We start from the raw sequence: 72,089 nt of genomic DNA, 5'->3' as shown, positions 1-72,089 counted from the left end.
ATTTACCATGAGACCCCCCAGGCATGAAAGTGATGGGAAATGCCAAAATATTGGCCTGTCACCAGAAAAGAACTAGAGGGGAACCCTTCCAGTGAGGACAATTGTTCCTGGGGCAACTGTGTAACTTGGGATTTGCCTCACTTTGGAAAGATTTCATCTGACTTGAAGGCGAGGGAAAAAGGAAATTTCCCCCATGGGATCACAACATTCATCCAGAGACCTCCCCGGGACAGCGATGTTCCTTTCACCCACGTGTACATTTGGCTTCCAACACCAAACTTCTTCAGAAAGTGCTACCTACTCTATTCAATACAAGCATGCCCAATGAGTTCTGTCTGTATGGTGACTTCACTTGCCGCATGCTTAACGTAGGAAGCCTTGTATGACCGATGGGTTCCTGGCATACCCAAGAGGTCTACAATGGTGTCCTCCTAAGTATCTCAGTGCAGGTCTCCTGGTGAGGGTCAACCATGGGAATGGAGATAAATATTGCTCATATAATGTAATAGGTAGTATGTATCTGGGTTTATGGCCATTCTCATTTACTTGCAACTGTCATTTCTTTTCATCAGATCCTCCAAGAGATCAGCAAACCATTCCCTTTCTTTGAGGGGGATTATCCGGGCTGGAAGGACTCTGTTAGACACAACCTCTCCAATGATTGCTTCAGAAAGGTAAGGACTTGGTGCTTCTGGGATGTGGTGGCAGTGGTGAATAGTGCCCCGTCGTTGTCAGTGGGAGCAATGGTGCTGTTGGTGTCAGTGGGATGAATAATGCCCCATCATTGGTGTCAGTGGGAGGAATAGTGCCTCAAGGGCCAGACAAAGGCAAGCAAATGGCCACAGTTTAGAGACCACTGGATTAGACCATTGTGATATGCAGGGCTTTTCTTCAGCGGGAACACGGGGAAATGAAGTTCCAGCACTGAATGTATGTAATGGCAAGGCGTGTGGTGTGTGCTGCAGGGACTATTGATGCTGGCTGATCTATTGTCACTGGTGGGGATGGTGTTGTGTGAGGGACTATTTTTGCTGGTGGGGATCCATCGCTGTTGGGGGGGTCCTGTGTTGCTGTTAGGGATCTACTGTTGGAAGGGGGATTTCCTGGCTGCTAGAGGTTCTAGTGATGTTGGCTGCTGGGGGATCCGTTGTCACTGGTGGGGATGCTTTTGTGTGAGGGTCTATTTTTGCTGGTGGGGATCTACTGTAGAGGGGGGTGTCCTGGCTGCTAGAGGGTCTCTTGCTGCTGGCTACGGGGAGGTCTGTTGCTGGGGATGGTATTTTGTTGTGGGTGGTCCATTGTTATGTGGGGGATATTTTGTTGCTGTGGTGAAGTCTATTGTTGCTGCAGGGAATCTCATTGCTGGAGTGAGGTCTATTGTTGCTGGGGGATCTATTTTACTGCTTTGTTTGTTGTTTTTAACATTCTATACAAATTTAGCACCATAAAATTATACCTGGTTCTGTATTTTCTAAAAGGGGCAGTACTGCATAGTGTAAAAAGGCTGTTTGATCCGGTCTTCTCTGCTCCTCCTCTTGCACAAATGTCCATGTCTTATCTCCTGATAAGACAGACTGAAGCCATTCTGCACATGCTCAGTTCAGTGTGTATTGTTAGAGAGATTCTTTTTTTCTTGGGAGTGTGCATGCGATTAGCACAGGGCCAATCAGCACTGTCCAGACAGAGCGTCAGGGGTTCTGCATCCTCCTAGAGCAGAAAGAAAACTCCTACAAGCCCTAACCAGTGCTCTGCTGGACACTAATAGAAGTCACAAGACTGCTACATACTGCTGATGAGAAAAGGTATTTAGCAGTCTATATTTGCTAAAATAATTGCATTTCCATGTTGTGTGTAATGTAAGAGACCAGATATAGCAAATGCAGGGTCCAGGTCTTATTGCCAACGCTTAATTGAACAAGCTGAATCTAGAGGCAGATTGGCTGCCATGTGCAGCTGCACCAGATTGAGTGCTCCAGTTTCAGTAAATCTCCCCCCATTGTGTCCGGACACCAATGATGCATGCGATCTGCTTTAGTGAATGTCCATATGAAAGAAAATATATTTTAAAAATATTTCTCTCAATAGTTACATATTTGAAGTATGTACACAGTTAAAATGCATTTAATACAAAATATGAAAAATATTTAGAAAAAAAAAATTTCAAATTACTTTTAGGAGTTAAATAAAAAAAAATCTTGAGTATATTTAAAAAAATATATATTTTTAAATGCATTCCAAAAAGTCGTTTTTTTATTTTAAAAGTCCTATATTATATTTGAAATGTATTTTTAAAATATATATTTATATATCTATATCTATCATATATTGTAATAAAGCATTTCAACACACAGTGTGTAATATAGGTTATGGAATATGGCCAAAATTGTAGCATTTCAAATATGTCAATTTGGGAAGAATATTTTAAAATATATTTTTCTTCCATGTGGGTGGAGCCTGGTGTTCTGGTATGGCGGGAACTAATTTCAGCCAACCAGGGAGCCCCCTTACACACTCTATAGGGGACCCAGCTATTCCCCACTCTATATAAAGCAAAGGAGAGAGTTCTGGACAGAGTTCTACTTTACCAAACTATTTTTACCATTTGCTCATTTTCTACATATTGTAACCAGAGGGATGGAGAAAAAAAAAAAAAAAAAAAAAAAAAAAAAAACCCTATTCTGGAAAATAGGGACAGATCCAGGGAAATTATTTGTCTGTATTATAAATGGGCCGTAAGGATCGGTTCCCCTGACCTGTAATAGATTTGTGTGAATTTGCTGTGCCGGCCTACGCCTCTAATGTCTTCTCACTCTTTGCAGGTCCTAAAAGATCCACTAAAGCCGCAGGCTAAGGGCAACTACTGGACGGTGGATGTGAGCCGAATTCCTGAGGACACCATGGAGCTGCAGAACACGAGAATAGTCTTTAACATCCCTGTGTATCCACAACATGGGGGCTACACGCACCCTTAAAATGTCTATGGCCAGCATTTATCTCAGGGTGGGGCGTACTCAGGGTACAGACCCAATGGCTATGGATTGGCCAGTTGTTGAGACAAGGCTGGTCTTGGGCTAGTCACTTTTGTCTCAAGGACTAGCTGCACTTCAAGCCTTACCTGAGATGATGTTGGCACCCAAAGTGGCACATGGCCTAGTGAAGGTGGCAACAACCACGACCTACAGTCCAAAGGCATTGCACCACATATGTATATATCAGTCATTTTCTATCTTGCCTGTTTGTATTCACTTCAAATAAATGGGAATATTTTTTTACTAAAGTTTGGCACGAGTGTTGCAATTGTTCCCATGTATTTATAAACAATATCAGGTCTGAGATTATAAATCCCATTTCAGTCTTTCCAGATGACACCAAGCTGTGCCGGGGAATAACGTCCTCACAGGATGTCTCCAATTTACAAGCCCACCTCAATGCTGTGTGTAATTGGGGGACTATGGGGCCAATGAGGTTTAATGGTGATAAATGTAAGGTTCTGCACTTGGGGCCAAGAATACGCATGCATCATACATACTGGGGGGTACAACTGGGGGGTCAAGGATGGTGAAGGATTGGGGGGGGGGGTCAATGGTGGAGAAGGATCTGGGGGTTCTGGTAGATCACAAGCTTACTAATGGCAGCAATGCCAAGCTGTGGGTTCTAAAGCAAGCAAAATCCTCTCGTATTAGGAGAGGTATAGGCTCCAGAGATATATCATTTCCCCCCCACCCGGGTACAAATTAGTAATACCTCATCTGGAATATGCAGTTCAGTTTTGGGCTCCAAGTCACAAAAAGAACATTGGGGAACTGGAGAAAGTACAGAGAAGGGCAACCAAACAGGTAATAGGCATAGAGGAGCTCAGCTACGAGGAAAGAGAAAGATCAGAGGAACTGAATTTATTCTCGAGAAAAGGAAATTAAGGGGGGGGGGGGGGGGATGATATGATCACTATGTATAATACATAAGCAGCAGCCTCCCCTCTCTTGCCGCAGCCCTCTCTCATCTCAATTCCCCTGCTTCCATGCACCAACCCCTCCCTCCTACGTGCCCTCTGGAATGCCCGCTCAGCCTCTAAAACTCTATCAATGACCTCTTCCTCAACCTTGTTGCCATTACTGAACCTGGCTCCAGGATTCTGACTGTCTCCCCAGATGAACTCTCCCATGGTGGCCTCCTCTGGACTCACTTGCCCAGACCCAGCGGACAAAAAGGGGGGCGGAGCACGTTCCAGGTTCTTCCTGCCCTTCAGTCTGTCCCCCCCCCTCTCGAAAGTGCACTGTATTCATCTCTTTTCTCCAGATCACAGTAATCTACCGGGCCCAGTTTTGACGCTTTGACTTTTCAGCGTGGCTACCGTATTTGCTTTCCTCTGAGGTGCCTGCCATCATCCTCTGTGAGTTTAACATCCCAGTCAATGCTCACACCCCTGCCACCTCTCAACTATTCCACCTAACACAATGGTCACAATCCACCACCCACTCCAATGGCAACACCCTTGACCTTGTATTCACCCACCTATGCACTCCCTGTAACCTCTCCAACACCCCTTTCCCTCTCTGATCACAACTTTATCAGCTTCACACTCTCCCTGCCTCCTACCCCCCCATGCCTCCAACCAGCAAACCGTTACCTGTAGAAACCTCCATCACCTCAGCCCTGACCTTCTCCACTCCGCTACTGAGCACCTGTATGATGAAACTGCACCCCTGTCCTGCCCAGAGCTGGTCACATCTGCCTACAACAACTATCTATCATTCTCCCTGGACGCTCTTGCTCCTTTTTCTACACAGAACCAGGCCTCGCCTGTCACAACCCTGGCAAACAAACGACACCAGAAGTCTCAAGAGATGCAGCCGCACTCTTGAGCGAGCATGGCGCAAAAATAAATTCCTGAAAAGCTTTACCCTCTACAAATCCGCTCTTCTCAAATACAACTCCAGCCTCCACGCTGCTAAGCAAACCTACTATAAACACTCAAAGACCCTCTCATCCAATCCTCGGCAACTCTTTACCCTTAATTCCTTACTCCACCCCCCCCCCCCCCACTGCCTCCACCCACCAACTTACTGCACAGGAGATTGTCAGTCACTTCAAGAAGATCTAAACAATTTGTGTGATCAGATCTCCAGTGTCAAGCTTCCTCCTCTAAACCAACATACCAGGCCCAACACCAAACTCTACACTCTCCTCCAACCCTATTACCACCAAGGAAGTTACCGATCTCCTTTCCAAGGCCCACTTCACCATCTGTCCCCTGGATCCTGTCCCCTCACGATTATTGCAGCTTCCTTCCTGCTCTATCCTAAACTCTCTAACCCACATCTTCAACCTCTCTCCATGGGCACCTTTCCCTCCCCACTCAAACATGCACTGGTTACCCCAATCCTCAAAAAACCCTCGCTGGACCCTACCTGTTTGAATAACTTAAGACGCATCTCCCTGCTCCCCTTTGCCTCCAAGCTTCTCGAGCACCTTGTTCACAACAGTATGAACTGCTACCTCATCGACAACAACCTTCTTGATCCGACAGTCTGGATTCTGCCCACAACATTCCACAGAAACTGCCCTACTAACTGCTAAAACCAACGGCCATTACGCCATATGCATAATCCTTCACCTTTCTGCTGCCCTTGACACAGTTGACCACCCGCTCCTCCTCAGTAAACTCCACTGGCCTCCGTGACTCTGCTCTCTCCTGGTTCTCCTCTTACCTTTCTCAGCGCACTTTCAGTGTCACATACAACTCCTCCACTCCTCTTCCCCTTTCTGTTGGGGTACCCCAAGGTTCTGTCCTTGGGCCCCTCCTTTTCTCTCTCTACCTCCTCCCTGGGCCAACTGATAACCTCCCATGGCTTCCAATACCACCTCTATGCTGATGACACCCAGATCTATCTCTCCACTCCCCAGCTCACCCCCTCACGTATCACAAATCTACTAAGCGGCATATCAGCATGGATGTCACATCACTACCTTAAACTCAATCTTTCAAAAACTGAGCTTGTAATATTTCCTCCTCCCCGATCCCCCACTTATGACTTTACCATTAAGATCAACAGCACAACCATTGGTCCTTCCCCTCATGCCAGGTGTAATCCTAGCCTCTGACCTCTCCTTCAGCCCCACATCCAATCACTGGCTAAAGCCTGCTGCCTCAACCTTCGGAACATTTCCAGAATCCACCCATTCCTGACCAATGACACCCAAAACAACTTATCCACGCCTTGGTTATATCCCGCCTCGATTACTGCAACTCCCTCCTCACTGGTCTACCATTACACAGGCTATCCCCCTTCAGTCTATTATGAATGCTGCTGCTAGACTCATACACCTTACCAACCGATCAGTGACTGCTGCCCCTCTCTGCCAATCCCTTCACCGACTTCCACTAACCCAATGTATAAAATTCAAAATACTAACCACAGCTTACAAAGCCATCCACAACACTGTCCCTTGCTACATCGCCGACCTCATCCAAATCACCCGCTCTGCTCCTCCAATGATATCATCCTCTCTAGCTCCCTCATCACCTCCTCCCGCGCTCTCCTCCAGAGCCTCTCCCATCCTCTGGAACTCCCTACCACAGCATGTCCGGTCAGTCCCCACCCTGTCTGCCTTTAGGCGATCTTTGAAAACTCACTTATGCAGGGAAGCCTACCCCACCTACACCCAAGAACTGTACTTGAATCACCTCCACCAGATCCTCCCCCGCAGTTATCACCTCCCCCTTCCTTTAGGATTGTAAGCTCCACGAGCCGGGCCCTCCTATTCCTTCTGTACTGAAATGTATTGTAATTGTAAAGTGCTGCGCAAACTGTTGGCGCTATATAAATCCTGTATAATAATGGAGGGGGGGGGGGATATAATCTCCAAGTAGAATACATAAGGGGGGGAATATAATCTCCATGTATAATAGCGCATGCTCAAGCACACAGCAGTTCAACACACAGTGTGTAATATAGGTTATGGAATATGACCAAAATTGTAGCATTTCAAATATGTCAATTTGGGAAGAATATTTTAAAATATATTTTCCTTCCATGTGGGTGGAGCCTGGTGTTCTGGTATGGCGGGAACTAATTTCAGCCAACCAGGGAGCCCCCTTACACACTCGACAGGGGACCCAGCTATTCCCCACTCTATATAAAGCAAAGAGAGTTCTGGACAGAGTTCTACTTTACCAAACTATTTACCATTTGCTTATTTTCTACATATTGCAACCAGAGAAAAAAAAAAAAAAAAAAAACACCCACACCTGTTCTGGATAATAGGGGCAGATCCGGGGAAATTATTTGTCTGTATTAGAAATGGGCCGTAAGGATCGGTTCCCCTGACCCGTAATAGATTTGTGTGAATTTGCTGTGCCGGCCTACGCCTCTAATGTCTTCTCACTCTTTGCAGCTCCTAAAAGATCCACTAAAGGGAAACTACTGGACGGTGGATGTGAGCCGAATTCCTGCTGACGCCATGAAGCTGCAGAATACGAGAACAGTCTTTGACATCCCTGTGTATCCACAACATGGGGGCTACACGCACCCTCAAAATGTCTATGGGCAGCATTTATCTGAGGGTGGGGCGTACGCAGGGTACAGACCCAATGGCTACTGATTGGCCAGTTGTTGATACAAGGCTGGACTTGGGCTAGTCACTTGTCTCAAGGACTAGCTGCACTTCAAGTCTTACCTGAGATGTTGGCACCCAACGTGGCACATGGCCTAGTGAAGGTGGCAACCACAATGACCTACAGTCCAAAGGCATTGCACCACATGTGTATATAGCGGTCATTTTGTATCTTGCCTGTTTGTATTCACTTCAAATAAATTGGAATTTTTTTTACTAAAGTTTGGCACGAGTGTTGCAATTGTTCACATGTATTTATAAACCATATGGGGTCTGAGATTATAAATCCCATTTCAGTCTTTGCAGATGACACCAAACTGTACCGGGGAATAACGTCCTTACAGGATGTCTCCAATTTACAAGCCGACCTCAATGCTCTGTGTAATTGGGGGGACTATGGGGCCAATGAGGTTTAATGTTGATAAATGTAAGGTTCTGCACTTGGGGCTAAGAATATGCATGCATCATACATACTAGGGGGGGTGTCAATGGTGGAGAAGGATCTGGGGGTTCTGGTAGATCACAAGCTTACTAATGGCAGCAATGCCAAGCTGCGAGCAAAATCCTCTCGTATTAGGAGAGGTATAGGCTCCAGAGTGATATATCATTTCCCCCCCACCCGGGTACAAATTAGTAAGACCTCATCTGGAATATGCAGTTCAGTTTTGGGCTCCAATTCACAAAAAGGGAATTGGAGAAAATACAGAGAAGGGCAACCAAACAGGTAAGAGGCATAAAGGAGCTCAGCTATGAGGAAAGAAAGATCAGAGGAACTGAATTTATTCTCGAGAAAAGGAGATTAAGGGGGGGGGGGGGGGGAAGGATCACCATGTATAATACATAAGGGGGGGGTATGATCTTCATGTATAATACATAAGGGGGGAAAGGATCGCCATGTACAATACATAAGCAGCAGCCTCCCCTCTCTGGCCGCAGCCCACTCATCCCAATTCCCCTGCTTCCATGCACCAACCCCTCCCTCCTATGTGCCCCCTGGATTGCCCGCTCAGCCTCTAACAAACTCTCTACTATCAATGACCTCTTCCTCTCCCACTCCAACTTGTTGCCATTACTGAACCTGGCTCCAGGATTCTGACTGTCTCCCCAGCTGCACTCTCCCATGGCGGCCTCCTCTGGACTCACTTGCCCATTCCCAGTGGACAAAAGGGGGTGGAGCACATTCCAGGTTCTTCCTGCCCCTCAGTCTCTTTCCCCCCCCCCCTCAAAGTGCGCTGTATTCATCTCTTTTCTCCGGATCACAGTAATCTACCGGGCCCAGTTTCACGCTTTGATGACTTTTCAGCATGGCTACTGTATTTGCTTTCCTCTGAGGTGCCTGCCATCATCCTCGGTGACTTTAACATCCCAGTCAATGCTCACACCCCTGCCACCTCTCAACTACTCCACCTAACTTCCTCTTTTAGCCTAACACAATGGTCACAATCCACCACCCACTCCAATGGCAACACCCTTGACCTTGTATTCACCCACCTATGCACTCCCTGTAACCTCTCTAACACCCCTTTCCCTCTCTCTGATCACAACTTTATCAGCTTCACACTCTCCCTGCCTCCTACCCCCCATGCCTCCAACCAGCAAACCCTTACCTGTAGAAACCTCCATCACCTCAGCCCTGACCCTCTCCACTCCGCTACTGAGCGCCTCTATGATGAAACTGCACCCGTCCTGCCCAGAGCTGGCCACATCTGCCTACGACAACTACCTATCATCCTCCCTGGACGCTCTTGCTCCTCTTTCTACACGCAGAACCAGGCCTCGCCTGTTACAACCCTGGCAAACAGATGACACCAGAAGTCTCAAGAGACGCAGCCGTACTCTTGAGCGAGCATGGCGCAAAAATAAATTCCTGAAAAACTTTACCCTCTACAAATCCGCTCTTCTCAAATACAACTCCAGCCTCCACGCTGCTAAGCAAACCTACTATAAACACTCATCAAGACCCTCTCATCCAATCCTCGTCAACTCTTCTCTACCCTTAATTCCTTACTCCACCCCCCACTGCCTCCACCCACCAACTTACTTACTGCACAGGAGATTGCCAGTCACTTCAAGAAGAGCGACAATTCGTGGTGAGATCTCCAGTGTCAAGCTTCCTCCTCTAAACCAACATACCAGGCCCAACACCAAACTCTACACTCTCCTCCTTCGACCCGGTTTCCACCAAGGAAGTTACCGATCTCCTTTCCAAGGCTCACTTCACCACCTGTCCCCTGGATCCTATCCCCTCACGACTGTTGCAGCCTCCTTCCTGCTCTATCCTAAACTCTAACCCCCATCTTCAACCTCACTCTCCATGGGCACCTTTCCCTCCCCACTCAAACATGCACTGGTTACCCCTATCCTCCAAAAACCCTCGCTGGACCCCACCTGTTTGAATAACTTAAGACCAATCTCCCTGCTCCCGTTTGCCTCCAAGCTTTGAGCGCCTTATTCACAACCGTATGAACTACTACCTCATAGACAACCTTCTTGATCCGACAGTCTGGATTCTGCCCACAACATTCCACTGAAACTGCCCTACTAAAACTCACTAATGACCTACTAACTGCTAAAACCAACGGCCATTACGCCATATGCATAATCCTTCACCTTTCTGCTACCCTTGACACAGTTGACCACCCGCTCCTCAGTAAACTCCACTCCATTGGCCTCCGTGACTCTGCTCTCTCCTGGTTCTCCTCTTACCTTTCTCAGCGCACTGTCAGTGTTACATACAACTCCTCCTCCTCTGCCCCTTTCTGTTGGGGTACCCCAAGGTTCTGTCCTTGGGCCCCTCCTTTTCTCTCTCTACCTCCTCCCTGGGCCAACTGATAACCTCCCATGGCTTCCAATACTACCTCTATGCTGATGACACCCGGATCTATCTCTCCACTCCCCAGCTCACCCCCTCAATCTCCTCACGTATCACAAATCTAAGTAGCATATCAGCATGGATGTCACATCACTACCTTAAACTCAATCCTTCCAAAACCGAGCTTGTAATATTTCCTCCCCCCCCCGATCCCCCACTCCATGACTTTACCATTAAGATAAACAGCACAACCATTGGTCCTTCCCCTCATGCCAGGTGTAATCCTAGCCTCTGACCTCTCCTTCAGCCCCACATCCAATCACTGGCTAAAGCTTGCTGCCTCAACCGTCGGAACATTTCCAGAATCCACCCATTCCTGACCAATGACACCCAAAACAACTTATCCACGCCTTGGTTATATCCCGCCTCGATTACTGCAACTCCCTCCTCACTGGTCTACAGTTACACAGGCTATCCCCCCTTCAGTCTATTATGAATGCTGCTGCTAGACTCTTACACTTTACCGACCGATCAGCGACTGCTGCCCCTCTCTGCCAATCCCTCCACTGGCTTCCACCAACCCAATGTATAAAATTCAAAATACTAACCACAGCTTACAAAGCCATCCACAACACGGTCCCTAGCTACATCACCGACCTCATCATTGGAGGAGCGGGCGATTTGGACGATATCTGTGGATATCATCCTCTCTAGCTCCCTCATCACCTCCTCCTGCGCTCGCCTCCAGAGCCTCTCCCATCCTCTGGAACTCCCTACCACAGCATGTCCGGTCAGTCCCCACCCTGTCTGCCTTTAGGCGATCTTTGAAAACTCACTTATGCAGGGAAGCCTACCCCACCTCCACCCAAGAACTCTAATTGAATCACCTCCACCAGATCCTCCCCCGTAGTTATCACCTTCTGTATCACCTCCCCCTTCCTTTAGGATTGTAAGCTCCACGAGCCGGGCCCTCCTATACTGAAATGTATTGTAATTGTAAAGTGCTGCGCAAACTGTTGGCACTATATAAATCCTGTATAATAAAGCAGGGGAGGGGGATATAATCTCCAAGTAGAATACATAAGGGGGGGGAAATATAATCTCCATGTATAATAGCGCATGCTGAAGCACACAGAAGTCGCCGTCTGCAGAGTCAATAGCTAAAGACCTCTAAACTTGGTGTGGCCTTCAGATTAGCACAACAGTGCATAGAGAGCTTCATGGAATGGGTTTCCATGGCCAAGCAGCTGCATCCAAGCCTTCCATCACCAAGTGCAATGCAAAGCGTTGGATGCCGTGGTGTAAAGCACGCAGCCACTGGACTCTAGAGCAGGGCAGACATGTTATCTGGAGTGACCAATCACGCCTCTGTCTGGGTTTGGTGGTTGCCAGGAGAATGGTACTTGCCTGACTGCATGGTGCCAAGTGTAAAGTTTGGTGAAGCAGGGGGGGGGGGGGGGGGGAATTATTTTTCAGGGGTTGGACTTGGCCCCCTAGTTCCAGTGAAGAGAACTCTTAATGTGACATTTTGGACAATTTCATGCTCCCAACTTTGTGGGAGGAGTTTGGGGATGGCCCATTCCTGTTCCAACATGACTGCGCACCAGTGCGCAAAGCAAGGTCCATAAAGACATGGAGGAGCCAGTTTGGGGTGGAGGAACTTGACTGTCCTGCACAGAGTCCTGACCTCAACCCCATAGAACACTTTTGGGATGAATTAGAGCGGAGACTGTGAGCCAGGCCTCCTCCCCCGACATCAGTGCCTGACCTGACAAATGTGCTTCTGGAAGAATGGTCCAACCTTCCCATAGACACCTCCTAAACCTTGTGGACGGCCTTCCCAGAAGAGTTGGAGTTATAGTTGCAAAGGGCGGGGCCAACTCAATATTGAACCCTACGGACTAATATACATGTGATTGATTATTTTCTGTTAGGGGCGCGCGTGCCTGCCCACCCGGCTGCGATCAGCGGTGACCCGCTGATTGGCAGAGCAGATGACGGGAGGAATCTGTGTTTGTAAACACCAATCTCTCTACAGACAGCAGGGATGTGCTGGTTTGTCTACCTGCAAAGCAGGGAATAAAGCTCATCACATCACTTTGTAAATAAACAGCACACAATTAACACTGATTGCCCCAGATGTTAACCCCTTCCTACCCAGTGTCATTAGTACAGTGAGTGCATATTGGCAACGATCACTGATAGTGTCAGTGGTGATGTCAGTGTCAGTCAGTTCCCACATAGTGGGAGTCAGTGTCAGATTCCTCTTTGCACTATCACAGTCCCACTATAAGTCTCTGATCACCGCCATTACTAGTATAAAACAAAATCCAGTATATAAACCATCATTTGTAGATGCTATAAATTTCACGTAAACCAATTAATACACTTTTACTGGGATTTTTTTTTCTTAAAGACATGCAGCAGAGTACATTTTGACCCAAATTTATGAAGAAGTGTTTAATTTTTTTTTTTATTGGATATATTTTATAGCAAAAAGCATTGTTTTTTTTTTAAATTCAGTCTGTTTATAGCGTAAAAAAAATAAAAAACCCAGGAGGTGATCAAATATCCCCAAAAGAAAGCTGTATTTGTGTGAAATAAATTATATAAATTCCATTTGTGTACAGTGTTGCATGACCGTGCAGATGTCAGTTAAAGTAGTGCAATGCTAAATAGCAATAAAGAAAGGGGGAAAAAAAAAAATGCCCAGGTCATGAAGGGGGTAAAATCTTCCAGAGGTCAAGTGGGTAGAAGGCCTCACAGCAGACAATGCATACTGTATCAGAGCAAAAGCCATGAGGCCAAAAAGGAATTGCCTGCAGACCTCAAAGACCTTATTGCAAGGCACAGATCTGGGGATGGCTACAAAAACATTTTCTACTGCACTGAAGGTTCCCAAGAGCACAGTGGCCTCCATAATTCTCAAATGGAAGAAGTTTGGCACAACCAGGGACTCTTCCCATGAGCTGGTTGAACAGCCAAACTGAGCAATCAGAGGAGAAGAGCCTTAGTAGGAGAGGTGACCAAGAACCCGATGGTCACTCTGACTGAGCTCCAGAGTTCCTGTGTGGAGATGGGACAAAGTTCCAAAAGGACAACCATCACTGCAGTCCTACACTGACCTGGGCTTTATGGCAGAGTTTCTAGAAGCCTCTCCTCAGGGCAAAGCACATGAAAGCCGGCTTGGAGTTTGCAAAACAGCATCTGAAGGACTCTCAGACTGTAAGGAACAAGATTCTCTGGTCTGATAAAACCAAGACTGAACTGTTTGGCCTCAATTCTAAATATTATGTCTGGAGGAAACCAGGCACCACTCATCACCTGAGTATGACTGTAGGGGTCATGGCATCACCCCTGCAGTAGACGTGTCATTACACGAAACGCGTCTAGGAGGAGCCCTTGCACGCCTTGACATCACGCTGCCGGATCAGGAGGTCCGGCGGCCATCATTCTAACCACACTGGTCAATGTATTCAGCAGTCCAAACTGCTTTGCCATTTACAGTCACCCTGTATGTTTTTATCTGCAATCACCTATTTATGCTCAATAAATGCTTTGAATACTACACTATGAGCACTTAATTGTATTGCTCTGCACTGAGCTTCCACGCCTCAGCCCAGAATTCCAGATGTCCGGTTTAGGCCTAAGAAGCAAGCCTTAGGCCAAACCATCTTACCCATTACCCACCACCATACAGAGGGACCTCCCGAGGATCACCCCATTACCAGGCTGTACCTATATAGGACCTGCGGCTACCCGAGACTTCTATATGCGCATTAAGATTGCGCTTCTGGTGAGTGGGCAATCTTTCCATACTCTCACATCTGGATGCAGGATTAGTACCCGCACTGGGCATATCAAGTCACATTATACCTTGGACTCTTTTACAGTACACAGTATACGGGACATTCATACTAGTGTATAATATTTGCATTTAATGTATTGGCATCATCCATTTTTTAGCGCTGCACTTTATTTTACATTTGCTTGTTTCAGAAAGGTTTATTGTGGTTCCTTTAGCTGCTTTTATGTGCGCTCGCTAGTCCTTACACTTGTTACCACTCATCACCTGCCAAATACCACCCCAACAGTATAATATGGTGGAGGCAGCATCATGCTGGGGGGGGGTCAGCAGCAGGGGCTGGCATACTGGTCAGGATTGAGGGAAAGCTGAATGGAACAAAGTACAGAAATGTCCTCAATGATAACCTGTTCCACAGCGTTCAGGACCCCAGACTTGGACCAAGGTTCCAGCATGACAACGATCCAAAGCACACAGCAAGACAACACAGGAGTGGCTTAGGGACAACTCTTTGAATGTCCCAGAGTGGCCCAGCCAGAGCCATGACCTGAACCTTATTGAATATTCCTGAAGAGACCTGAATAGGACTGTCCACCAACGGTCCCCGTCCAACCTGACTGAGCTTGAGAGTATGTGCAAACAAAGAATGTTAGAAAACTCCACAATCCAGATGTGCAAAGCCTATGGCATCATCCCCAAAAAGACTCCAGGCTGTAATTGCTGCCAAAAGGTGCTTCAACAATGTATGCATAAAAGGTAAAAAAACCTTTTCTGTGCAGCAGTGCCTCCCAGCTTTGGCTCTCACTGCTGTCAATCACAGCCAGTGAGCCAATGAGAAGAGAGAGGGGGCGGCTCTGTGTGAATGGACAGCAGCGGCTGGGGAGTGCGCATGCTTGGGTGTCCCCATAAAAGGCTGCTCGCTGTGGGGGCACGTATGGACGTGTGTTTTTTTTTTTTTAATTTAAGCCTTTAGTATCACTAAGTACATGTGATATTTTTCTTAAAAAATTTACAGACATTTCTAAAATTCTAATTAAAAATATATCGGATGAAACCAGCCTACATCCCCGCGCTCAAGAATAGCATAACAAGCAGCCTTCTATAAAGCCGCCCTCTTTCACGTAGGGTCACACCCTCAGAGGAAGTCAGTTATGACGAAACGTGTCAGGGTGTGACCATCCGTGACATCAGCACGTACGCCGGGACCACATGGTGAGAGCACGTGATCGTTATTTTAAGATCTTAGTTACCAGTGTGTGGTGAGACTGTCACTAGCCGCTGTGGTCGGCGGCCATTTTATTGGAAGTATATATACAATGTGCATTACCATGTTCCTCAATGTGAGTGCTTTTCTTATGGGGGGTTTTCTATGGCAATAAAGGATTGTTTTTACGGTCTCCCGCCATGTGGCTGTTTTATTTTGCCTGCATATGGAATTGAGATTTCTCAATCTGAATGAGGAGGAGATCGGAGTATGAGATACTAATAATCGATTGGAGGTTCTTTTGGGCAGCTGGCTGATCATCAAGTTGGAGATTTCACAACCATTCATTATGAAGGAGATTGATTGAATTCCTACTAATTTTCCACAGCTGGTTACTCACCAGCTTCTGGTGAGTGTTGAATCCAATGGGGTGTTAATCACTGCAGGATCACTTTATCTTAAAGAGACACTTAGCACTGGAATGAATTGAACTTTTCACAATAGAATTTTAATTTAAAAAATTTTTTTTGGTGGAAGTTTTTTCCTTTATCTTTTTATATCAATTGCACATTGTGTTTTCCCATAGCGTTGTTTATGTGTACTTTTTTTAGTCACTGTTTATAGATTTATAAAATTCTGCTTTCACGTTGTCATTACGGGGTGCTGAGTGTAGATTAATGAGGGAAAAAAAAAACTGATTTAAACAACTGTAGTATCCGGCTGCAACATAACTTTGAAAAAAGTGAAGGGGGTCTGAATACTTTATGAATGCCCTGTATATATCAACTATATAGTTCTTAAAGGGTCAATCCACCCAAAAGGTGACATTTCAGGATCTGGACAATGGTGGTGAGTTGGGCCCCCTGAGTTGAGTCCTGTATCTCCCTGCTCTCCACACCTGCTGTCTTCATTATGAAGGGTTCCCAACATCCCGGCACCATTTTAATTGATTTTATGTTATAGAGAATATAACAGAAGGTTCTGGAACACGCAAAAGGTGGGCGGGGACACCCAAAACTATCAAGTGGACAGGAAGAAGGTTGGGATCTCACTGTGGGCATATCTAAGACATCAGGAGGATGACGTGACCTATAACTAAATCATTTTTGGGTGGATAGACCCTTTAAATTAACTTTGTAGAAACGTATCCAAGTGTGCCGTCTGTCCAACAGCCAACAATCACAAGTACCGTATAGTTTGTCGCCAACTGGCGTTTTCTAATTCATAAAAAAAAAAAAAAAAATATTAGAGGTGCCACTAGAATATCTGGAAGGGTGCTACCTAGTAATATATCAAAAACAAAAGAAAGGAAGGAAAAAAAGTCTGCACACCTGATTGGCTAACCTCAGATGAATGTTATTATGCCCCATAAACCGTATTAGACCATCGGAGACATGACAATCCTACATAGCGGAGGACACTGCCCCCCCCACAGAGAATTCTAGAGGGGAACCCTCAAATATGGACCAAAGGTGGAACAGTCCACTAGGACTAAACTGCCCCAACCCTCCCAAAACTAACCCCAGACTCAACCCACCCCACAAAACACTCCCAAACCCCCCACAATATACCCTTTCCCTAGATTGAGGACCCCATTGTTCCCACAATGGGAGAGAGGAGCTGAGGGGAAAGATACCAGCTCACTAACACCCCCAACCCCCACTAGATGAATGTGTGCCAACTACACACACCATGGGCTCCTGGATGTACCAAACCACACAAAGGAGATATTTATTTATGGTACTTATATAGCGCGTGTCACGGTCTGGGTCAGGTTCAGAGACCAGTTGCTATAGCAGTGTTAAGGCTCACCTGAAACCAGCAGGATAGGTACACCAGCAGGTCACCCTGGGAAATGACACAGGCTCACCTGAGGTGCGGGGTCTAAGCACTAACCGGTGTTCACCAGAGCTCCTAATGGTGGAGATGGATTTGGCTGCGTGTTAGTACCAGGTCGCGGTCCTCAGGATCACCCCACCAGGGAATGAGCAAGCCAGAATCCAATAGCAGATCGAACAGGTTAGGGATCAAGCAGAAGTGAAGTCAGTCAACAAGCCAAGGGTCGGTCACAAACAGTAGTGGATGAGGCAGAATCGTAGTCCAGGAACAAGCCAAAGGTCGGTAGCGAATGTATAGCCAGCAGCAGGACATGGCTGGAGAAGGCACAATAATCTGGCAAACAGGAAATGCAGAGACATGGCTTTTATCAGGAAGTTCATGGGAGGAGTAAGGGGTTCAAGGTTCAAAATAAACAAGATCAAGGTAGGATCATCCAAATACTTGTCAAGGGAGCTATCCAGCATTCCAGGTGGCTCAGCAAGAAAAAACATTGCCTCTCACTGCTGAAGGCCCAGGTTCAAACCCAGGCTCTGACAGTACTCCCCTCCTCACAGGAGGTCCCCTGGATGTCTTAGGACCAGGCTTGTGGGGAAACCTCTGGTGGAATTCTCTTGTTAATCTAGGAGCATGAACATTTTCCTCAGGCTCCCAAGAATTCTCCTCTTGCCCATATCCTTCCCATTGGACAAGATATTGCAATTTTCCTCTAAACCACCTAGAGTCAAGAATCTTCTCTACCACATATTCTTCTTCACCCTGTACCTCAACAGGTGGAGGAGGTGGTGGAAGAATTCTTCCAGAGAAAGGATTTTCATGAAATGGTTTGAAAAGTGATACATGAAAAACAGGGTGAATCTTCATACTATCAGGAAGTTTTAAGCGAAAGGTGACTGGGTTGATCTGAGCAGAAATCTGGAAAGGTCCCACAAACGTTTGGCCCAACTTTGCAGATGGAACATGAACCTTCAGATTTTTGGTAGATAGCCAAACCTTGTCGCCCACATGAAAGGTAAGAAGTGATGTGCGATGACTGTCGGCAGCCTTTTTATAACATTCCTGAGCCTCCCCCAAGGTCTCGATCAACTTCGCCTGAAATTGACCCCCAAGGTCTTGATGGAACAGGAAGTGGCTGGAGTAACCCCAAAGGAGAAGCTCGGGGTGTCTTATGACGTGCGCACATCAGAGAAGAGGCCACGTAGCGTTTGATAACCTTCTTATAACTAGGCCACCAGAAGGAACGTGACAGAAGGTCATCTGTTTTTGAAATCCCAAAATGTCCCCCCAGTTTGGAGTCATGAACTAATTTGAGGACTCCCACCCAAGCAGACTCAGGTACATAGAGACGATGTGCTAGAGTCCAAAATCTGTTCTTGTACTCAAGGTTAATGTCCCTAGGAGGATCACTGAGAAGTGGGTCATTCTCATACCCCTCTTTGAGAAGACTCAAGAATGTCTTTGCACTTGTGGCCCCTAGGAAGCTCTTTTGAGTTAGGATTGAACATTCGGAGTTGCCCTCCTAGGGAGGCTCAGACAGCATCCTTGATAGGGCATCGGCCTAACCATTCCTCGATCCAGGTCGATATGATATAATAAAATTGAATCTGGAAAAGAATAAAGACCAACGTGCTTGTCTAGAAGACAATCTCTTGGCCGAGCGAATGAATTCTAGATTTTTATGGTCAGTGAAAACTGTTACAGGATGATTAGCCCCTTCCAGCAGATGCCTCCATTCAGAAAAGGCTTCCTTAATTGCCAGTAGCTCTTTATTCCCAATGTCGTAATTCCTTTTGGCTGAGGACATCAAACGAGAAAAGTAGGCACAAGGATGAAGCTGCATTTTTTCATCACTTCGCTGAGACAGGATCGCTCCCACGGCAGAATTGGAAGCATCCACTTTCACTATAAAGGGTAGTTCAGGATAGGGATGTACCAAAATTGGTGCAGAAGTGAAAAGAGTTTTCAGCTTTTCAAACGCAGCCTGTGCCTCAGGGGTCCACACGAAGGGTACCCTTCCTTTGTCAGCTGTGTGATTGGAGATATCACTCTAGAAAAGTTTCTTATAAATTTTCTGTAGAAGTTGTCAAACCCGACGAAACATTGAATTTCCTTAACATTTCCAGGGGCTGACCAATCTAGCACTGCTTTGATCTTCTCGGGGTCCATGCTCACTCCCTCTGGTGATATAGCCTATGAACTGGATCTGGGTTTGTTCAAACTCACATTTCTCCAATTTAATGTAAAGTCTATTCTTCCTTAATCTTTCAAAGACAATGCAAACATGTTTGCGGTGCTCCTCCCAATTATCGGAAAAGATAAGGATATCATCCAGATTAGCAATTACAAATTGGTCCAACAGATCATGAAAAACATCATTGATGAAATGCTGAAAGTTGCAGGGGCGTTACAAAGTCCAAACAGAATCACCAAGGATTCGAAATGCCCATACCTGGTTCTGAAGGCGGTTTTCCATTCGTCTCCCTGACGATTGTGGACAATGTTATATGCCCCTCGTAGATCAAGCTTTGTAAAGATCTTGGCAGAACAAAGTCTTTCCAACATTTCAGAGATCAGGGGTAATGGATAGCGGTTTTTAATAGTGATTTTATTCATGTCTCTGTAGTCAATGCATGGACGCAAGGTGGAGTCTTTCTTTTCAACGAAGAACAGGGCTGCTCCTGCAGGAGATGTTGAGTGTCTAATAAAGCCCTTCCCTAAATTCTCATCAATCCACACACTGATTACTTTTATTTCAGGTTCCGACAGATTGAAAAGGCGGCCAAAATGTATTTCTGCCCCTGGGAGCAGCTCAATGGGGCACTCATATGGGCGATGAGGGGGTAATTGATCTGCATTTTTCTTGTCACAGACATCCCGGAACTCACGGTATTGTGGGGGCAAGTCGTCATATGACTGGATAGCTACTATACCACTTTGCGATTCTTTGGCCGGTCACAAAAGTTATTTACAATATTTTTCACAGTGGGGGGACGTAAAATCTATAGTCCGTGCTCCCCAGTTGATGGAAGGATTGTGAGTGGAGAACCAAGGAATGCCCAGGATGATGGGAAACTTGGGTGACGTAATCAGAAGTTCATGGGAGGAGAAAGGGGTTGAAGGTTCAAGATAAACAAGTTCAAGGTAGGATCATCCAAATACAGTTGTGACCAAAATTATTCAACCCCCAATGCTGTAAAGGGGTTTAGGGACTATAGTGTACATTTGGAATTGTATTCAGAATCAAATCCTACAAGGACGTTGTAACTACCCAAATGCAACTAAAATGACATCAATTGTTTATGTAATACAGTAGTAAATGGTTCTTATGTGGTTTCTTCATTGCCACAATTATTCAACCCCTTAAAGACTACCACTCTGAAGAACAGAGGTTCATACAGGTGCTTTCCATCAGGTATTGAAAACACCTGTGGATGTCACCGAGCAGCAATCAAGCATAATAAGCACCAATTAGGCAGCTTTAAAATGACTGTGATACTCAGCTCCTTCTAGACATTTACTGGTGTGGTTACAAACATGGTGAAGGCAAGAGAATGGTCCAGGAAGACAAGAGAAGAGGTGATTTCTCTTCACAGGAAGGGCAATGGCTATAAGAAGATTGCAAAGATGTTAAACATACCAAGAGACACCTTAGGAAGCATCATTCGCAAATTCAAGGCAAAGGGCACTGTTGAAACGCTACCTGGTCGTGGCAGAAAGAAGATGCTGACTTCGACTGCTGTGCGCTACCTGAAGCGTAGAGTGGAGAGAAGTCCCCGTGTGACTGCTGAGGAACTGAGAAAAGATTTGTCAGATGTGGGTACAGAAGTTTCAGCCCAGACAATAAGACGCACACTGCGTAATGAAGGCCTCCGTGCCAGAACTCCCAGGCGTACCCCCTTGCTGTCTCCAAAGAATAAGAAGAGTCGACTGCAGTATGCCAAAAGCCATGTGGACAAACCACAAAAGTTGTGGGATAGTGTTCTGTGGACTGATGAAACAAAATTAGAACTGTTTGGGCCCATGGATCAACGCTATGTTTGGAGGAGGAAGAACAAGGCCTATGATGAAAAGAACACCTTGCCTACTGTGAAGCATGGTGGAGGGTCAATCATGCTTTGGGGCTGTTTTGCTTCTGCAGGTACAGGGAAGCTTCAGCGTGTGCAAGGTACCATGAATTCTCTTCAGTACCAGGAGATATTGGATGGAAACGTGATGCAGTCCGTCACACACCTGAGGCTTGGGAGACGTTGGACCTTTCAACAGGACAATGATCCCAAGCATACCTCCAAGTCCACTAGAGCATGGTTGCAGAGGAAAGGCTGGAACATTTTGGAGTGGCCATCGCAGTCACCAGACTTAAATCCGATTGAGAACCTCTGGTGGGACTTAAAGAAAGCAGTTGCAGTGCGCAAGCCTAAGAATGTGACTGAACTGGAGGCCTTTGCCCATGAAGAATGGGCGAAGATACCCGTAGATCGCTGCAAGACACTTGTGTCAAGCTATGCTTCACGTTTAAAAGCTGTTATAACTGTAAAAGGATGCTGTACTAAGTACTAAGATTGAATGTCACTTGGGGGTTGAATAAAACTGATAATGCTGTGAGCACAGAAAAGACATTTGTGGTTATTTCATTATAACTGTTATGTTATATTTGTCTGACCTACAAGTGCCTCTTTAATGTAAATGTAAGCAAGATGACTGAATGATCAAAAGCAATGTCAAACTGGCCAAAACACTCAATTTCAGTGGGGGTTGAATAATTTTGGTCACAACTGTAATTGTCAAGGGAGCTATCCAGCATTCCAAGTGGCTCAACAAGAAGAAACATTGCCTCTCACTGCAGAAGGCCCAGGTTTGAACCCAGGCACTGACAACTTATGCAGCGCTTTACACATATTTTGTACATTCACATCAGTCCCTAACCCTCAAAGGATATACAATCTAAGGTCCCTAATTCATACATACACATACTAGGGACAATTTAGACAGGAGCCAATTCAACTACCAGCATGTCTTTGGGGTGTGGGAGGAAACTGAAGTACCCAGAAGAAACCCACACAGGCAAAGGGAGAACATGCAAAATCCAGGCAGGTGGTGCCGTGGTTGGGATTTGAACCAACAACCCTAGTGCTGCCAGGTGGGAGTGCTAACCATTTAGCCACTGTGATATATATGTATATATTGCTATACAACAGCCACATAATGCATGAGCGTCGGGCAATAAAATGAATTGCAATCAAATCTATGGGTTGGGAGTTTAAATCACTTAGGATTCCACTTGAAGGGTCTGTTTTTTTTTCCCACCAGGGAATGACGAAATAGCAGGGAGATGGTTTAGTGACAGAGATGCACGATTGGGGGATATTTTAGTTAAAGGGAAGGTATGTCATTTTCAGGAATTGAGGGTAAGGAAGGATCTATTTTTTGCATTGGATGAATTTAGATATTACCAATTGGGACATTTTGTTTCCACACTTTCCCAGCCTCTGAGGGAGGGGGAGGATATGCTTCCATTGGAAAAAAATGTTGAGCCAGGATACAACTTGTAAACATGTATTGTCTAGAATATACAAGATGCTCAACGAGTTAATGGAGTCAGAGCCTCCAAGATTCTTAGAGAGTTGGGAAAAAGAATTAGGCACAAAGATGGATGAGCAACAGAAGGAAAAAGTGTTTAACCCCTTCCTGCCTAAGGGTAAAACAAATCTAAATGCCTAAGTACAATTCTGCAACGGTGACACGTGTTAGTAAAACCGTCCATATCATCACAACTACTTTGTACATCCAGGTGGATTATACCGCGTTTTTTTTTCAGGACAAATTGGGCTTTCATTTGGTGGTAAATGGTAATGGATATCTCCTGATTTTTTTTATTATCAAAGGAAAACTGGCGCGTCCCCGGCCATCTCCTCCGGCCGATGCCAGCATCCGGCTTCCGTGTTCCGGTCCCTGTGACGTCAGGACATACAGGCGCCGAACTGGCGGCAAATTTGAAATTTTTAAAAAATGTCATGCTGTTTCAATGCATTTCACATACATTTTGTCCCGAGTGCTTTGTCCGGCACCCTGCCTACATTTTGACTGTTCTTTCTGCCTGGAAACTGAGAAACGTCCATGGCGTCCAAAAAGCGTCCCTTTAGGTCAGACGCGGTTTTAGACCGGCTAGAGAACAGCGATAGTAAATCAGAACCACTTGCAGAATTGAGTGATAATGATTGGTGGGGGAAATTCCTCATCAGACACTGAAAACGATTCTGCGACTTTGCTCAGCGATGTGCGAACTTGGCGCTATATTTCACATTTCAGTGTTTTTGGTTTGATTATATTATTGAATTATATATATGATTATTTTTTAAGATTACTTAATAAAGTATAATTTATGATTTCGTGTTTCAAATTTTATCATCCCTGGGATGTTTACTGGACTCTTGTTCGGACAGATTTCAGTGAGTTATTCCTAAGAATTACAGGCCTACAATAAAAAAACAACATATTTCCATGCAAAAAAATGTACCGCTTTGAGCACAGAAATATGGACATAATCAGACCGCTAGGGAGGTTAAGAGAAGAAAGAAGATATAAGTTAGATCTTAATGGACAGGGATGGGGAGTGGGAGGGGAGGAATGGGGGGATGGGGGTGGGAATGAGGTATTATGAATAGATTGGAATTGGTTAATGTGATTTATTTTGTACTGAAATTAAAAGATATAAATTTAAAAAAAAAATGAATTGCAATCAGATAAGGCCAGTGTGGCCGTGGCCATTGGCCAGAGAGGATAACAATGTAAAGTCACTGTACAGGGCAATAGCCTCAAAGTCCATTCAAACACATGTTAGTAATCTCTAGTGTAGCCAGAGCCAGCTGGATGAAGGCAGAAAATGGTGATAATGCAGTAAAAAGCAATCCATGTAAGTGTTGTATTGAAGGGACGACACTTATACAGCCTGCTGAGAGATCGGTTGTCAGCCAAAAAAAAGGTGTAACAAATATGTAGTGAGCAGGGGCGGACTGACCATTTGGGAACTCGGGCACTGCCCGAGGGCCCGGGGTCAGTAGGGGGCCCCATGAGATGTCCCTGGTACCTTTCATAGGCTTTTTTGGGTGTGGTTTAAGTGTGGGCAAGGACACAGAGGCCCCATGATCCCCTATTGCCCGGGGGCCCCATGAGTTGTCAGTGCGCCCCTGGTAGTGAGGATGGCCGGCCAGTCACTGGAAATCCAGGGCTGTAATACACGATAGCCAGCCTGTGTAATAGAAGACACTGGAGGAGTAAATCAGTGATTTGAACATGTATGACCAGTCCAGCCTGTGATCTGCACAGCTGATATGACTAATGCAGGCCATAGACGGTTCGTTTATTGGCCGATTTTTCGTCCGAAAGAATAATCGGACAATGTTCGCACTGTTAGTGGGGCAATGGCATCGGCCGATTTTTGCGATTCCTCCTCATTTCATTTATCGGTCATGCTGGAAAATTCGTGAAAAACGGCCGATTTTGGCAATCATTGGTGGCAACATCGGTTTACAGAACGAACAATGTTTTGTTTTGAGCAAAATATTGGCCGATAAACGAACCGTCTATGGCCTGCGTTAGGTAACATCACAATCGCTAGTACTCACAGTCAGGGGTGTATTTACCACAAGGCAAACAAGGCACTTGCCTAGGGCGGCATTTTTCAGAAGAAGGGATGAAAGAAGGGACATTCATGCCATAGGAACCAGGTGGGATCTGAGAGAGGCTGTGGGCTGCTTGATGGTGTATGTAGAGCCTGACTCTCATTCCCGGGGATGTCCGGAGCTGTGAAGATGAGTGTCTTACTCTTTATTGCTGGGGAGGGGGTAGTGGAAGGCTCCCCCAGGTGGGGGGCAGGGGTGTTGTTGGTCAATTATTGTTATTATTATTATACAGGATTTATAGAGCGCCAAAAGGTTTGCTCAGTGCTGTACATTATAGTGGGGGACAGTACATGAGACAAGACAGTAACAAAACAATACACGAGGGGTTCGAGGGCCCTGCTCATTGGAGGGGATAGTGGTACAGGAGGAAGTGGCTGTGGGGGATGGAGTGGTAGGAGGAGAGTGGTGGAGGAGATCGGCTGTTAGGTGAGGGTGGGGTAGGCTTTCCTGAAGAGATGGGTTTTCAGGGTGCGCCTAAAGGTGAGGAGGGTAGGTGACAGTCTCATGGATTGGGGTAGTGAGTTCCAGAGGATGGGGGAAGTCCTGGAGAACTCCTGCAGTCGGGCGTGGGAGGAGGAGACCAGGGAGCTAGAAAGTAGGAGGTCCTATGAGGAGCGAAGAGCACGGGTTGGGTGGTATTTGGGCAAACTCATGCAGACTCCACCTCCGCAACATCGCCAAAACCCGCACGTTCCTAACCCCAGAAAACACCAAAGAGCTCATCCACTCCCTCATCATATCATGACTCAACCACTCCCTCCCCACCGGCCCGCCACAGCCCATCCCCGCCTCAGTCAACCCCGAACACGGCAGCCAGACCAACCCACCCCACCAACCGCTCCGCCTCCGCCACCACACACCCCCCTCCAATCCCTCCACCGGCCCCCGACCGCACAACGACCAACCCCAAAATCCCAACACTGACATACAAAGGGGGTGGTGTTGGTCGGTGTCCATGGGGGCTGATGATTTTTGTGTTGCCTAGGGCAGCACACAACCTAAGTACACCACTGCTCACAGTCCAATGGGACCCCAAGGTCCTGTAATGATTGAGGCTGACATGTCAGTGGAACGTCCAAGTCCAGCAGGAATTCCTGCCTACACTCCTATAGATGACTGCCGATCCTCAAATTCAACTGGCCCAGGCATGGATGTATGGCTGTGAAAGATCCAGTATTGCACCACAGCCTGTGGAGATGGCATGTGGATATCGGGGGGGGGGGGGGTCACGTGCCACGCTGACGCGTTTTCTGATTCAGACAATGTGGACCTATTTTAGAGGTTCAAACTGACATCCTAACATGTTCTTTTCGTGAATAACAGTATTTTTGACTCTTTCAAGTTTAGTGTAGATGTGGCACCTTATATTGGTGGTCAGTGTAGAAATTCCCTCTTACATTGGCAGTCAGTGTAGACGAGACCCCTTACATTCTTAGTTGGTGTAGATGTGACCCCTTACATTGGTGGTCAGTGTGGACATGACCCCTTACATTGATGGTCAGTGTAGACATAACCTCTTACATTATTGCTTAGTGTAGATGTGGCACCTTACATTCTTGGTTAGTGTAAACATGACCCCTTACATTGGTGGTCAGTGTAGAAGTTCCCCCTTACATTGGTGGTCAGTATAGACGTGACCTCTTATATTCTTGGTTCGTGTAGACGTGACCCTTTACATTGGTGGTCAGTGTAGAAGTTCTCCCTTATATTGATGGTCAGTGTAGACGAGACCCCTTACATTGGTGGTCAGTGTAGATATTTCCCCTTACATTGGTGGTCAATGTACACAAGACCCCTTACATTGGTGGTCAATGTAGAAGTTTCCCCTTACATTGGAAATCAGTGTACACGAGATCGCTTACATTGGTGGTCAGTGTAGAAGTGTCCCCTTACATTGGCGGTCAGTGTAGAGGTGTCCCCTTATATTGGTGGTCAGTGTAGAAGTGTCCCCTTACATTGGCGGTCAGTGTAGAAGTGACCCCTTACATTGGTGGTCAGTGTAGGAGTGTCCCCTTACATTGGCGGCCAGTGTAGAAGTGTCCCCTTACATTGGCGGTCAGTGTAGGAGTGTCTCCTTACATTGGCGGTCAGTGTAGAAGTGTCCCCTTACATTGGTGGTCAGTGTAGAAGTGACCCCTTACATTGGCGGTCAGTGTAGAAGTGTCCCCTTACATTGGTGGTCAGTGTAGGAGTGTCCCCTTACATTGATGGTCAGTGTTGAAGTTCTGTTGATGGTTAGTAGAATATTACCCCATGGCAGCTTTTGGGGATCCCTTGTTGTATATTAGGGAAATCATGGCAGGAAAAGTGATGGTGTTTTGCGATATCATTTCCCCCCCTGTTGATGGTGGTGTTGCACAGGTAAAATGTCCTTCCATCAATTCCCCATACACAGCAATCTTTGTTCAACCTTTTTCCATTCATGGTGGCCTTGAAAACAAGTAGAACTAAAGGCAAAACTTATTTCCATTTTGGGTGGAGTAAAGGCGGGTTATAACTTCTGTACGTTTATTTTTTGCCATCTGTGTCCCATTGGGGAGATCTCCCTTCACTTCCTGTCCCACAGCCATACAAAAAGTAGGAGGAAATCCCTGCAAATTAAAGGAATTCCTCGGTTTCCCCGGGTCACCAGGACTAATGTCCCCCATTGGAAGATTCCTCCTCTATGACTTTTCTGGGGACAACCCAAAATTTGGGGTTTCTTTTACTCTCGATGATGGTAATCAGGACAAATAGAGAGGGGGATCTCCCCTAAGGGGACACAGAAAGCTATAAAACCTGATGGGGGTTCTAATCTCCCCCCCCCCACGCTATCCAAACCTGAAATAAAAGTTATACTTTCAGTCTCAAGGCACCCGAGTCTAAACCGCGGCTTACAGAGCCATCCGCAACACTGCCCCTAGATACATCGCCAACCTCATCCACAGATATCGCCCAAATCGCCCGCTCCGCTCCTCCCAAGACCTCTTCCTCTCTAGCCCCCTCATCACCTCCTCCCACGCTTGCCTCCAGGACTTCTCCAGAGCCTCCCCCATCCTCAGGAACTTCCTAATCCAGTATGTCCGGTCAGCCCCCCACCCTGTCTGCCTTTAGGGGATCTTTGAAAACTCACTTATTCAGGGAAGCCTACCCCACCTCCACCTAAGAACTGTACTTGAATCACCTCCAGCAGATCATCCCCCTCAGCCATCACCTTTTGTATCCCCCCACCTTTGGATTGTAAGCTCCTTGAGCCAGGCCCTCCTATTCCTTCTGTACTGAATTGTATTGTAATCGTACTGTCCCCCGTATATTGTAAAGCGCTGAGAAAACTGTTGGCGCCATATAAATCCTGTATAATAATAAATCTTATCTTTCAAATGCCTTTGTCTAAAAGCATAAGCACTACGTGACATGAAAAGGGGATCATTCCCCACATAACCTGCACTGAGAATTGTTTCCATATCCAGGATCTGATCTTTTCCTTCTTTCTAAATGAGGTAAGACTCAGGGGTATCAAACGGGTGGCCCTCCAGCTGTTGGTCCCATCATGCCTCTGCCATTGGGAGTCATGCTTGTAACTGTCAATCTTGGGATGCCTCATGGGATTTGTAGTTTGACAAGAGCTGGAGGGCCGCCAGTTTGACACCCGTGCTGGTAAGTGATTCATAATGTGTGTAGCACTACCCCCTTGAGGGCCGCAGAGTTTTGGGTCCCCCTACACTCTGCACAGGCACATTTTTCCCACATCTTCACATGCACAGAGTCAGTAATACAGTCCTTGAGCTGGTTTTTAATTGTTTTTATTAAGGAGATAACAACTTGGATGGGGTCTAGGGGTATATGGGATCAGGGTGTATTTACCACAAGGCAAACAAGGCATTCGCCTAGGGCGGCATTTTTTAGGGGCAGCAGTGCCCCCTGGAAGAAGAGACATATGCGGCATGGGGACCAGGTGGGATCCGAGAGAGGCTGCAGGCTGTTTGATGTGTCTGGGTGTCTGTAGAGCCCGATTGTCATTCCTGGGGATGTCCACAGCTGTGAAGGTGTGTCTTTCTCTCTTTCGCTGAGGGGGGGGGGGGGGGGTTGGTGTTAGTGGAAGGCTTTTTCAGGTGGGGGGAATGGGGCAGGAGTGTTGTAGGTCACTGTCAGACTCTCTCATGAGGGTAGGGGTGGTGTTGGTCAGTGTCAGGCTCTCTGCAGACATCTGATCAGTGGCGTCCCAAGGCAGGTGCGGGGGGTGCGGTCCACACCGAGTGACACCGACCTCACGGGGTGACACCGCACCTGTTCCACAACAATCCATCCTGTGGGGATCATCGGCTTTCTTTACAACTTACCTTTTCTTGGAGTGGGTCTGGTGTCACCCCATATAGGTTGGATGCCAACAATCCTGCGGGGATCGTCGGCATACAACCTATATGGGGTGACAAGATGTGTCTCCCACGTAGATATGTCCCCCCTGAAGCAACTGCGCATGTCCCGGTTTCAAGCATGATCAATCGGATAGAACTACTGCTATCATCGATTGATCATGCCCAGGAGCGGACTGACAACTCATGGGGCCCCCGGGCAATAGGGGATCATGGGGCTCCTGTGTCCTTGCCCAAACTCAAAAAAGCCTATGAAAAAGGTAACAGGGGCATCTTATGGGGCCCTCTATTGACCCCGGGCCCTTGGGCAGTGCCCGAGTTTCCAAATGGTCAGTCCGCCCCTGATCATGCCTGAAACCGGGACATGCGCAGTTGCTTCAGGGGGGACATATCTACATGGGAGACACATCTTGCCGCTCAACCCGGACCCGCTCCAAGAAAAGGTAGGTTGTAAAGAAAGCCGACGATCCCCGCAGGATGGATCAGATCTGCGAATTGAGCATAAGGGATCGGAGTCTGATCCATTATGCTCAATCCGCAGATTCGATCCATTCTGCGGCGATCGTCAGAGGGGGGGTTCACCAAGTGTTACCGCACTGGGTGACACCAACCCTAGGGACGCTGCTGGATCTGATACCCATTGTATTGGTATTCATTCAAAAGGTAATCCCCTGCTGGATAATAATATACAAGTTACCAGAATTAGGTAATGGTCAGTGGGAAGAATATTATATTGGTGGTCAGTGGGAAGAATATTATATTGGTGGTCAGTGGGAAGAATGTCCCTTACATTGGTGGTCAGTGGGAAGAATGTCCCTTACATTGGTGATCAGTGGGAAGAATGTCCCTTACATTGGGGGATCAGTGGGAAGAATGTCCCTTACATTGGTGGTCAGTGGGAAGAATGTCCCTTACATTGGGGGATCAGTGGGAAGAATGTCCCTTACATTGGAGGTCAGTGGGAAGAATGTCCCTTACATTGGTGGTCAGTGGGAAGAATGTCCTTTACATTGGTGATCAGTGAGAAGAATGTCCCTTACATTGGTGATCAGTGGGAAGAATGTCCCTTACATTGGTGGTCAGTGGGAAGAATGTCCCTTACATTGGTGATCAGTGGGAAGAATGTCCCTTACATTGGTGGTCAGTGGGAAGAATGTCCCTTACATTGGTGATCAGTGGGAAGAATGTCCCTTACATTGGGGGATCAGTGGGAAGAATGTCCCTTACATTGGTGGTCAGTGGGAAGAATGTCCCTTACATTGGGGGATCAGTGGGAAGAATGTCCCTTACATTGGAGGTCAGTGGGAAGAATGTCCCTTACATTGGTGGTCAGTGGGAAGAATGTCCTTTACATTGGTGATCAGTGGGAAGAATGTCCCTTACATTGGGGGTCAGTGAGAAGAATGTCCCTTACATTGGGGGTCAGTGGGAAGAATGTCCCTTACATTGGGGGTCAGTGGGAAGAATGTCCCTTACATTGGTAATCAGTGGGAAGAATGTCCCTTACATTGGGGGTCAGTGGGAAGAATGCCCCTTACATTGGTGATCAGTGGGAAGAATGTCCCTTACATTGGTGATCAGTGGGAAGAATGTCCCTTACATTGGGGGTCAGTGGGAAGAATGCCCCTTACATTGGTGATCAGTGGGAAGAATGTCCCTTACATTGGGGGTCAGTGGGAAGAATGTCCCTTACATTGGGGGTCAGTGGGAAGAATGTCCCTTACATTGGAGGTCAGTGGGAAGAATGTCCCTTACATTGGTGATCAGTGGGAAGAATGTCCCTTACATTGGTGATCAGTGGGATGAATGTCCAATACATTGGTGGTCAGTGGGAAGAATGTCCCTCACATTGGTGATCAGTGGGAAGAATGTCCCTCACATTGGTGATCAATGGTGCAGCACCTTCTAGTGTACTACTAGAATAGTGTAGTGTATTGCATGTAAAATCATTGTTTATGGCTAATGGTAACTGTGTGAGTCTGTTATCGAGGTCAGGTTATTGCAGGTCATCTGGATGGCTTAACAGGTTGTGGCTCTATTGCCTCCTCCTGACTCTGGAGGACCATAGAAACTTCCAGAAGTTGGTAAGCAGGAAGGGATGGAGACCTAATCTGTGTGTTTATGAGAGTCTGGCCAATCCCAGGTTTGGAGGCCCTGGTAGAGTGGTGGACTGACCCAAAAGTATAGAAGGCTGATTGAGGAGACTGTTGGTGCCTGGAAGGGATGCCCTTGATCTGGGCGGGGGGGCTGGGCTCAGGCTGGCTTAGCAGGATACATTCAGCAGTAAGGTGTGAATGGGATCAAGACCTGGAGCAGCAGGACAGCACTCTCTGGGATTTACAAGGCGAAAGACTGCCACATATACAAGCTTTCAAAGGACAGTGCTGCGCTCAATCCTTTATCTTTGTCCCAGGAGATCTTCTGAGCAGCCAGGAGGGCTGGTTGTGTCGGCAGGCTCTGCAGGGGGAGAGAAGATATCTCTGTATGTAGATACAAGAAGCTAAGCTGATGTTTGAGGGACTGTTAGCTCCTCGCCCATAAAGGGCACCTGCTACTGATCCGCAACAACTGATGGCTTTCAAGGAAAAGAACAGTCCAGGATCTATCCTTGTACAGTAGGAAGAAAGTTGTCCCACTTCCATTGATTCAAGCCAAATGGGGCATCCCATAATCCCTATTTCCCTATCCAAGTTATTTCCCCTAATAAAATAACAAAACCAAGCCCACAGACTGGTTACTGTCTCCTGGATGCAAGTCTGTGTGAAAGTAAATGCCTGTTGCCTGGATGTGCAGAACTTAGGGGTACCCACAACACAGTGGCCCTCACAAGGGTAGCGCTACGGTTGGAAGAATGTCCCTTACATTGGTGGTCAGTGTGAAGAATGTCCCTTACATTGGTGGTCAGTGGGAAGAATGCTCCTTACATTGGGGGTCACTGGGAAGAATGTCCCTTACATTGGTGGTCAGTGGGAAGAATGTCCCTTACATTGGTGGTCAGTGGGAAGAATGTCCCTTACATTGGTGGTCAGTGGGAAGAATGTCCCTTACATTGGGGGTCAGTAGGAAGAATGTCCCTTACATTGGAGGTCAGTGGGAAGAATGTCCCTTACATTGGGGGTCAATGGGAAGAATGTCCCTTACATTGGAACATGCTGCATGCACAATACACCTGTCCATCCTACGTGGGTGAAAACAACCCTTCACACAGGTGTACAGATAGATATGATCATGTGAATGAGGCCAAAGAAGTGGGTGCACTGGTCACACATGATTAGCTTTATGAAGTGATGCCAATCCGGGAACTATGACAGCTCCATTAGAGGTCAGTCCACCACTGCTCACTGCTCCAGGAACCCCTAGCAACCTCTGGAGGAACCCTGATTGAGAAAGGCTGATCTAGCAGTTTAGACATTGGATAAAAGGGAATCTATTGAAAGAGGTCTATTTGTCAGATCAAAAAAAAGAGGGACAGCTTGGAATGACCAACAGACAGAGAGATTAGATAGTAACACATGAATTGTACAAAAAGAAGGACTGTTGACAGCTCTGTCTTCTTTGGTGCACCTGAAACTAAACCCCCCTATATGTCACACCTTAGCATTTTACTGTAGGCGCTCATTATGAAGGAAAAATCAATCTTAAGAAGTTGTCACTGAAACATTTGTCTCCATTGGAAGATTTCCCTTGGCCTCTGGCTCTGGTGAGGACTTCTGCTGACAAAGTCCACCAATCAGTGGATGAAATTCTGACCTGAAAGTCATTGGCCCACCTGCTGCCATTGTGGGGTGCTACTAAATTAGTGGATATGCTGCCCACTTTTCCATTGAGGCAGGCAAGGGGACCAATTCCAGTGAGACTCTGGTATATATACATGGCATATGGTCAGAGGATGCAGAACTCCCATGATGAACGTCTACTATCAGTGACAAAGCTTGCTGCAGTGAGCATATGATGGATTTTGCTCTACAACTGGAGCTTTGGATGTTGCATGACACTGCTGTTCCACTAATAATCAAACCAATACAGGCTGGACCATAGGCATGTTGGCACGACTATGTCTAATGCCCAGTTGGCATTTCAGAGTAAATGGAATTGGCGCTTGGAAGGAACCACAAGTACTGAGATCCTAATATGAGTTTATACAGCAATTGTAATAACAAACAATACAGATAAAAGGTGACATATAAGGAATAAAGTCCAAAAATCCAAAGGTCCTAGGTAGGGTATGAGAGGCGAAGGCAGCTCCCCATAGAGCGAAGCAGTACTGAAGCAGATTTTATCAATTTTTTCGGCTATAGTTGGCATTTAGTGACCTGAAACTATATTTCCTGGACTTTGAAAAGTGGCCTTGGCTAGAACAGTTGGCTTAAAGGATTTTTCTGTGGGAATGCTCAATAGCTTAAATATCAAAAGGAGACCTTTGTGAGCTGTGGGCTTTGCCTTGTTGATAGTTGTGCATGAAAGGCTTGGACTTTGCAATTGGCCATTATTAGGAAAAATTTCCATAAGGAAAATCAACTCTGGTCTCATGAAGATCTGTTGGGTGAAGCACCAGGGGGGGATTAAGGACCAGTGTTTTGGTAGAGCTAGTAAGGGATGGGCTGGAATGGTCAAAAAGAAGCTGTTTTGACAACACTGACATTTTTATAATGGGTGGTGTTTACACTTTTCTTCAGGATTCTTTTGTGCCCAACTTTGACCTTATTTAGTGAGGAAGTATCACATACAGCTATAGGAAACCACTCCATACCACCTCTTTGTAGGCTTTTTGTATCTATGAGTAATTTTGATTATTAGCTGACATCTTTATATTTTTAGATGAGGAGGTATTATAATTGATGAGGATGTTTTTATTAGCTTCGTAATTTCCATCACTGACAATGGTCACCAGGACAAATAAAGGCATGAGTTTCCTCAGCACAGACAGCAATAAAACCTGACAGAGGGTTTAACTCTTCACCACTCCATCCAAAATGAAAAAAATAGATTTGCCCTTATATTCATTGAAGGTGTCTATCAGAGAACATTCCTCCTATCTACCCAACCATGATCAGCTCAGAGGATAATATGACATTTATGGACATGCTTACTTGGACCAGATTGGGGACAGTCAATCAGCCAGTGGTGTACTTTCTAGTGCAGCTCTGAAGTTTTACCCACAGGGATCCCATAGATGGGGATATTAGATGGCTCCCCCATCTATAGGCACAGACTTTATTTTTTCATACCATGAGCTTTTGGTAGAAGGATGATTTGGTCTCTACCTTGTCATCTGTGGGCAGCATTAGAAGCCTTTTCATATTGCTTCTAAGCCAAAACCACCACATACAATACTCCTTGGATCTTTGCTGGTATTATTTCCATAACTAAAGTTTCTCTATGGCCACAATTCATTTTTTGAGGAATCCGTCCCCCAGCCCTTGAGTGAGGAGCTTCTAGCGTTCCTGATCCATCATGGCTGCTGGTCTCATTCCAACATTCTGGTTTTGACTCTGATGAAGACCCAGCTCAAGGGTCAGTCAAAGCATTTTTCAAGGCCCTGGGTTTACTCTATGATGATCCTGACCATGGGCACTCAGCAGAAACTAACCTTAGGTCAGTACGTCAGGGTAAACGCCCCACTGAGCAATACTGCACTGATTTCCGCCGCTGGTCACCTGACTCAGGGTGGAATGATCCAGCTCTAACAGGCCAGTTCAGGTTAGACTTATCAGACTCCATCAATGACTCCTTAGTACACTATCCTGAACCAAGGTCCTTGAATGAATCCATGCAAGTAACCATCCATATAGACAGACGTTTAGAGGAGAGGTTTGTTCCTCATTGCCTCATAGTACCCCACTTCTTCTCCATCAGACCTTCCTGGGTCCTTTCAACCTCTCCAAGAGGAGGAACCCATTCAAGTTGGCATTACTCATCTGTCCCCTGGGGAAAAGGCTAGAAGAGGATCCCAGGGACTATACTGCTTATATTGTGGGAAGACATTTGCCAGAGCCAGGAGGAAGGATCCAAGCTAGATCCCTCCTTCCAGATACAAGAACCCTGTTGGAGTTGTGTCCTGCACTTATGGGCGGTAGGGAGGAGGGTTATCGACAGTGAAAACAGTCCAAGTGGTTACAGTGGCTTCCCTGGTGACAACACTGCATGAAAATTACTTAAGACCAAAAAGCATTTTCAACCTGTAGGAGGAAGGCCCCGGGGCTGGCATTTTCAATTATTTCTAATAATTGAAATGATTTTCCTTTTTTGGATATAATTATACTCTGACACTATAAACCTGGAAAATCATGATGTGTAAGAAAGCAGGAAAAAAAAATAGTGAAAAGGGCTAGAATGTTTACAAAGGCCAAAAATGTATGTATGTAACAAAATTTTTATGAAAAGGGACTCTTTCAACTTCCTACCTTTGAGAAAGTCTACTTATGGGTGGATTTGGGTTGTGTAAATCAGGGGAATAAATGTATGCACTGCTCAAGAAAATTAAAGGAACACTTGTTGATCAGAGTCTAGCATCAAGTCAATGAACCTCCTGGGATATGGATCTGGTCAGGTAAGTTGCAGAGGGGGTTGTTCATCAGTTTCAGCTGCTTTGGTGTTCATGAATTTAACAACAGATGCACTGGATGGGCAACAATGAGCCGACCCCCGAAAACAGGAATGGTTTTACAGGTGGAGGCCACTGACATTTTTTCCCTACTCCTCTTTTCTGACTGTTTTTCACTAGTTTTGCATTTGGCTAGGGTCAGTGTCACTACTGGTAGCATGAGGCCATACCTGGACCCTACAGAGGTTGCACAGGCAGTCCAACTCCTCCAGGATGGCACATCAATACGTGTCATTGCCAGAAGGTTTGCTGTCTCCCAGCACAGTCTCAAGAGCATGGAGGAGACTCCAGGAGATAGGCAGTTACTCTAGGAGGGTTGGACGGGGCAGTAGAAGGTCCTTAAACCATCAGCAGGACCGGTATCTACTCCTTTGTGCAAGGAGGAACAGGATGAGCCCTGCCAGAGCCCTACAAAATGACCTCCAGCAGGCCGCTGGTGTGAATGTCTCTGACCAAACAATCAGAAACAGACTTCATGAGGGTGGCCTGAGGGCCCGACATCCTCTAGTGGGCCCTGTGCTCACTGCCCTGCACCATAGAGCTGGATTGGCATTTGCCATTGTACAATCATATTGTAGCGTGGATGGTGACCCTGCAGCTGACTACCTGGCGGGAATCTTATTGGAACCCCATTCCTGTGCAAATCACATGCGATGTCTGTGCGCAGGGCTGCCGTTAGAAACAACGGGGCCCCGCACAGCCAACTTGACAGGGTCCCCCTCCCCCCGAAAAACCCCCCAGTTTACTAGGCTTCAGTTATGAATGAACACAGCGAGTGATCAGTACCGATCATTCATTGTGTTCATTCAGGAAAGGAAGGGGATGGTAAAAGTGACATATTTGCCGGACCCTTCCCCCACTCTCCATCCTGAAGGATCCTATTGCGTGACTGCAGCTGATGGAGGGAAGGAGAGGAGGGCAGCCAGCAGCACTGAGGGGGCTCACAGGGGGGCCAGGGCAGCAGGGGAAACATATGCTACACAAGGACGGTGGGTGGTGGGGGCAATTACTGGAACCGATCCCCTGTATGGCTCTCTCTGCAGCAGCTGAAAGCCAGCGGGAGGCAGAGGAGAAGAATCCGGCTTTCAGCTGCTGCAGGGAGAGCCATACAGGGGATCGGTTCCAGTAATTGCCCCCTTGCCTTGCTGATCACCCTCCCTGCCCACATTCGATTCACCCAGCTGCCTGGGCGCCCCCTGCTGACCTGGAGGACAGGTGTACCCCCTTATCCACGCCCTGTCTGTGCAGTGCGATTTGAGCCATACATCTAGTATGGCTCAAATCACATCGCATCCACACCAACAAAAAATTCAATGCACTTGTAAATATTAACTGGATAAAGTTATTTAAAAAAAAAAAAAAAAAGCTTTAAAATAAAAGTTATTCAAAAGAAGAATATTGGCAACAATAAAGCCTTGAAAGTACTTTCAAATTCAGGGATGGAAGCCTTGAGTGAGTCTAATAAAAAGTCATCCTAAGCCTGGTAAAGGTGTCAGCAAAACATTTGACAAAAGGGAGGAAAATGTAAAGATAAAATAAACGTCCTTTTTTTTAAATTTAGTATAAATCAAAATTAGGCATGTGATATACAAATCAATCAATCAATAAATGAATAAATCAATAAAACACTCTGGCCACAGGTATATAGACTTCCATAATGTAGTTGATGCAGATTATATACATGGGAGCAGCACAGGATATACACAACAGCAGCGTATTGTCTACACAACATATACATATCAATCACCCACCTCCATTGAATGGAGGGATGGGGACCCTCTGCAGAATGCGAGGTGACACCCTATTCTCATAAAGGGGACATTTACATCATAAAACCAGGGTGGGGGTCCCAGCCTTATGTATATCTGGCAGCCCCCAGACTTCCAACACACCTGACAAAGCATGAGCCTTCCACATCATCCCTGGAATCCCCTCTACATGCCTGTCTCTGACCCCAACAACTTGGACAGAATGCTGCCCGACATCAAGAACTGCCCTGGAGAGGCCAGTGGAGACCCCAAAGCCCCCGACTCAAATGACCAGCACAGCAAGAAGAGCAAAAAGAAGAATTATCAAAGATACACCAAACCACCATACTCCTACATGGCCATGATTGCCATGGTCATCCAGAGCGCCCCCGGGAGGAAGCTCAAACTTTCCCAGGTAACTAACCCCCCATTATGGGACTTCTTGGGGCTTTACTGCAGCTAGGGGAGGGGGTGGGGGGCATTGAGACCAGCTCAGAATAAGGACCAGTCAGAGGGAAAGTCTTTATTTTTAGCAAAAAATGATTTCGGAAGAAAATGAGCCTCCGGTAGGCCAACGAAGGTGGAAAAGATGATACCAATATAAATTAAAAAAAATAGAAGTTCAAGTAGTAAGGGGAACTGTTTTTTTTATATAAACTGTAAATATATTTTTTCATTTAGGCCTCTGGCTGCCTCTGTTATATCTGCAGCATATAAAACTCAGGCTGAATTCAAGGAAAAAACTTGTTTATTTTCCTCCCCAAATTTTTGCATAAACTGTATCTAAAGCCCAAACTTTTATGAAGTGGGTTAGATTTTTGTTGCATTTGTATGGAGCAATAATAGTGAAGGCTTTAAGCTGTCTTCACACAATAGAAGACTCCATCTATGGCAACAGATTCTGAAAATTTCAGATCATTTGGTAAATCACATCAAAAGTTATTCACATTAAGCTATATATTACAATGCTAAAACATTTCATGTGAAGAGCTTAATGTAGAAAGAGCTTAACGTGCCATAATGTGCCTAAATCTCAATCAATTGACTTGAATCTTTGCACAGCCCAAGTTCCCAACATCCCAAACATGTCCTGGAAGTTTCACAGATTTTGATCTCCCACAAAGCAAGTGCCATTAATCTTGTGTAGCCCCCACCACCTTGTGTAGAGGCCGCAGCTGGGACAGTCAATGGGGGAATATTATGAATGTGTGTGACTCACTAGCCAATCACTGGGGGTTTCTTGGCTTATGGTGCATGCTTGGGAAGCGCATACTTCCAAGTTCCAAATACCAGTCAATATCGGCACAAAACCTTCCGGCTTCTGCTAGAAAGCTGAACATGAAGAGGAACTTCATCTTCCAGAATGACAACCCAAAGCATCCATCCAAATCCACAAAGGAATGGCTTCACCAGAAGAGGATTAAAGATTTAGAATGGCCCAGCCTCTCCCCCCTCCTCTCCTCTCCCTCCCTGTCTCTTCTCCCTCTCTCGCCCCTCTTACTCTTTCCCTCTCTCCCTCTCCCCCTCTCTCTCTTCTGCCCCCTATCTCTCCCTCTATCCCCCCTCTCTCTCTCCTGCTCCCTACCTCTCCCTCTCCTCCCTCTCTCTCTCCCTCCTGCCCCTCTCTCTTTCCCCCTCTCCCCCTCTCTCTCTCCTGCCCCTCTCTATCTCCTGCCCCTCTCTCTCCCTCTCCCCCCTCTCCTGCCCCCTCTCTCTCTCCTGCCCCCTCTCTCTCCCTCTCCCCCTCTCCTGCCCCCTATCTCTCCCTCCTCTCTCTCTCTCCCTCTCTTGCCCCCTTTCTCCCTCTCTTGCCTCCTATCTCTCCCCCTCTCTCTCCTGCCCCCATTCTCCCTCCCATGCCCCCCTCTCTCCCTCCCCCCTCTCTCTCTCCTGCCCTCTCTCCCTCCTGCCCCCCCCTCTCTCTCCTGCCCCCTCTCTTGCCCCCTCTCTTGCCCCCTATCTCTCCCCCCTCTCTCTCTCCCTCTCCTGCCCCCTTTCTCCCTCCCCTGCCCCCTCTCTCTCCCTCCCCCCCTCTCTCTCCTGCCCTCTCTCCTGCCCCCCCTCTCTCTCCTGCCCCCTCTCTCCTGCCCCCTCTCTCTCCTGCCCCCCATCTCTCCCCCCTCTCTCTCTCCCTCTCCTCCCCCTCCCTCTCTTGCCTCTTATCTCTCCCTCCTCTCTCCCTCCCCCATTTGTTACTTTTGGATGCACGTGACTCCACTATCACCCAATCAGATCATTTTATTTCACTTTGTGGGTTGGAATAGCAGATAACTCAGAATGCATAAATAATCTCCAAAAATGACAAATTAACACATTAAAACAAATATAGCCAATCTTCTGAAAGAACTTCCGAAAATACAAATCAATTCAGAAAAATGAATATACGAAACAAATTCCGAAAACAAATCATTCTAACGTAACCAATACGATGAAATGAAATTATTTACATAACGAATAAATCCAAAACGAAACAAATTTTTTTTTTGCCGTGCACCTCTCCATTTATTGGGCTCAGCCAGCAGTGCCGGGACAAGGTCATCTAGATCCCAGGGCGAACATGCCAAATAGCGCCCCCCAAGATGTAAGAGCATTACGTGTCAGCAAAAATGCCCCCCCCCCCAAAAAAAATAAATAAATTGACATATATTTGAAATAGTACAATTTTGGCCGTATTCAATATATTTCAAGGCGTATTTTCAACATGCAATATATATATAGTGCTGCATGTTGAAATTCATTTTTTATATATTACAGAATATATGAAAAATAATTTTAAAAATATATATATTTTTTTAAATATATTCTTCAGATTTTTTTTAAAATATAAAAAAGTAATTTTAACATATATTTTTACATACATTTGTAAATGCATTCCAAAAAAAAATCAAGCACTACAAAAAAAAATATCAAGTATAAATTTCCCCTTCTCCCAGCACAATTCCACCCCACTGCTGAAATCCTTCCTTCACAGCACAAATCTTTGTCCCCCTATCACCCCTGACTCAAATCCGCTCTCTCCCCATCAGGGGCGGACTGACAACACATGGGGCCCCCGGGCAATAGGGGATCATGGGGCCCCTGTGTCCTTTCCCAAACTCAAAAAGCCTATGAAAAAGGAACCAGGGGCATCTCATGGGGCCCCCTACTGACCCCGGGTCCTCGGGCAGTGCCCGAGTTTCCAAATGGTCAGTCCACCCCTGCTCCCCATATAATCCCGACACAAATACACCTCCCCCCAAATAAAGAATTTTCACCTCCTAGCACAAATCCTCTACCCCTCAAATTTCCCCCTCTTAGTACAAATCTTGCCCCACAAAATTCCCCTTTTAGCCTAATCCCCCCCCCCCCAAAAAAAAAAAATATTTGAAATATATTTTAAAAATATTCTTCCCAAATATATTGACATATAGTTGAAATGCTACAATTTTGGCCATATTCCATGTATTTCAAAACATATATATATATATATATATATATATATATATATACAGCATGTTGAAATGCACTTTTATTACAAAATATATGAAAGATGTTTTTAAAAATACATTTCAAATATACTATATGTCTTCAAAAATACAAATCTACATTTTTGGAATGCCTTTATGAATGCATATATTTGAAATACTACAATTTTGGCCGTATTCCATGTATTTCAAAACACACACACATATATATACACACACACATACATACATATACATACACTGCATGTTGAAATGTGTTTATTACAAAATATATGAAAGATATTTTTAAAAATACATTTCAAATATGCTGTATGTCTTTAAAAATACTAATCTACATTTTTGGAATGCATTTACAAATATATGTAAAAAAAATTTTAAAAATGACTTTTTTATATGTTCAAAAAAATCTGAAGAATATTTTTAAAAAATAAATTTTTTTAAAATATATTCTTAAGATTTGTTTTAACATATAAAAAAGTCATTTTAACATATATTTGTTAATGCATTCCAAAAATGTAGATTAAATGTATTTTTAAAGACATACAGCATATTTCAAAATATATTTTTAAAAATAGTTTTCATATGTTTTATAATAAAAACGCATTACAACATACTATATATATATATATATATATATATATATATATATTGTGACAGGATGAACGGCGAGGTGATAGAGGGACGCTATGTGTCACCTCGCATATGCTCATACCTGACAGTTTAGGTGGAGTCCACTCCGGGTTTTCGGGGCCACAGATAAGCAGGTGGGACCGGACCAGAGTTTGGGCTCCACTGATGACCACCAACAGGTGATATAAAAAGGGCAGGGCTGGAGCAAGGAGTCGCTCGTGGCCTGGGACTCAGAGAGATTCTGAGAGAGCTGTGTGTATGATACCTGCAAGGAAAGGTTTGCGGTTGTTGTGTTTTTGGGTAACAAGGAGAAGCCCTTCACCTCTGAGAGAGGAAAGTTTCATGTTTAGTTAGTGCCTGGATGGCAAGGGTTTATTTTACTGTTTTGTTTGTTTTGACATTTTTGCAAACCTGTAAATAAAACTGACAACCCGTCAGATTTTAAGAGCTTGCTGTGCGGTCTACCTTTTTCCCAGGGAAGGTGATTCCCCCACCTGAGCTAACCCCAATATATATATATATATATATATATATATTTAAAAATCTTTTTCAGATATTTTGTAACATTCCAAAACGCATTTCAACATGCAGCACTATATATATATATATATATGTGTGTGTGTGTGTTTTGAAATACATTGAATACGGCCAAAATTGTAGGATTTCAAATATATATTAATATATTTGGGAAGAATATATTTAAAATATAGTTTTCTTCCATGTGGGCTGTGGTAGCACAAATCCCCCAAATCGCCACTTCTCAAATTTCCCCTCCTAGAGCAAAATTTACCCCCTGCCGCCCACAAATTCCTCCTCCCAACACAAACCCCTCCCCCCCAATCCTCTTATGGTGCCCCCCACCTCACATGATACCACAGTGCCCAAAGCAGCCGCCCCTCCTGCCCACCCCTTGTCCCGGCCCTGTTAGCCATTGCTTTGTGAACATGTTTTCTAGTAATGAATGATTTTATAGAGGGGGGTGTTTTTGCCTTTTTATTTTGTTTTTTATTGCCGTATGTGTCCCCACTGGGGAGATTTACCATGAGCCCCCCAGGCATGAAAGTGATGGGAAAAGCCAAAATATTGGGCTGTCACCAGAAAAGGAATAGAGCGGAACCAGGGGCGGACTGACAACTCATGGTGCCTCCAGGCAATAGGGGATCATGGGGCCCCTGTGTCCTTGCCCAAACTCAAAAAAGCCTATGAAGAAGGTACCAGGGGCATCTCATGGGGCCCCCTACTGACCCTGGGCCCTTGGGCAGCGCCCGAGTTTCCAAATGGTCAGTCCACCCCTGAGCGGAACCCTTCCAGTCAGGATAATTGTTCCTGGGGCAACTGTCTAACTTGGGATTTGCCTCACTTTGGAGAGATTTCATCTGACTTGAAGGCGAAGGAAAAAGGAAATTTCCCCCATGGGATCACAACATTCACCCAGAGACCTCCCCGGGACAGCGATGTTCCTTTCACCCACGCGTACATTTGGCTTCCAACACCAAACTTCTTCAGAAAGTGCTACCTACTCTATTCAATACAAGCATGCCCAATGAGTTCTGTCTGTATGGTGACTTCACTTGCCGCATGCTTAACGTAGGAAGCCTTGTATGATCGATGGGTTCCTGGCATACCCAAGAGGTCTGCAATGGTGTCCTCCTAAGTATCTCAGTGAAGGTCTCCTGGTGAGGGTCAGCCCTGGGAATGGAGATAAATATTGCTCATATAATGTAATAGGTAGTATGTATCTGGGTTTATGGCCATTCTCATTTACTTCCAACTGTCATTTTTTTCCATCAGATCCTCCAAGAGATCAGCAACCTCTTCCCTTTCTTTATGGGGGATTATCAGGGCTGGAAGGACTCTGTCCGACACAACCTCTCCTCCAATGATTGCTTCAGAAAGGTAAGGACTAGGTGCTTCTGGGATGTGATGACGGTGGTGGTGGTGATGGCTGTGGTGGTGATGGTGGTGGTGAAAAATGACCCATCATTGGCGTCAGTGGGAGGAATAGCGACCCATCGTTGGCGTCAGTGGGAGGAATAGCGACCCATCGTTGGCGTCAGTGGGAGGAATAGCGACCCATCGTTGGCGTCAGTGGGAGGAATAGCGACCCATCGTTGGCGTCAGTGGGAGGAATAGCGACCCATCGTTGGCGTCAGTGGGAGGAATAGCGACCCATCGTTGGCGTCAGTGGGAGGAATAGCGCCCCATCGTTGGCGTCAGTGGGAGGAATAGCGCCCCATCGTTGGCGTCAGTGGGAGGAATAGCGCCCCATCGTTGGCGTCAGTGGGAGGAATAGCGCCCCATCGTTGGCGTCAGTGGGAGGAATAGCGCCCCATCGTTGGCGTCAGTGGGAGGAATAGCGCCCCATCGTTGGCGTCAGTGGGAGGAATAGCGCCCCATCGTTGGCGTCAGTGGGAGGAATAGCGCCCCATCGTTGGCGTCAGTGGGAGGAATAGCGACCCATCGTTGGCGTCAGTGGGAGGAATAGCGACCCATCGTTGGCGTCAGTGGGAGGAATAGCGACCCATCATTGGTGTCAGTGGGAGGAATAGTGCAGCACAGGGGCGGACTGACAACTCATGGGGCCCCCGGGCAATAGGGGATCATGGGGCCCCTGTGTCCTTGCCCAAACTCAAAAAAGCCTATGAAAAAGGTACCAGGGGCATCTCATGGGGCCCCCTACTGACCCCGGGCCCTCGGGCAGTGCCCAAGTTTCCAAATGGTCAGTCGGCCACTGGTGCCGCATCATTGGTGTTAGTGGGAGGAATAGTGACCCATCATTGGTGTCAGTGGGAGGAATAGTGCCTCAAGGGCCAGACAAAGGCAAGCAAAGGGCCACAGTTTAAAGACCACTGGTATAGACCATTTTGATATGCAGGGTCTTCCTTCAGCGGGAACACGGGGAAATGCAGTTCTGGCACCTTCAGCACTGAAGGTATGTAATGGCAAGGCGTGTGGTGTGTGCTGCAGGGACTAGTGATGCTGGCTGCTGGGGGATCTATTGTCACTGGTGGGGGTGCTTTTGTGTGAGGGTCTATTTTTGCTGGTGGGGATCTATCACTGCTGGGGGTCCAGTGTTGCTGTTAGGGATCTACTGTTGGAAGAGGGGTTTCCTGGCTGCTAGAGGGTCTATTGCTGGGGATGATATTTTGTTGTGGGTGATCCATTGTTGCTGTCTGAGGGGTCTATTGTTGTGTGGGGGATATTTTGTTGCTGTGGTGAGATCTATTGTTGCTGCAGGGAATCTATCATTGCTGGAGTGAGGTCTGTTTTTGCTGGGGGGAACTATAGTTGCTGGGGTGGGGTCCATTGTTGCCGGGGGATCTATTGTTGCTGGCTGGATCTATTTTACTGCTTTGTTGTTTTTAACAAATTCCATGCAAATTTAGCACCATAAAATTATACTTTGTTCTGTATTCTCTAAAAGGGGCACTACTGCATTGTGTAAAAAGGCTGTTTGATCCTGTCTTCTCTGCTCCTCCTCTTGCTCAAATGTCCATGTCTTATCTCCTGATAAGACAGACTGAACCCGTAGCAATGCTGCACATGCTCAGTTTAGTGTGTATTGCTAGAGAGGTTTTCTTTTTTTATCTTGGGAGAGTGCGTGTGATTAGCACAGGGCCAATCAGCACAGTCCAAACAGAACGTCAGGGGTTCTGCATCCTCCTATAGCAGAAAGAAAACTCCTCCTACAAGCCTTAACCAGTGCTCTGTTGGACACTGATAGAAGTCACAAGACTGCTATATACTGCTGATGAGAGAAGATTTAGCAGTTTATATTTACTAAAATAATTGTATTTCCATGTTGTGTCTGCTGTGGGAGACAGGATATAGTGAATGCGGGGTCCGGGGAGAGCGGATACGGTGAATGCGGGGTCCGGGGAGAGCGGATACGGTGAATGCGGGGTCCGGGGAGAGCGGATACGGTGAATGCGGGGTCCGGGGAGAGCGGATACGGTGAATGCGGTGTCCGGGGAGAGCGGATACGGTGAATGCGGGGTCCGGGGAGAGCGGATACGGTGAATGCGGGGTCCGGGGAGAGCGGATATAGTGAATGCGGGGTCCGGGGAGAGCGGATACGGTGAATGCGGGGTCCGGGGAGAGCGGATACGGTGAATGCGGGGTCCGGGGAGAGCGGATATAGTGAATGCATGTATACTGCATATACAGACTGATTGTACTGTTGTGGGTTTAGGAACACATTAAATACTGCATGCCTGGACCACTACTGCATTTAATTATTTCCTTCTGTGAATCGAGTTGAACGCCTTTTTATGCCGTATCTACTGAGCGTGTTGAGTGTTTTGTGATAAATACCGCAAACCGGCATAGTGAAATGAGAAAATGGGGGTTATTTACTAAAACTGCATTTTGCGAAATCTGGTGCAGCTCTGCATACAAACCAATCGGCTTCCAGGTCTTATTGCCAACGCTTAATTGAACAAGCTGAATCTAGAAGCTGATTGGCTGCCATGCGCAGCTGCACCACATTCTGAGTGCTCCAGTTTCAGTAAATCTCCCCCCATTGTGTCCGGACCCCAATGACGCATGCAATCTGCTTTAATTTTATTTTAAATTTTAAATATATTTTAAAAATATTTCTCCCAAATATATTGACATATGTTTGAAATTTATATATATATATATGTGTGTATGTATATGTATATATGTGTGTGTGTGTGTGTGTGTGTGTGTGTGTGTGTGTGTGTTGAATATGGCCAAAATTGTAGCATTTCAAAAATATTTTCCTTCCGTGTGGGTGGTGCCCTGTGTTCTGGTACAGCCGTAAATCGGCCGTAAGGATCGGTCACCCTGACCTGTAATAGATTTGTGTGAATTTGCTGTGCCGGCCTACGCCTCTAATGTCTTCTCACTCTTTGCAGGTCCTAAAAGATCCACTAAAGCCGCAGGCTAAGGGCAACTATTGGACGGTGGATGTGAGCCGAATTCCTGCTGACGCCATGAAGCTGCAGAATACGAGAGTCACCCGGCAAGAAGCCTACCCTCCTGACCTGGCCCCTTATATCCTGCATGGACAGCCCTACAGATCTGTAGACATTCACCGCCCCATCTTTCCAATGACAATACTGTGATCAGATGCGGAGGGTGGTCCCTCGTTATCAACCCAACCCCCTATTATAGATCCTGCCTCAACCTTCCCAAACATCTTGTGGAACCTTCCAACTTCATATTCGCAATATGTGCCCCCTAATGTTGTGGCCCCTCCCAGCATACACCCTCTCCTGCTGTACCCCAACTTCCCCTCTTCCTCTCTGGGTAACTACTTGCCTTCCTCATATTCAAGCTCCACCCATGCACAGCGGAGGGATGCCTGCTCTCACAGCTTGACACCCCAAATGCCTCCCCCACCGAGACCCTCTGAAGCCAGAATCTCTACTTCAGAATTCCCTCCCAATAGAACGGTCTTGGACATCCCCGTGTATCCACAACATGGGGGCTACACGCACCATCAAAATGTCTATGGCCAGCATTTTTCTCTGGGTGGGGGGTACGCAGGGTACAGACCCAATGGCTATGGATTGGCCAGTTGTAGAGACAATGCTGGTCTTGGGCTAATCACTTTTGTCTCAAGGACTAGCTGCACTTCAAGCCTTACCTGAGATGTTGGCACCCAACGTGGCACATGGCCCAGTGAAGGTGGCAACAACCATGACCTACAGTCCAAAGGCATTGCACCACATGTGTATATATCGGTCATTTTGTATCTTGCCTGTTTGTATTCACTTCAAATAAATTGGAAGATTTTTTTACTGAAGTTGGGCACGAGTGTTGCAATTGTTCACATGTATTTATAAACAATATGGGGTCTGAGATTATAAATCCCATTTCAGTCTTTGCAGATGACACCAAGCTGTGCCGGGGAATAACGTCCTTACAGGATGTCTCCACCTCACAAGCCGACCTCAATGCTCTGTGTAATTGGGGGACTATGGGGCCAATGAGGGCTAATGGTGATAAATGTGAGGTTCTGCACTTGGGGGGGCTAAGAATATGCATGCATCATACATACTGGGGGGGGGTAGAACTGGGCGGGTCAATGGTGGAGAAGGATCTGGGGGGGGGGGGTCAATGGTGGAGAAGGATCTGGGAGTTCTGGTAGATTAAAAGCTTAATAATGGCAGCAATGCCAAGCTGCGGGTTCTAAAGCGAGAAAAATCTTCTCTTGTATTAGGAGAGGTATAGACTCCAGAGAGAAATCATCCCCCCCGGTACAAATCATTAGTAATACCTCATCTGGAATATGCAGTAAAGTTTTGGGCTTCAATTTACAAAGAGAACATTGGGGAACTGGAGAAAGTACAGAGAAGGGCAACCAAACTGATAAGAGGCATGGAGGAGATCAGCTATGAGGAAAGTACAGAGGAACTGAATGTATTCTCTACTGAGAAGAGGAGATTAAGGGGGGATATGATCTCCATGTATAATACATAAGGGGGGGATATGATCTCCATGTATAATACGTAAGAGGGGGGATATGATCTCCATGTATAATACATAAGGGGGGGATATGATCTCCATGTATAATACATAAGGGGGGGATATGATCTCCATGTATAATACATAAGGGGGGGATATGATCTCCATGTATAATACATAAGGGGGGGATATGATCTCCATGTATAATACATAAGGGGGGGGATACGATCTCCATGTATAATACATAAGGGGGGGGATACGATCTCCATGTATAACACAAGGGGGGGATACGATCTCCACGTGTAATACATAAGGAGGGATACGATCACCATGTATAATACATAAGGGGGGATACGATCTCCATGTATAATACATAAGGGGGATACGATCTCCATGTATAATACATAAGGGGGGGATATGATCTCCATGTATAATACATAAGGGGGTATATGATCACCATGTATAATACATAAGGGGGGGATATGATCTCCATGTGTAATACATAAGGGGGAGGGATATGATCACCATGTGTAATACATAAGGGGGGATATGATCTCCATGTGTAATACATAAGGGGGGATATGATCTCCATGTGTAATACATAAGGGGGGGATAGGATCTCCATGTGTAATACATAAGGGGGGGATAGGATCTCCATGTTTAATTGCGCATGCTGAAGCGCACAGTGCGCATAAGTCACCAACTGTCTGCAGAGTCAATAGCTAAAGACCTCCAAACTTGGTGTGGCCTTCAGATGAGCCCAACAACAGTGCGTAGAGAGCTTCATGGAATGGATTTCCATGGCTGAGCAGCTGCATCCAAGCCTTCCATCACCAAGTGCAATGCAAAGCGTCAGATGCCGTGGTGTAAAGCACGCCACCACTGGACTCTAGAGCAGTGGAGACATGTTCTCTGGAGTGACCAATCACGCTTCTCTGTCTGTTTGGGTTTGGTGGTTGCCAGGATAATGGTACTTGCCTGACTGCATTGTGCCAAGTGTAAAGTTTGGTGAAGGGGGGATTATGGTGTGGGGTTGTTTTTCAGGGTTTGGACTTGGCCCCCTAGTTCCAGTGAAGGGAACTCTTAGGCAACATTTTCGACAATTTCATGCTCCCAACTTTGTGGGAAGAGTTTGGGGATGGCCCCTTCCTGTTCCAACATGACTGCCCACCAGTGCACAAAGCAAGGTCCATAAAGACATGGAGGAGCCAGTTTGGGGTGGAGGAACTTGACTGTCCTGCACAGAGTCCTGACCTCAACCCCATAGAACACCTTTTGGGATGAATTAGAGCGGAGACTGCGAGCCAGGCCTCCTCCCCCGACATCAGTGCCTGACCTGACAAATGTGCTTCTGGAAGAATGGTCCAACCTTCCCATAGACACCCTCCTAAACCTTGTGGATGACCTTCCCAGAAGAGGTGAAGCTGTTATAGCTACAAAGGGCGGGGCCAACTCAATATTGAACCCTACGGACTAAGACTGGGGGGCCATTAAAGGTTATGTGTGTGGAAAGGGTGGGGCCAACTCAATATTGAACCCTACTGACTAAAACTGGGGGGCCATTAAAGGTCATGTGTGTGGAAAGGGTGGGGCCAACTCAATATTGGACCCTATGGACTAATTTATATATGTGATTGTTTATTTCCGGTTAGGGGTGTGCGTGCCTGCCCACCCAGCTGCGATCAGCTGTTTCTGGGCCATTGATTCATGGCTGGGACCCACCGATCGGCAGAGCAGATGACAGGGGAGGGATCTGTGTTTGTAAACAACACAGATCTCTCTACTGACAGCGGGGATGTGCCGGTTTTTGTCTGCCTGTAAAGCAGGGAATAAAGCCCATCACATCCCTTTGTAAAAAAACAGCACACAATTAACACTTTGATTGCCCCAGATGTTAACCCCTTCCTACCCAGTGTCATTAGTACAGTGACAGTGCATATTGGCACCGATCACTGTGATAGTGTCAGTGGTGATGTCAGTGTCAGTCAGTTCCCAGAGTGTCAGTCAGTGTCAGATTCCTCTTTGCACTATCACAGCCCCACTATAAGTCTCTGATCACCGCCATTACTAGTATAAAACAAAATCCAGTATATAAACCAACATTTGTAGACGCTATAACTTTCACCTAAACCAATTAACACACTTTTGTTGGGATTTATTTTTTTTAACAAAGACATGCAGCAGAGTACATTTTGACCCAAATTTATGAAGAAGTGTTTTTGAATTTCTTTTATTGGATATATTTTATAGCAAAAAGTATTGTTTTTTTTTTTTTAAAAATCAGTCTTTTTTTGTTTATGGCGTTAAAAAAAAAAAAACCCAGAGGTGATCAAATATCACCAAATGAAAGCTGTATTTGTGTGAAATAAATGATATAAATTCCATTTGTGTACAGTGTTGCATGACCGCGCAGATGTCAGCTAAAGTAGTGCAGTGCCAAATAGCAAAAAAAATGCCCAGGTCATGAAGGGGGTAAAATCTTCTGGAGGTCAAGTGGGTAGAAGGCCTCACAGCAGACAATGCATACTGTATCAGAGCAAAAGCCATGAGGCCAAAAGGAATTGCCTGCAGACCTCAAAGACCTTATTGCAAGGCACAGATCTGGGGAGGGCTACTAAAAAAGTTCTGCTGCACTGAAGGTTCCCAAGAGCACAGTGGCCTCCATAATTCTCAAATGGAAGAAGTTTGGCACAACCAGGACTCTTCCATGAGCTAGTTGACCAGCCAAACTGAGCAATGAGAGGAGAAGAGCCTTAGCAGGAGAGGTGACCAAGAACCCGATGGTCACTCGGACTGAGCTCCAGATTTCCTGTGTGGAGATGGGACAAAGTTCCAGAAGGACAACCATCACTGCAGGCTAGGAAAGACACTGAACCCATGTTCTCTCAGAATATAAATACCATTCCCAGCATGCAGTGGGACTGCCTTCCCCAATTGGCCAGGGCTGTATCCATATATTCATGGTGTGTATTTTCCGAGCCCCTACTCATGTTCTGGAAGGCTCTCATAGCTTCCTGAAGGTGGGCAAAACTCAGACGAACTCCAACAGCACCAGAGAAGTATGAGCGGACCTGACTCATCGATCACAGCAGTCTGTAAGCAGAATACCACATCGAATTTACCTGACAGCCTCCCTGGTCAGCAGAGGAACACAGCTATGCCTGACCTGACTATTCACATCCTAGCACTCTAACACTACATGTGGTAGGATCTCTTATGGAATGGGAAGCTGGGGATGGAACTCATGTGACTTCATATGTTCTCCATGTTTCATTGTTTATTTGTAGCCTCCAGTAGTTTTCTGTTGATGTTTCTAGTGTTTTGGCTGCATTCAGAACTACAGAGGTGAGGGACCCCTTCTGCACATATCTCTTCTGCCACAGTGTGGGGGGGGGGTTGGGTATGCTCTTTGTGACCATGTTTAACCACTTCCCGCATCCACCCTATAGCAGAAGTACTGCACAGAAAGTGCGCAAAATCACGTGTGTGTATATATATATATATATATATGTGTGTATATGTACAGTCAGGTCCATAAATATTGGGACATCAACACAATTCTAACATTTCTGGCTCTATACACCACCACAATGGATTTGAAATGAAACGAACAAGATCTGCTTTAACTGCAGACTGTCAGCTTTAATTTGAGGGTATTTACATCCAAATCAGGTGAACGGTGTAGGAATTACAACAGTTTGCATATGTGCCTCTCACTTTTTAAGGGACCAAAAGTAATGGGACAATTGGCTTCTCAGCTGTTCCATGGCCAGGTGTGTGTTATTCCCTCATTGACCCAATTACAATGAGCAGATAAAAGGTCCAGAGTTCATTTCAAGTGTGCTATTTGCATTTGGAATCTATTGCTGTCAACTCTCAAGATGAGATCCAAAGAGCTGTCACTATCAGTGAAGCCATCATTAGGCTAAAAAAACAAAACAAACCCATCAAAGAGATAGCAAAAACATTAGGTGTGGCCAAAACAACTGTTTGGAACATTCTTAAAAAGAAGGAACGCTCCGGTGAGCTCAGCAACACCAAAAGACCCGGAAGACCACAGAAAACAACTGTGGTGGATGAGCGAAGAATTCTTTCCCTGGTGAAGAAAACACCCTTCACAACAATTGGCCAGATCAAGAACACTCTCCAGGAGGTAGGTGTATGTGTGTCAAAGTCACCAATCAAGAGAAGACTTCACCAGAGTGAATACAGAGGGTTCACCACAAGATGGAAACCATTGGTGAGCCTCAAAAACAGGAAGGCCAGATTAGAGTTTGCCAAACGACATGTAAAAAAGCCTTCACAGTTCTGGAACAACATCCTATGGACAGATGAGACCGACATCAACTTGTACCAGAGTGATGGGAAGAGAAGAGGATGGAGAAGGAAAGGAACTGCTCATGATCCTAAGCATACCACCTCATCAGTGATCATGGTGGTGGTAGTGTCATGGCGTGGGCATGTATGGCTGCCAATGGAACTGCTTCTCTTGTATTTATTGATGATGTGACTGCTGACAGAAGCAGCCGGATGAATTGTGAAGTGTTTCGGGAATATTATCGGCTCATATTCAGCCAAATGCTTCACAACTCATTGGACGCTTCACAGTGCAGATGGACAATGACCCAAAGCAGACTGCAAAAGCAACCAAAGAGTTTTTTAAGGGAAAGAAGTGGAATGTTCTGCAATGGCCAATCACCTGACCTGAATCCGATTGAGCATTTCACTTGCTGCAGACAAAACTGAAGGGAAAATGCCCCAAGAACAAGCAGGAACTGAAGACAGTTGCAGTAGAGGCCTGGCAGAGCATCACCAGGGATGACACCCAGCGTCTGCTGATGTCTATGCGTTCCACACTTCAGGCTGTAATTGACTGCAAAGGATTTGCAACCAAGTATTAAAAAGTAAAAGTTTGATTTATGATTATTATTCTGTCCCATTACTTTTGGTCCCTTAACAAGTGGGAGGCACATATGCAAACTGTTGTAATTCCTACACCGTTCACCTGATTTGGATGTAAATACCCTCAAATTAAAGCTGACAGTCTGCAGTTAAAGCACATCTTGTTCGTTTCATTTCAAATCCATTGTGGTGGTGTATAGAGCCAAAAATGTTAGAATTGTGTCGATGTCCCAATATTTATGGACCTGACTGTATATATATATATATATATATATATATATATATGAGTTTGCAGTTCCAGGTAGGGGGTGCGCGTGCCCTACCCGCGCCACCATTCGCCTTGACTGTCAATCACCAGGTCCAGGCCGGTGATTACTCGCCGGCACCCGGAGATTGCCGAGCATCTCCAATGTAGGGGAGAACTGTTTGTAAACAATACAGTTCTCCCCCCTGTCAGCTCCTGCACACTGCTTTGCATGGCTCTGCATAGCACAGCCATACAAAGCAGTGTGCTTACAGTGAAACACTAACACAGCACAGTATGTAAATGGCCCACAGCACACAGTAAACCCTTTGATCGCCCCACATGTTAACCCATTCCTGCCCAGTGCCATTAGTACAGTGTTAGGGCTTTCTATTAGCACTGATCACTGTATTGGTGTCACTGGGGATGTCAGTGACACCAAGTCAGTTCTCCCCCAGTGTCAGAATTCCCGCTGCAGTCATGCAGTCCTGCTATAAGTCGATGATCGGCGGCATTATTAGTAAAAATAATAATTAAAAAAATCCCAGTATATATACCGCCAATTGTAAACGCTATAACTTTCACGTAAACCAATTCATTTACACGTATTGGGATTTTTTTTAGCATGCAGTTACATGCAGTTTCTGGTGTGAATGGGCCCTGAAAGACTGCATCATATATGTCATTTTTCATTTTCCCTGGAGTTCCACTTTTTCTGATCCAGGAAATGATCCTGCAGTCCTGGGGAAGGAAGGGTTTTTTCTCAGATGACAAAGCTGCTCCAGTGGGTTTGTTCTGCCTCCTCTGGGCCAAAATTGACCCTTTTTAATTGGTGGTCAGTGTAGAAGTGTCCCCTTACATTGGTGGTCAGTGTAGAAGTGGCCCCTTACATTGGTGGTCAGTGTAGAAGTTCCCCCTTACATTGGTGGTCAGTGTAGAAGTGACCCCTTACATTGGTGGTCAGTGTAGAAGTGTCCCCTTACATTGGTGGTCAGTGTAGAAGTGGCCCCTTACATTGGTGGTCAGTGTAGAAGTGACCCCTTACATTCTTGGTTAGTGTGGATGTGACACCTTACATTGATGGTCAGTGTAGATGTGACCCCTTACACTGGTGGTCAGTGTAGAAGTGACCCCTTACATTGGTAGTCAGTGTAGAAGTTCCTCCTTACATTGGTGGTCAGTGTAGATGTTGCCCTTTACATTGGTGGTCAGCATAGACGTGACCCCTTACATTTTTGGTTTGTGTAGACATGACCCCTTACGATAGTGGTCGGTGTAGACTAGACTTCTTACATTGGTGGTCCATGTAGAAGTTCCCCCTTACATTGGTGGTCAGTGTAGAAGTTCCCCCTTACATTGGTGGTCAGTCTAGACACCACCCATTCAATATTGAACCCTACTGACTAAAACTGGGGGGCCATTAAAGGTCATGTGTGTGGAAAGGGTGGGGCCAACTCAATATTGAACCCTATGGACTAATTTATATATGTGATTGTTTATTTCCGGTTAGGGGTGTGCGTGCCTGCCCACCCAGCTGCGATCAGCTGTTTCTGGGCCATTGATTCATGGCTGGGACCCACCGATCGGCAGAGCAGATGACAGGGGAGGGATCTGTGTTTGTAAACAACACAGATCTCTCTACTGACAGCGGGGATGTGCCGGTTTTTGTCTGCCTGTAAAGCAGGGAATAAAGCCCATCACATCCCTTTGTAAAAAAACAGCACACAATTAACACTTTGATTGCCCCAGATGTTAACCCCTTCCTACCCAGTGTCATTAGTACAGTGACAGGGCATACTGGCACTGATCACTGTGATAGTGTCAGTGGTGATGTCAGTGTCATTCAGTTCCCAGAGTGTCAGTCAGTGTCAGATTCCTCTTTGCACTATCACAGTCCCACTATAAGTCTCTGATCACCGCCATTACTAGTATAAAACAAAATCCAGTATATAAACCATCATTTGTAGACGCTATAACTTTCACCTAAACCAATTAACACACTTTTGTTGGGATTTATTTTTTTTAACAAAGACATGCAGCAGAGTACATTTTGACCTAAATTTATGAAGAAGTGTTTTTGAATTTCTTTTATTGGATATATTTTATAGCAAAAAGTATTGTTTTTTTTTTTTAAAAATCAGTCTTTTTTTGTTTATGGCGTTAAAAAAAAAAAACCCAGAGGTGATCAAATATCACCAAATGAAAGCTGTATTTGTGTGAAATAAATGATATAAATTCCATTTGTGTACAGTGTTGCATGACCGCGCACATGTCAGCTAAAGTAGTGCAGTGCCAAATAGCAAAAAAAATGCCCAGGTCATGAAGGGGGTAAAATCTTCTGGAGGTCAAGTGGGTAGAAGGCCTCACAGCAGACAATGCATACTGTATCAGAGCAAAAGCCATGAGGCCAAAAGGAATTGCCTGCAGACCTCAAAGACCTTATTGCAAGGCACAGATCTGGGGAGGGCTACTAAAAAAGTTCTGCTGCACTGAAGGTTCCCAAGAGCACAGTGGCCTCCATAATTCTCAAATGGAAGAAGTTTGGCACAACCAGGACTCTTCCATGAGCTAGTTGACCAGCCAAACTGAGCAATGAGAGGAGAAGAGCCTTAGCAGGAGAGGTGACCAAGAACCCGATGGTCACTCGGACTGAGCTCCAGATTTCCTGTGTGGAGATGGGACAAAGTTCCAGAAGGACAACCATCACTGCAGGCTAGGAAAGACACTGAACCCATGTTCTCTCAGAATATAAATACCATTCCCAGCATGCAGTGGGACTGCCTTCCCCAATTGGCCAGGGCTGTATCCATATATTCATGGTGTGTATTTTCCGAGCCCCTACTCATGTTCTGGAAGGCTCTCATAGCTTCCTGAAGGTGGGCAAAACTCAGACGAACTCCAACAGCACCAGAGAAGTATGAGCGGACCTGACTCATCGATCACAGCAGTCTGTAAGCAGAATACCACATCGAATTTACCTGACAGCCTCCCTGGTCAGCAGAGGAACACAGCTATGCCTGACCTGACTATTCACATCCTAGCACTCTAACACTACATGTGGTAGGATCTCTTATGGAATGGGAAGCTGGGGATGGAACTCATGTGACTTCATATGTTCTCCATGTTTCATTGTTTATTTGTAGCCTCCAGTAGTTTTCTGTTGATGTTTCTAGTGTTTTGGCTGCATTCAGAACTACAGAGGTGAGGGACCCCTTCTGCAAATATCTCTTCTGCCACAGTGTGGGGGGGGGGGTTGGGTATGCTCTTTGTGACCATGTTTAACCACTTCCCGCATCCACCCTATAGCAGAAGTACTGCACAGAAAGTGCGCAAAATCACGTGTGTGTATATATATATATATATATATGTGTGTATATGTACAGTCAGGTCCATAAATATTGGGACATCAACACAATTCTAACATTTCTGGCTCTATACACCACCACAATGGATTTGAAATGAAACGAACAAGATCTGCTTTAACTGCAGACTGTCAGCTTTAATTTGAGGGTATTTACATCCAAATCAGGTGAACGGTGTAGGAATTACAACAGTTTGCATATGTGCCTCTCACTTTTTAAGGGACCAAAAGTAATGGGACAATTGGCTTCTCAGCTGTTCCATGGCCAGGTGTGTGTTATTCCCTCATTGACCCAATTACAATGAGCAGATAAAAGGTCCAGAGTTCATTTCAAGTGTGCTATTTGCATTTGGAATCTATTGCTGTCAACTCTCAAGATGAGATCCAAAGAGCTGTCACTATCAGTGAAGCCATCATTAGGCTGAAAAAACAAAACAAACCCATCAGAGAGATAGCAAAAACATTAGGCGTGGCCAAAACAACTGTTTGGAACATTCTTAAAAACAAGGAACGCACCGGTGAGCTCAGCAACACCAAAAGACCCGGAAGACCACGGAAAACAACTGTGGTGGATGAGCGAAGAATTCTTTCCCTGGTGAAGAAAACACCCTTCACAACAGTTGGCCAGATCAAGAACACTCTCCAGGAGGTAGGTGTATGTGTGTCAAAGTCACCAATCAAGAGAAGACTTCACCAGAGTGAATACAGAGGGTTCACCACAAGATGGAAACCATTGGTGAGCCTCAAAAACAGGAAGGCCAGATTAGAGTTTGCCAAACGACATGTAAAAAAGCCTTCACAGTTCTGGAACAACATCCTATGGACAGATGAGACCGACATCAACTTGTACCAGAGTGATGGGAAGAGAAGAGTATGGAGAAGGAACTGCTCATGGTCCTAAGCATACCACCTCATCAGTGATCATGGTGGTGGTAGTGTCATGGCGTGGGCATGTATGGCTGCCAATGGAACTGCTTCTCTTGTATTTATTGATGATGTGACTGCTGACAGAAGCAGCCGGATGAATTGTGAAGTGTTTCGGGAATATTATCTGCTCATATTCAGCCAAATGCTTCACAACTCATTGGATTCCGCTTCACAGTGCAGATGGACAATGACCCAAAGCAGACTGCAAAAGACACCAAAGAGTTTTTTAAGGGAAAGAAGTGGAATGTTCTGCAATGGCCAAGTCCATCACCTGACCTGAATCTGATTGAGCATTTCACTTGCTGAAGACAAAACTGAAGGGAAAATGCCCCAAGAACAAGCAGGAACTGAAGACAGTTGCAGTAGAGGCCTGGCAGAGCATCACCAGGGATGAAACCCAGCGTCTGGTAATGTCTATGTGTTCCAGACTTCAGGCTGTAATTGACTGCAAAGGATTTGCAACCAAGTATTAAAAAGTAAAAGTTTGATTTATGATTATTATTCTGTCCCATTACTTTTGGTCCCTTAATAAGTGGGAGGCACATATGCAAACTGTTGTAATTTATACACCGTTCACCTGATTTGGATGTAAATACCCTCAAAGTAAAGCTGACAGTCTGCAGTTAAAGCACATCTTGTTCGTTTCATTTCAAATCCATTGTGGTGGTGTATAGAGCCAAAAATGTTAGAATTGTGTCCATGTCCCAATATTTATGGACCTGACTATATATATATATATATATATATATATATATATATATATATATATGAGTTTGCAGTTCCAGGTAGGGGGTGCGCGTGCCCTACCCGCGCCACCATTCGCCTTGACTGTCAATCACCAGGTCCAGGCCGGTGATTACTCGCCGGCACCCGGTGATTGCCGAGCATCTCCAATGTAGGGGAGAACTGTTTGTAAACAATACAGTTCTCCCCCCTGTCAGCTCCTGCACACTGCTTTGCATGGCTCTGCATAGCACAGCCATACAAAGCAGTGTGCTTACAGTGAAACACTAACACAGTACAGTATGTAAATGGCCCACAGCACACAGTAAACCCTTTGATCGCCCCACATGTTAACCCATTCCTGCCCAGTGCCATTAGTACAGTGTTAGGGCTTTCTATTAGCACTGATCACTGTATTGGTGTCACTGGGGATGTCAGTGACACCAAGTCAGTTCTCCCCCAGTGTCAGAATTCCCGCTGCAGTCATGCAGTCCTGCTATAAGTCGATGATCGGCGGCATTATTAGTAAAAATAATAATTAAAAAAATCCCAGTATATATACCGCCAATTGTAAACGCTATAACTTTCACGTAAACCAATTCATTTACACGTATTGGGATTTTTTTTAGCATGCAGTTACATGCAGTTTCTGGTGTGAATGGGCCCTGAAAGGCTGCATCATATATGTCATTTTTCATTTTCCCTGGAGTTCCACTTTTTCTGATCCAGGAAATGATCCTGCAGCCCTGGGGAAGGAAGGGTTTTTTTTCTCAGATGACAAAGCTGCTCCAGTGGGTTTGTTCTGCCTCCTCTGGGCCAAAATTGACCCTTTTTAATTGGTGGTCAGTGTAGAAGTGGCCCCTTACATTGGTGGTCAGTGTAGAAGTTCCCCCTTACATTGGTGGTCAGTGTAGAAGTGACCCCTTACATTGGTGGTCAGTGTAGAAGTGTCCCCTTACATTGGTGGTCAGTGTAGAAGTGTCCCCTTACATTGGTGGTCAGTGTAGAAGTGGCCCCTTACATTGGTGGTCAGTGTAGAAGTGACCCCTTACATTCTTGGTTAGTGTGGATGTGACACCTTACATTGATGGTCAGTGTAGATGTGACCCCTTACACTGGTAGTCAGTGTAGACGAGACCCCTTACATTGGTAGTCAGTGTAGAAGTTCCTCCTTACATTGGTGGTCAGTGTAGATGTTGCCCTTTACATTGGTGGTCAGCATAGACGTGACCCCTTACATTTTTGGTTTGTGTAGACATGACCCCTTACGATGGTGGTCGGTGTAGACTAGACTTCTTACATTGGTGGTCCATGTAGAAGTTCCCCCTTACATTGGTGGTCAGTGTAGAAGTTCCCCCTTACATTGGTGGTCAGTCTAGACACCACCCCTTACATTGGTGGTCAGTGTAGAAGTTCCCCCTTATGTTGGTGGTCAATGTAGACGAGACCCCTTACATTGGTGGTCAATGTAGAAGTTCCCCCTTACATTGGTGGTCAGTGTAGATGTGACTACTTACATTGGTGGTCAACCGACACCAGCACAAACAGCATGATGAAATTCACTACCACGAACCCAGTCTGGCCACGCATACGCTTTACCAACGACTTGGGAACATCCTGAAGTCACATCCAAAGGCTCCGTCCTACACGTTTCGTCATCGACGTCCTCATGGAGCGCTGTTTGTGCTGGTGTCGGCTTGTAAGTGCAATGTGTTTTAATAAACCTGAAGTTTTAAGAAGTGCTGCACCATGAGTCTTTGTTCCTTTATATCTCGAGTGGAGGTCTGAATATCCTAAGGATTCGGTGGTTTCTTATTGAAGTGGATCCATATAGTATATATTCCCTGCAGAGTATTACTCCCTGGAGACCAGATATCAAGTTCCAAGTGTTGCCTCATCATCTTGCAGATCATCACTCCCAGAGCAGAAAGCGTTTTATGCTGATTTAAAATTTGATCAGCATATTGCTCTGGTGAGTTCATTCAATTTATTTGGTGGTGGATTCACACTGGTGATATTTATTGGACACTTTTCATTTTGTCACATATTATATCATTCTGCAGTTTTTATTTTTTTTTAGACTTTATATGATTTGTTTATGATTTTTTTCACATTTTATACTTATATATACAGTTGTGTTCAAAATACTAGCAGTCAGACATCACTAACCGGATCAATCACTGTTTTTGGTAGAAATGATATTTCTACATGGCAAATAATTTCCTAGCAGGTGTAGTAGAGTCATAGAAATCCAACAGACCCAACAGTCATGACATGCATGCTGCTGATTCTGTGTCATTGAATCACTCATTGAAAGGGGCATGTTCAAAATAATAGCAGTGTGGAGTTCTATTAGTGAGGTCATTCATTCTTTGAAAAACAGGTGGCAATTATTGCCCTTATTTAAGGAAGGAAGGCAGCAAATGTTGGACATGCTGGTTACAGTGCAATTCTCTCTGAAATTCTGAGGAAAATGGGTCGTTCCAGACATTGTTCAGAAGAACAGCGTACCTTGATTACAAAGTTGATTGGAAAGGGGAAAACATATAAAGAAGTGCAGAAAATGATCGGCTGCTCAGCTAAAATGATGGCAAATGCTTTAAAAAGGCAACCAAAACCTGAAAGACGCGGAAGAAAGCGAAAAACTACCATTGGAATGGATAGAAGAATAGCCAAAATGGCGCGGACTCAGCCAACAATCAGCTCCAGGAAGATGAAAGAAGGTGTGACGTTCCCTGTGAGGACTGTTACAATTAGAAGACGCCTATGTGAAGCCAAGATATCTGCAAGAAGCCCCCGCAAAGTCCCACTGTTGGGAAAAAGACATGTGCTGAAGAGGTTGCAATCTGCCAAAGATCACATTGACTGGCCTAAAGAGAAATGTGGACTGATGAAAGTAAGATTGTTCTTTTTGGGTCTAGTGGCTGGAGACAGTTTGGCAGACGATCCCCAAACACTGAATTCAAGCCACAGTACACTGTGAACTGTGAAGCATGGTGGTGCAAGCATCATGATATGGGGATGTTTCTCATACTACGGTGTTGGGCCTATTTATCGCATACCAGGGATCATGGATCAGTTTGAATCCATCAGAATACTTGAAGAGGTCATGCTGCCTTATGCTGAAGAGGAAATGCCCTTGAAATGGGGGTTCCAACAAGACAACGACCCCAAACACACCAGTAAACGTGCGACATCTTGGTTCCAGACCAACAAGATGGACGTTATGGAGTGGCCAGCCCAATCCCCGGATCTTCATCCAATAGAAAACTTGTGGGGTGACATCAAAAATGCAGTTTCTGAGGCAAAACCAAGAAATAGAGAAGAACTGTGGAATGTGGTCCAATCATCCTGGGCTGGAATACCTGATCACAGGGGCCAGAAGTTGGGGGACTCCATGCAACACAGATGTACAGCAGTTCTCAGAAACAGTGCGACTACAACCAAATATTCATGAAGTCATTCAAAGGAAAGCAAAATCTTCAAACATTTCTCAGTTTATATAGTGAATGTTTGAGTTTGTAAAGAAGAATACAAACACTGCGATTTTTTGAACCGTCTAATATTCACTTTTCTTCCATTTTTTTTTAGAGGAACAACACAAATTTATGTATTTTTCTTCATGTTGTGATTTGGAATAGAATGTGTCGTGTTCCCAATGCATTTGTGTGGATGGAAATAGAAGCTATTAGAAGGATTTTCAGCTTTATTCACTTTTATCAACACACTGCTATTATTTTGAACACAACTTAGCTGAATAATATTTAGTTTTCTCTGCGCACCATAAAGAATTTTCCTTTTTTTTTTTTTTTTTTTTTTTTTAAATAAAATACTTATTTTTGCCTTTTATTTTCATCTCCGTGACTCTGATCTCCTGCCGCCACTTCCTGTCTACATGGATTCCAGTGAAGACTGCACAGCAGTTCTTGGGTTGGGTTTCCCGATAGCGACAACCGTAGACCATGTTTGTGTAATAGTTGTTATAATGGCCGCTGGTCTCCATTAGAAGTCCATGTGACAACACGGAAGCACAGCTGTTAGAGAAGGAACGGAGCGTTGTCACCCTATAACAGGGAGTACCCAAACAAGGAACTTCATGGCAGGATCACCGATTGCAGATTTAAGATTTTAGAATGACTCAGGAGGGCAAGTGGTTAACCCCTTGATGCCGAGCGCACACAAATATGAGGCCTCAGCTTCTGGACCTTGACGCCGAGCGGCCACATATTTGCGTGCAATTAGAAAATACATATGTTCTGAGTGCGCACGCCCTGCGCGTTCCCAGCATATATGTCCGTGACTCACAGAAAGGTCCCAATCAGGACCTTTTCCGATCATGTGACCACCGTGATGGTGAATTACGGCAGTCACATGACACGTCGGGCATTGACGCTGAGCGTCCGCATATTTGTGTGCAATTAGAAAATACATATGTGCTGAGAGCGCGCTCCCAGCATATATGTCCGTGAGTCACGGAAAGGTCCCAATCAGGACCTTTTCCAATCATGTGACCACCGTGACAGCAAATCACGGCGGTCACAACACGTCGGGCCTTGACGCCGAGCGGCTGCATATTTGTGTGCAATTAGAAATCACATATGTGCCAAAAGCACACGCCCTGCACGCTCCCAGCATATATGTCCATGACTCACGGAAAGGTCCCAATCAGGACCTTTTCCGATCATGTGACCGCCGTAATGGCGAATCACAGCAGTCACATGACCCTAAAACCCTTCCTGGCCTCTGGAACTCTTAAAGGGCCGGGAGGCGCCGGCGCCAAGAGGTTAAGCACCCGGACTCTTCTACTATGAAGCCATGCTGTTGTCATAGGTCAGTGTTTCTCAACTCCAGTCCTCATGGACCCCCAACAGGTCATGTTTTCAGGAATTCCATTATTTTGCACAGGTGATTTGATCAGTTTCACTGCCTTAGTAATTACCACAGCTGTTTCATCTGAGGGAAATCCTGAAAACATGACCTGTTGGGGGTCCATGAGGACTGGAGTTGAGAAACACTGTCATAGGTGCAGTATGCTTTTTACCGTTGTCCTGCTGAAATCTGCAAGGCCTTCCCTGAAAAAGACGTCACCAGGACGAGAACATTTGCTGCTCTAAAACCTAGATGTACTGGAACTTTCAGCATTGATGGTGCCTTTCCAGATGTGCAAGCTGCCCATTCCATACGCACTAATGCCCCCCCCTCCCCCATTCCATCAGAGATGCAGGGTTTGCACTGAGCACAGATAACAAGCCGGAAAGTCCCTCTTCTCTTTAGTCCGGAGGACGAGGAGTTCATGGTTGCCAAAAAAGATGTCACATTTCGATTCATCTGACCACAAAACAGTTTTTCACTTTGCAACAGACCATTTTAAATGATCTGTAGCTAAGAGAAGAAGGCAGCATTTCTGGATCATGTTTAGATACGGCTCCTTCTTCACTTTCCACTTTTTTAGATGGCACAGCGATCTGTGTTTACAGACAGAGGTTTGGGAAGTATTTCCGAGCCCGTGCAGTGATGCCCATCACAGAATCATGCCTGTTGTTAATGCAGTGCCGTCTGAGAGCCCGAGGACATCCAATATTGCATTCTGGCCTTGTCCCTTTGCCCAGAGATTTCTCAAGAATCTCAGAATCTTCTGATGATGTTATATACTGTAGACAATATATTTAAAGTCTTTGCAGTTTTACGTTGAGGAACATTATTTTAAAATGGCTCGCCAATTTTTGGATGCAGCTTTTCACAGATTGGTAGACCCAGCTTTACTTCTGAGACACTCTGACTCTCTAGGGTGCTCTTTTTATACCCAGTCATGTTACTGACCTCTTGCCAATTAACCAAATATGTTGAAAAATTGTTCTAGCTCTTCCCTTGTTAGTACCACTTATTTGGCCAGCTTTTTGTTGCCCCGTCCCAACTTTTTTAGAGACATGTTGCTGCCATCAATTTCAAAATGACCTGATTTGTTTCTTAACCCCTTCCTGCCTAAGGGTAAAACAAATCTAAATGCCTAAGCACAATTTTGCAGCTTTGACATGTGTTAGTGAAACCGTACATATCATCACAACAACTTTGTACATCCAGGTGGATTATACCACAATTTTTTTTTTCCAGCACAAATTGGGCTTTCATTTGGTGGTAAATGGTAACGGATATCTCCTGATTTTTTTTTATTATCAAAGGAAAACTGGCCCAATAGTAAAAAAAAAATAAATTCTTTTTTATTTAGCTGTGTGTTTTTTGTTACTATCATAAGCTACCACCAAAGAGCAACCCAAAATAAATTTTCCAGATCCTGACGATCGCAGCGATACCATAGATGTGTGCGTGATTTGTGGTTTGTACCCGGACTACAGCCCAGAAACAATAGTCCGCATTTTGTTTTTTTTTTTTTTTACCTAAAACACACTGACATTGACATTAACACTAACGGACACTGACACCAATTTTGTTTTTTAAATCCTGACCTTTGACCCAAACACTTACCCTGCAACTGAACTAGCTCAAACCTTGTTCTAGGTATTTTTTTTCTTATTTTATTTTTTAATATTTATCTTTTTTTTTTTTTCTCTTCACAAAATTTATTTTCTTCGATGCCGGGAGTTAGAGAGAGACAATGTATAATGGGATGTATATAATGATACAAGGTGAAACGGGATGTATATAATGATACGATGTGTAACGGGATGTATATAATGATACGATGTGTAACGGGATGTATATAATGATACAATGTATAATTGTATCATTATATACATCCTATTATACATTGTATCATTATATACATCCCATTATACATTGTATCATTATATACATCCTATGTATAATGGATCATTATACATGTATATAATGTATCATTATATACATCCTATGTATAATGGAATGTATATAATGATACGATGTATAATGGGATGTTTATAATGATACGATGTATAATGGGATGTTTATAATGATACGATGTATAATGGGATGTTTATAATGATACGATGTATAATGGGATGTTTATAATGATACGATGTATAATGGGATGTTTATAATGATACGATGTATAATAGGATGTATATAATGATACGATGTATAATGGGATGTATATAATGATACAAGGTATAATGGAATGTATATAATGATACAATGTATAATGGGATGTATATAATGATACAATGTATAATGGGATGTATATAATGATACAATGTATAATAGGATGTATATAATGATACAATGTATAATGGAATGTATATAAATGATACAATGTATAATGGAATGTATATAATGATACAATACATCTCTCTCCTCCATTCATAGAGAGAAAAAAACAAGGAGGCCGAGCTGTACAGTGACTGATCATTGTGATAGCCAATCAGAGGCTATCACAGCAATCATGTGACCCGGAATCGGGAGTCCTGGGTCCCGATTGTTTGATCAAAACCTGGGGCCCTCAGTGACACCGCGGTTTTGCAGCGAGCTCCCAGCACAAAAACAGGTACACAAATATGCGCCCCCACGGGAAAAAAAAAGCCCAATTCCGCAAGGCCGCATATTTGTGTGACGTCACGTCAAGGGGTTCAAACGGTCCATTTTCTCAGTTTAAACATTCGATACGTTTTCTAGTTTTTATTGTGCATATAATTTGGGTCGATGAGATTTGCTGATCGGTGCATTCTGGTTTTGTGTAGACTTTGGCGCGGCGTCCCAACTGTTTTGGAATCGGGATTGTAGATATTTTTTTCTTGAGGATTCGGCGCCGTGTGCGGTCAGCCTCCACCTGTGGAATATACTGGAAGGATCCTGAGATGGCACCACAGTAGCAGTATCTGTCCACCTGCCATACTATTGGCCAGGAGGTCTTTATCATGGCGGAGATACTTGGTGTACGCAGGCTCCGCCCCTTCGCAGCACCACAGACGCACAGCGATAATGTAAAGTAAACTTTATTGTTTGTGAGCCACAAAATAAAGTTCTTTGGTTGTACAAATATCACTAGTTACAGCCTCCAGGGGCTCTGCGCGGCCCCCCCCCCATTTAGTGCTCAAGGGGAGATGAAGACGCCCCCCCCCCTAAAAAAAAGAATAGGTCCTCGCCCTTTAAGAGGGGGGGCGGCAATGAACTGGAAATATTCCATAGAAACCCCCCCCCCCCGCCCAGGATGAGGAGGGGTGAATGTCATTCATAAAATATCCCCCCCCCCACCCCCACATGACCCAGTCCATGGCAACAATAAGGCACCACACAGGAGCTGGGGCATCGTGGCATCCCCTTCTTCAGTGGCACAATGGAACAGTCCAAACCTCCCATGGCGAGGACCCGCCCACTCGCCTTACTAATCCTAATATTTAAACTCCAAAAGATCAGCGCCTGCGACCCTCCACCAGCTGCAGGTCGAAATCAGGCTGAGCGACGACGTTCCTGCGTATTTCCAGCACAGTCATTCGTTTTCACAGACCGGAGCTTTAACACGGTGGGTTTATGAGTCCAATGATTTCAGCCTCAGAAAAGGTGGTCTCATCATTCAGCAATGGCGGACACAGGTAGAAGCACGCAGGGGATGCTTAGAAACCATCGATATGGGATTGATGGCGGCCATTAGAACTGCATTGCGTACGAGTTACACCCAACTGGAATTCTTGATGTATGTCAACTATAGAGAATATACCCCCCGCCATCACCGCAACCAACCGCGGGCACGGTGCTGACACCCTGAGCCTCACCCACCACACACACATACAGGCATACCGCACACTGGACACATGCAGGATGACGCCAGGGGGCGGAGCACGACACAGGACACAGGACAATTCCTTTAAGTGACACTTTGAAAATGTTCAGCCACTGCCCATATGGAAGAAAAATATATTTTTGATATTATTCCCAAATATATTGACATATGTTTGAAATACTACAACTTTGGTCATATTCAATATATATTTAAAAAATGTTTTTTTATATATATATATATATATATATATATTTTTTTTTTTTTATTATGTTGAAATGCGTTTTTATATTACAAAATATATGAAAAATATTTTTAAAACTACATTTTCAAATATTCTGTATGTCTTTAAAAATGCAAATCTACATTTTTGGAATGCATTTACAAATCTATGTAAAAATATGATAAAATTACTTTTTTATACATTTTATATTTTAAGAATATTTTTTTTTAACGTATAAAAAAAGTAATTTTAACATATATTTTTACATAGATTTAAAGATACAAATCTACATTTTTGGAATGCATTGACAAATCTATGTAAAAAGATATGTTAAAATTACTTTTTTTTTTTATACGTTAAAAAAAATCTGAAGAATATATTTTAATAAAATATATTCTTAAAAACATATATTTCTTAAATAATTTCTTCAGATTTTTTTAACATATAAAAAAAGTCATTTTAACATATATTTTTACATAGATTTAAAAATACAAATCTACATTTTTGGAATGCATTGACAAATATATGTAAAAATATATGTTAAAATTACTTTTTTATATGTTAAAAAAAATCTGAAGAAAATATTTAAGAAATATATGTTTTTAAGAATATATTTTATTAAAATATATTCTTCAGATTTTTTTTAACGTATAAAAAAAAAGTCATTTTAACATATATTTTTACATATATTTGTCAATGATTTCCAAAAATGTAGATTTGTATCTTTAAATCTATCTAAAAATATGTTAAAATGACTTTTTTATATGTTAAAAAAATCTGAAGAAAACATTTAAGAAATAAAAAAATCTGAATATATTTTAATAAAATATATTCTTAAAAATATATGTCTAAAAAAGTAATTTTACCATATATTTTTACATAGATTTGTAAATGCATTCCAAAAATGTAGATTTGTATTTTTAAAGACATACAGAATATTTTAAAATGTATTTTAAAAAATATTTTTGATATATTTTGTAATAAAAACGCATTTCAACATACAGTACACATATATATAGATTTATTGAAATATATTGAATATGACCAAAATTGTAGTATTTCAAATATATGTCAATATAATTGGAGAGAATATTTTAAGAATATATTTTTCTTCCACGTGGGTATGCTTTCAGCTTAATTCACCAAGTTACCACACCAGGGTGGTCAACTGTCATTTCAGCTGCATCCAATGAGATTTGAACATTTCAGTCACATGGTGAATAATTATCCTTGTGTTAAAGCTGAATATCAGTCTTGCGCAGGTGTACCGGCTCCTCCCCTTCAGTCCTGCACAGGTGTACCGGCTCCTCCCCTTCAGTCTTGCACAGGTGCACCGGCTCCTCCCCTCCAGTCTTGCACAGGTGCACCGGCTCCTCCCCTCCAGTCTTGCACAGGCGCACCGGCTCCTCCCCTCCAGTCTTGCACAGGCGCATCGGCTCCTCCCCTCCAGTCTTGCACAGGCGTACCGGCTCCTCCCCTCCAGTCTTGCACAGGTGTACTAGCTCCTCCCCTTGACTGAAACGGCTTCCTCTGATGTCACTGCACACTGGGAGCTTCTCACAATGTGCATTAGAAGCTGCAGAAAGTCTAACAGAGCTCCACCTCATTTCCTGGCTGGAAGACGTCCAGCATCATCTAGCTATTTCCTCCCCAGGCTGACTCTGGCCCCACCCCTTTCATTCACTGGATCTCAGTTTGTTCAATTACCGAAGCTCATTATCACATGTGGGTGTTACCTATGCAGTACAGCCCGCCTAGGAACGCCCGCTCCTCCAGACTGACACCCACCCATCAAGGCATCTTGATATTTGCATAACTCCTCCCACTGCATGCATCAAAGCTAAGGGCCCTTGAGAGGAGTACTGAGGCAGGATGCTGTGATGTTTTCAGAAAGCTATGTACAGGACCCTGCTGGCCCCTCCCACCAGCCATGATCTGCCTGCATTGCATAGAAAAGCTTAGAGACCCAGCGATGATGTCACTGGGTCCAAAATAAAGTATGTCATGAAAATGAAAGCGTTTTATTTAAAAAAAAAATGTCATTGGCATGTTGATGGGGGGGGGGAGAATGGAAGGCAAAACAAAAAGCAGATTAGACATGAGCTTTGAGGGCCACTTCACGCCACAAAAACGCACTCTGGATACGTTTGCGTACAGTTCACACCGCACTCTGTTCCAATGCATTTTACTACGTTCCACTACAGTTCTGTGCAGAAAAAAATGCCGCATGTTCTACTTTTTTTTCTGCACCAGAAAATGAATGGAACTGACTGCACTGGTGTGATCTAGGGCCATTGGAATACTGTACTCTAGGTGCGCCCTCTAGCGCATGCTCCATATCCAGCCTTCTAGGTGCGCCCTCCAGCACGCGCGCTCCGTACCCAGCTTTCTAGGTGTGCCTGCTTCGTATCCAGCACCCTAGGTGCGCCCTCCAGCGTGCTCCGTATCCAGCCTTCTAGGTGCCCCCTCTAGCGTAGTTCATAACCAGCAGTCTAGGTGAGCCCTCTAGCGTGTACTCCGTATCCAGCACTCTAGCTGCGCCCTATAGCGTGTACTCCGTATCCAGCATTCTAGGTGCCCCCTCTAGCGTGTACCCCGTATCCAGCACTCTAGGTGCCCCCTCCAGCGTGTACTCCGTATCCAGCACTCTAGGTGCGCCCTCTAGCGTGTACTCCGTATCCAGCACTCTAGGTGCCCCCTCTAGCGTGTACTCCGTATCCAGCACCCTACATGCGCCCTCTAGAGTGTACTCCGTATCCAGCACCCTACATGCGCCCTCTAGCGTGTACTCCGTATCCAGCACCCTAGGTGCGCCCTCTAGCATGTACTCCATATCCAGCACTCTAGGTGCGCCCTCTAGCGTGTACTCCGTATCCAGCACTCTAGCGTGTACTCCGTATCCAGCACTCTAGGTGCCCCCTCTAGCGCGCGCTCCGTATCCAGCACTCTAGGTGCCCCCTCTAGCGTGTACCCCGTATCCAGCACTCTAGGTGCCCCCTCTAGCGTGTGCTCCGTATCCAGCACTCTAGCGTGTGCTCCGTATCCAGCACTCTAGCTGCGCCCTCTAGCGTGTACTCCGTATCCAGCATTCTAGGTGCCCCCTCTAGCGTGTACTCCGTATCCAGCACTCTAGCGTGTACTCCGTATCCAGCACTCTAGGTGCGCCCTCTAGCGTGTACCCCGTATCCAGCACTCTAGGTGCCCCCTCTAGCGTGTACTCCGTATCCAGCACTCTAGCTGCGCACTCTAGCGTGTACTCCGTATCCAGCACTCTAGCTGCGCACTCTAGCGTGTACTCCGTATCCAGCACTCTAGGTGCGCCCTCTAGCGTGTACTCCGTATCCAGCACTCTAGCGTGTACTCCGTATCCAGCACTCTAGCGTGTACTCCGTATCCAGCACTCTAGGTGCGCCCTCTAGCGATCACATGGATGGAATGAAGGGGATTGGAGAATGAAATTTGGCCTTTTAAAGTGTATGATAAACACCAAGTCTGGGTGATGGGGGAGGGGTGGTCCTAAAGGGCCCTCTGAATACACTGCAGATTCTCCATAGCCACTGTCCTCATATGTGTTCTGTGTGATATGTCAACTGTCAGACCATCTGCATCTGTGAACTACAAGTCCCAGAATGCCATACAGCTGGAAGGCACAGGACGACCAATAATGTCAGGTACGGGTGAAAATGGGCTCTACGAATCCTGACACTGCTCAGTGGGTTAATGTATTTCTGACTAGGGGCCACCTGCTAGTCAGAGAGTGAATGAGTCCCTGATCAGTGACCACCTGCTGGTCAGAGGGTGCATATGTCCCCAGCTAGTGACCATCGGCCGGTCAGAGAGTGAATATGTCCCCAGCCAGTAACCATCTGCCGGTCAGAGAGTGAATATGTCCCCAGCCAGTAACCATCTGCCGGTCAGAGGGTGAATATGTCCCCAGCCAGTGACCATCTGCCGGTCAGAGAGTGAATATGTCCCCAGCCAGTGACCATCTGCCGGTCAGAGGGTGAATATGTCCCCAACTAGTGACCATCTGCTGGTCAGAGGGTGAATGTGTCCCTAACTAGTGACCATCTGCTGGTCAGAGGGTGAATGTGTCCCCAGCTAGTGAGCACCTGCTGATCAGAAGGTGAATATATCCCTGATCAGTGACCATCTGCTGGTCAGAGGGTAAATTATTGTATTCCTGAATAGTGGTCGTCTGCTGGTCAGAGAATTAATAATTCTGTGTCCCTGGCCTGCAACAGTCCACTTGTCAGAGTGCAAGTAACTCTGGTCCCTGACCTTGCTAATGTGACATCCTTGGCCCTGACCTGATCATCTGCTAATAGGAGGTCAACTGACAGGATGACCAAAAACGTCAGAAGGTGAACATATCTCTCACTAGGGACCACCTGGAGGTCAGAGGGTGAATATATCTCTGACTAGGGACCACCTGGAGGTCAGAGGGTGAATATATCTCTGACTAGGGACCACCTGGAGGTCAGAGGGTGAATATATCTCTGACTAGGGACCACCTGGAGGTCAGAGGGTGAATATATCTCTGACTAGGGACCACCTGGAGGTCAGAGGGTGAATATATCTCTGACTAGGGACCACCTGGAGATCAGAGGGTGAATATACAGTATCTCTGACTAGAGACCACCTGGAGGTCAGAGGATGAATATATTTCTGACTATGGGCCACCTGGAAGTCAGAGGGTGAATATATCCCCTGACTAGTGACCAACTGCTGGTCAGAGAGTAAATGATTCTGTGTCCCTAGCCAGTGGCCGCCTGCTGGTCAGAGTGTGAATGATTCTGTGTCCCTAGCTAGCGGCCTC

At 45.4% G+C, this 72,089-nt stretch overlaps 1 pseudogene; it reads left to right on the top strand.

Moving 5' to 3' along the window:
• The first annotated feature begins 37,808 nt into the window (after nucleotides 1–37,808).
• Nucleotides 37,809–47,366, top strand: LOC149450290 (forkhead activin signal transducer 3-like; annotated as a pseudogene).
• Nucleotides 47,367–72,089: the final 24,723 nt, after the last annotated feature.

Source organism: Staurois parvus, unplaced genomic scaffold, assembly GCF_062004578.1.
Source record: "Staurois parvus isolate SC_StPar_1 unplaced genomic scaffold, SC_StPar_1.0 ptg000575l, whole genome shotgun sequence".
Lineage (NCBI taxonomy): Eukaryota > Metazoa > Chordata > Amphibia > Anura > Ranidae > Staurois > Staurois parvus.
The sequence above is the reverse complement of the archived record's forward strand: the minus strand, read 5'-3'. Positions and strand labels throughout refer to the sequence as shown.